The 69,301-nt window shown below is 50.6% G+C and overlaps 4 protein-coding genes across 11 annotated transcripts in view; 1 reads left to right on the forward strand and 3 right to left on the reverse strand.

Moving 5' to 3' along the window:
• CBLN3 (cerebellin 3 precursor) overlaps positions 1-243 on the forward strand; it is a 3,940-nt gene extending 3,697 nt beyond the window's left edge. Inside the window, exon 3 of the mRNA XM_082734486.1 lies at positions 1-243. This exon is cut by the window's left edge and continues 2,395 nt beyond it. The gene's annotated coding sequence lies outside the window, so the exon portion shown is untranslated.
• Positions 1-3,986, reverse strand: part of KHNYN (KH and NYN domain containing) — a 16,937-nt gene extending 12,951 nt beyond the window's left edge. Inside the window, exon 1 of one of the 2 annotated variants that reach the window (XR_014312758.1) lies at positions 2,700-3,986. Coding sequence is in view for 1 of the 2 variants with exons in the window: in XM_082734471.1 (XP_082590597.1) it covers positions 2,700-2,808 (109 nt within the window). In the remaining variant the exon portion in view is untranslated. The remainder of the gene's footprint in view (positions 1-2,699) is intronic. The other variant, XM_082734471.1, reaches the window with a different exon arrangement.
• Positions 3,987-9,048: 5,062 nt separating this feature from the next.
• On the reverse strand, positions 9,049-30,969 carry NYNRIN (NYN domain and retroviral integrase containing). 5 transcript variants are annotated; one of them, XM_082734467.1, is made up of 9 exons: positions 30,379-30,969; positions 30,023-30,237; positions 19,757-20,424; positions 18,106-19,635; positions 17,098-17,228; positions 16,910-17,006; positions 15,078-15,179; positions 14,746-14,847; positions 9,049-13,631 (listed from the first exon to the last, which is right to left on the reverse strand). In XM_082734467.1, exons 2-9 carry the CDS (start codon positions 30,218-30,220, stop codon positions 10,784-10,786), a joined length of 5,676 nt encoding a protein of 1,891 aa, XP_082590593.1. In that variant the 5' UTR covers positions 30,221-30,237; positions 30,379-30,969; the 3' UTR covers positions 9,049-10,783. The 5 variants fall into 5 exon arrangements, with proteins under 5 accessions (XP_082590593.1, XP_082590596.1, XP_082590595.1 ...); XM_082734470.1 differs by having other exon boundaries at positions 19,757-19,938; positions 30,379-30,890; XM_082734469.1 differs by having other exon boundaries at positions 19,757-19,941; positions 30,379-30,890.
• Positions 30,970-51,085: 20,116 nt separating this feature from the next.
• Positions 51,086-61,154, reverse strand: NFATC4 (nuclear factor of activated T cells 4). 3 transcript variants are annotated; one of them, XM_082737726.1, is made up of 11 exons: positions 60,997-61,154; positions 60,264-60,392; positions 58,046-59,141; positions 56,309-56,471; positions 55,524-55,723; positions 55,038-55,210; positions 54,456-54,596; positions 53,373-53,428; positions 52,971-53,097; positions 52,195-52,776; positions 51,086-51,460 (listed from the first exon to the last, which is right to left on the reverse strand). In XM_082737726.1, exons 2-11 carry the CDS (start codon positions 60,361-60,363, stop codon positions 51,393-51,395), a joined length of 2,706 nt encoding a protein of 901 aa, XP_082593852.1. In that variant the 5' UTR covers positions 60,364-60,392; positions 60,997-61,154; the 3' UTR covers positions 51,086-51,392. The 3 variants fall into 3 exon arrangements, with proteins under 3 accessions (XP_082593852.1, XP_082593853.1, XP_082593851.1); XM_082737727.1 differs by lacking the exon at positions 60,264-60,392 and having other exon boundaries at positions 60,997-61,153; XM_082737725.1 differs by lacking the exon at positions 60,997-61,154 and having other exon boundaries at positions 60,264-60,603.
• Positions 61,155-69,301: the final 8,147 nt, after the last annotated feature.

The raw sequence follows: 69,301 nt of genomic DNA on the forward strand, positions 1-69,301 counted from the left end.
CTCCCGCCTGACATGCTCTGACAATTTGATCATCAAAAGGAAAAAAATAGGGGCACCTGGGTGGCTCAATCAGTTAAGCACCTCCCTTGGGCTCAGGTAGTGACCTCGGGTTCCTGGGATCAGGCTCCTCACTTGGTTGGGAGTCTGCTTCTCCCTCTTCCTAGCCCTCTGCCCCTAGCCCCACTTGTGCTCTCTCTCACTCTCTCTCTCAAACAAATAAATAAAATCTTCTTTAAAAATTTTTTTTAAAAAAAGAATATAAGTAATCAGAACAAGGTGAATTTTTAAAATCCATGACTCTGGAGTGACATTCAAAGAGGAAAAAGTCACTATAAAATGGGCAAAAAGATGATTAATATACCAAGTGGAAAAGAACAAATATAATGGCATATTTGTAGTTAATTCTGATAAGTAGGAGAGTATGAAAATAGTAGGTAATTTATCTCCTCATAAGGTACACTCATTCCTCCTTATTTGTATAAATAGGGAGGGGTGGACACCTGGAGCGCTGAGTAATTCCAGAGAAGGTTGGAACTGTGTCAAGAATGAAGAAGGCTGATTGGCACCATCTGGTCATATATTACAACTAGGACGAAAGGGAGTCCAACAGTGTGTTGCTAGATGATGAATTAGTCAACGTCTAAAAAGATAACTGCCCACAGCTCAAACTTGATCCTTCATTTCTTGGGAAAGGGAGCCTCCATATTGCAATACTAATTACAATGAGACTGTAGTAACAGTAAACCCAAAATAATAACGGCTTACCCAAGAAAGATTATTTCTGTCTCCCATGGAAGAATGCACACATGAAGAGTGTAGGGCCGGACTGCAGTTTTATGATCATCACAGCTGAGTTTCCCTTCTTGCCATTCTACCATCTTTTGCATGCCATCTCATGGCCCAACCTGGCTCCCTGCACTCCAACCATTACATCAGCCTTACAGCCCGCCAGGAAGGAGGAAGGAAGAAAGGGCCACCAGCTCGCTTTACAGAAGCCTTATGAAAGATGCACCCCACATTCCGGTTGCATGCCATTAGCTACAGTTTAGTCACACCTGCCACACCAGACCAGAGAGAGAGGCTAGGAAGTAGAGTCTTTATCCCAGGCAGCTATGCTCAGCTAAACATCAGTAGTTTTACAATGAGGAAGAAGAGGAAACTGTATATGTTGTGGGGGGATGGACAACTAGATGTTTTTGAAAGTGCAATGGGCTACAGACATTTGTGAATAATGACAGTGAAGTTGTTGTAGTGCTTTTCCATTGCTCTATTTAACAAGTTACATTCAGCAGCTTAACACAACACCTACCCATTATCTCACAGTTTTTTGTAGGTCAGAAGTCCAGCAAAGCATGACTGGATTCTCTATTTGGCATTTCATAAGGTTGAAAGCAAGGGCTGCCTTCCTTGCTGAAGGAGAAGAATCCACTTTCAAGCTAATTCAGAGTTCAGTTCCTTATGGCTATAGGACTGAGGTCCACCATCTTTGAGCCAACAACCCTGGGCCAAGTCCTTCATACATTATGAACCTCCATGACCCACCCATGTCTCTGATTTCAGTGGAGAAAGTTCTCTGATTTTAAGTGACCATGTGATTAGATTGGGCCCACCCAGGTAATACGGGATAATCTCCCTATTTTAACCTTAATTACATATGAAAAAGTTCATTTTACTATGAAACATAATTCAAGTTTCCAGGAATCAGGACATGGACATTTTTGGAACATCTGCATGGAACATGGACATTTTTGGAATATCCTCATCATTAAACTTAAAGATGTCATCATCTAAAGGAAAGGCATCCAGCTACAACACTAATCACGTGGAAAAAATGTGGGCTTGAGGAACTCTCGCCCTATTCAAGGTAAACACTGGCTCTGATTTTAGTCATTTTAGAAGGAGATCCACTGCCCAGATCCCAACCAAGAATTCATTGATTAGTAATACAAAACTTCATCTGCACTGAGATAGTGTTCTTTTGGGGGTTATGCAAACTGAGAGAATATCCATCTCTTGGGTCTGCAAGCCCATTTTTATAATAAGTGTAAGTATAGGTAATAAATTTCATGGTCCTTGTAAGATGTGTGTGCTTTACCAAAATCATGCTTTTAGAGAGGTTAATACATTATATTGGTTATTTTATCGAAATATGAGGATTTAAGTTTACAATCAATGTTTAAGTCATTTGATTTGTAAAATACATAGATTTTGAATTATTGGGTATATAAATCGTGTTTAAATGTTTAGATGATTTTGCTTAAGTAGGTTTACAAGGTAAATAAATTAAACAACAAATAAAGCACAGGTGGCGGTCAGTGCTCCTCTCCAGGTACAAAAACTCCTTGGACTTTAAGGATCCAAAGACTAGACTCCAGCTGTCCTACCCCCCTATACTCACATCCTGACAGCAGATTGCAGCAGAGCAAATCTCACCACTGAAAGATGAGCTGTAGATCTAAACTCGTGGTATCCAGCCACCTCTGGTCCTCAAGCCTCCTTGAGACCTGCAGATCTCCTCTGGTTTCCTCTGCCAGGTGTTCTCCTCATCCTCCCCCGCATCCAACTGAAGCCTCTGTTCTCTCCTGAAACCTTTCACAGCACCAACTCTGCCCCCACTGTTGGCAACAGACAGCCTCGCTCCCAGAAGCAGCAGAAACACCAGGCAAGAACCCTTCCAACCACCACATCTAGAAACTCACCATTCTCATCTCTGCTTCCTCCTATCTGGCTCAGTAGAAGACGGGTCCCTCTTCTTGTCAGGGCAGCCATCTCCATCCACCAGTCACGGAGCTCACTTCTTCCAGACATCCTCTTTTCTTTTCCTTGCTTCTCTCTGATAGGTGCAACCTCTCCCTCTCTACTCCTTCCCTTCAGCAATTGACTAGACTCAGGTATCTTAAATCTGAAAGAGGAAAAGATGGGTGTGGAAATAGTTGTAGGTAAAGAGTTGTCCTTGGCTCTGCATGCCCCCGAGGCCAGTTGGCGTCATCTCCCCTCCTCTTTAGAGTCAAATATTTATGTTCACCAGTTTCTTGCCACTTAAGTCAACTATGGCCTCACTACTCCACCTGAACTGCTCTCAGCTGGTCACTTACAACTTCCGTATCACTAAAGTCAGTGGACACTTCCTGGTCCTTCTGGTTTTCAGGTTCTCCCTAACATTTGACCCTGTTGGCCACACCCTCCTAGAAATTTCTACACCAGTTTCCCTGACTATATGCCTTCTGGGCTTGCCCTCCACTCTCTGCCTAGGCTCCAAATCCTCTTTCAGGCTCCTCTACCTCTACCATTACATCAGCCTTACAGCCCCCCAGGAAGGAGGAAGGACAAAAGGGCCACCAGCTCGCTTTACAGAAGCCTTCTGAAAGATGCACCCCACATTCCGGTTGCGTGCCATTAGCTACAGTTTAGTCACACCTGCCACACCAGACCAGAGAGAGAGGCTAGGAAGTAGAGTCTTTATCCCAGGCAGCTATGCTCAGCTAAACATCGGTAGTTTTACAATGAGGAAGAAGAGGAAACTGTATATGGGGTGGAGGAACAGCTAGATGTTTTTGAAAGTGTAAATGGGCTGCAGATATTTATGAATAATGACAGTGAAATTATTAACATTAAGCCCATAACTTAAATGTTGGTTTTCCTCAAAGTTCTGCCCTAGGATTTCTTCTGTCCTGACACATATTCTCAAAAGCTCAAATTCCCATCCATGTGCTGACAGCTTCCACATTTGTTCTCTCTATTCCCGATCCCCCTCCTAAATTGCAGACTTACACATTGGATTTCCCACCTTAAAGTCAACCTCCTAAAACGATAGTCTTTCCTCCCTAAATTCATTCTCTCTGTGTGTCTGTTCTCTGTAAATGGAATCTCCCAGTTCCCCTAACCCAGCAGTAGCCATCATCCTCAGTCTTCCCCTCTCTCTCATCCCCCATAGCCAATCACTTACACCCGTGGGTTCCATCCACTGTTCCCCATCCATGCTGGCTCAAACTACCAATCTCCCAGATAGGGTTTCCCAAAACTTTTGGGGGGGGGGGCGGTGAGGGAGGGGCAGAGGGAGAGGGAGAGAGAAAATCTTAAAAGCAGGCTCCACACTCAGGATGGATGCAGGACTCGATCCCACAACCCTGAGATCATAACCTGAGCCGAAATCAAGAGTTGGATGCTTAACCGACGGTGCCACACAGGCTTTCTAACCATCCTTTGGCCTCCAGTTTCACTTTCTCCGCCCATTCTCCACACTGGGGCTGCCATAGTGATCTTAGTAAATGAGCTTCACCATCTAAAGCCCTGTAGGGGATGGGGGGAGAGTCTCAGAATGAGACATTTCTTGGTGTGGTTTTTGAGATCCTTGGTAGTCCAGCTGCTGCAGACTCTCCTGCTTCATTTTCAGGGTCTGCAAGAACGTGGAGGTTTACAAAGTAGCACCAGGTACTCTAGCTGAGGGAAAGCGGTGCCATCCTCTGTTGGGGGCCTGGAGCTGGTGTATTAAATTAAAACTCTGCAGCTTGGGACGCCTGGGTGGCTCAGTGGGTTAAGCCTCTGCCTTCGGCTCAGGTCATGATCTCAGGTTCCTGGGATCGAGCCCCACATCGGGCTCTCTGCTCGGCAGGGAACCTGCTTCCCTTCCTCTCTCTCTGCCTGCCTCTCTGCCTGCTTGTGATCTCTGTCAAACAAATAAATAAAACCTAAAAAAAAAAAAAAACCTCTGCAGCTTGTGGGCCTGGAGGCACAAGCCACCCACACGGACATAGTAGGCAGGTCGCTCCCTCCCTGGGTGAGCTCTCACCTCAGGGGAGTGAAAACCCCAGGGCCATTTTCACTGATGGTACAGTTTCAGTACACGCACCAAAGGAAGACACAAGATTTATTACTTACAAATAACAGAACTGGGAGTGAGGGTGCCTGCAACAAACCAAGGAAAGGGCAGTTGTCTGTCCCTGGTCACAGGTGAATGAGCCGGAGGTAGAGAGCAGGGTGACAAGCACCTATTATTCATAAGGCGGTTGGCCCAGAGGTCACTGAAATGTTCATGGGCTCAACTCTCAGTGGTTATTTTAAAAGGCGCCCCTAGGAAAAGCAAAGTGGGAACTTGGGGCGGGGTGGGGGCAGGGGGAGTGTGGCCTCCTGAACTCTGATCCTTGAAAATGGCCCGGCCACGGGGCACCTGGGTGGCTCAGTGGGTTGAGTCTCTGCCTTCAGCTCAGGTCATGGTCTTAGGGTCCTGGGATTGAGCCTGGCATCGGGCTCTCTGCTCAGCAGCGAGCCTGCTTCCCTTCCTCTCTCTCTCTCCCTGCTTCTCTGCCTACTTGTGATCTGTCTGTCAAATAAGTAAATAAAATCTTTAAAAAAGAAAGAAAATGGCCTGGCCTCTGGTCACCAGCAGGGCTGACGAACTGTGAAATGGCCAAGCAGCAATTCAAAATCTCACCTCAGAAAAGGAAGGACAGCTTGCAAGTCAACATTTATCAGGGCCAAGAGAATTGTTCTTGGACCCACCTGTTTCGGTTTGTAAAGCATCTTTTTTTTTTTTAAGATTTTATTTATTTATCAGAGAGAGAGAGGGGGAGAGAGCGAGCACAGGCAGACAGAATGGCAGGCAGAGGCAGAGGGAGAAGCAGGCTCCCTGCCGAGCAAGGAACCTGATGTGGGACTCAATCCCAGGATGCTGGGATCATGAACTGAGCCGAAGGCAGCTGCTTAACCAACTGAGCCACCCAGGCGTCCCGATTTGTAAAGCATCCTAACCTGAACCAGCCTGAAATGGAGAAATCTTAACTGGCACTGGACAACACCATAATGAAAGATGGAGAGCCACAGACTGAAGGCAGGTGGTGGGGAGGAGCCCTAGCAACGAAGCGAGTATGCTTATGTAAGAAGCAGGGAGTAGCAGTTAAGATGGTGGCCCAGGAGCTTCTCACTTAGTAGCTGCATGTGACCTTCTGTGATTTAACCTCTCTGTGCCTCATTCTTCCTCTATACAATGGGGGAAAAAAACTGGATCTGCTCCATGGGGTTGGAAAACACTTCGAAGATGCCTGGACAAAGCAAGGGCTCTCTGTGTGCAAGCGACTGTTATCATTTGGATCAGTCAGTAAGTTAAAACTGGTGCATGTCCCAAGGATTCTTGGGCAACCTTAAAAAGGCAGGTAGGATATTTTGTTTTATAGGGGCCATTTACCTGTTACAAAGCTTCTTTCATTCAGATGTGTTCACTTTTACCCTGAACACAAGGGCTTAGTGACTGGTTGCTCGGAAAGTGTGGTAGAGCAAAGCTGAGGGGTCCTCATCTCACCAGCTGGTTTGTGTAAGTTGTTTTGGGTTTTTTTTTTTTTTTTAGATTTTATTTATTCATTTGACAGACAGAGATCACAAGTAGGCAGAGAAGCAGGCAGAGAGAGAAGGGGAGGCAGGCTCCCTGCTGGGCAAAGAGCCCGATGCGGGGCTCGATCCCAGGACCCTGGGATCATGACCTGAGCCAAAGGCAGAGGCTTTAACCCACTGAGTCACCTAGATGCCCCTGGTTTTTGTAAGTTTTAACATGGGAACAGGATATAGTGTGGAACGTTTTTTGTCTTTACAGCTTGTGTTACATCATGGTACTAGCTGCATATGGGCTGTTTTGTAATTTCTCTGCTAGAGACTTGGGGAAGCCCACCTGCCAGTCCTCCATAGATGAAGGGAAAATGGTAGTGGGTATAAATGAAAGAAACAGTGACTGGTAGTCTACCATGCCCCCATGACACTCAACTATAGACAAACATTTTTTATTCACTCCCCCAAAGAGAGGAGGAATCTCAAATCCTAAGTCATTCAACAGTGAAGAAGCAAAATCTCACCATCAGAGGGCTCAGAAGCCAATGTGGGTAAAATCTGATTATTACTTAAAGTTATCCAGAGTAGAAAATGGATTCTGAAGAACCACCTTTCTTTTTTTTTTTTTTTTCAAGATTTTATTTATTTATTTGACAGAGATCACAAGTAGGCAGAGAGGCAGGCAGAGAGAGGGAGAAGCAGGCTCCCTGCTGAGCAGAGAGCCCAATGAGATGCGGGACTCAATCCCAGGACCCTGAGATCATGACCTGAAGGTAGAGGCTTAACCCACTGAGCCACCCAGGCGCCCCGCTGAGCCACTTTTCTGATCAGCCCTCCGCTTAGGAGCTCGAGCCTTTCACTTGCTGACCTGTACTGAGAGTGTGTGCCCTGCTCTTGGCAAAGAGGGTCAGGGAAGACCAGGACCTCTCTGAACGGCCTGTGAGCTGAGACCACAGGCACATGAGCCACAGACCCCTCTGCCATACTCTCTCTTACTGCCCTGCCCTGTGTTTGCTCGTTGAATCATCCTGAATCATCTCCCTCAACTGAGTGTGGATACCAAAGGGGCAGAGACCATATCACTCCCATTACCTGATACCCACACCTAGATGGGGCCTGGCACATAGTAGGTGCACCATAAATAGAGAACGACAAGGTACACACCAACTGGGGAGTTCTCAGGAAGGACATTTCCTTCCTACCACTCCATACCCCTGCCAGTGCTGAACAGAAGCTTGGGCAGGTGCTGGGTGTCCAGGTGGCTCGGTCAGTTAAGCATCCAACTCTTGCTCTTGGCTCAGGTCTTGATCTCAGGGTGCTGGGACCGAGCTCTGCATTAAGCTCTGCGCTCAACATGGAACCTACTTGAGATCCTCTTCTTCTGCTTCTCTCCCCTCTGTCTCTATCTCTGTTTCTGTTTCTGTCTCTCTCTTTCTCTCTCTAAAAATAAATAAAATCTGAAAGAAAGAAAGAAGGAAAGATGTTAGTTTGGGTAGGTGAAAAGGGCAGCAAGGAGCAGAGGCCCAACTTTGGGAAGCTTGGCCACCATTGGGAAGGTCTCTGAGCCTGAAGAGTCCAGGAGCAGGGAGAAAAGAAATGTTAGCTGGCATGCAGCTGGCATAGTCAGCTCTGGCTACTAGAACAAAATGCCATAGTCAGGGGGCTCACACCATAGGCATTAATCTTTCCTGGTTCTGGAGGCTGGACATTGATGATCAAGGTATTGACAGATCCGCTTCCTGGCTCGCAGATGGCCGTCTCCTCACTTTACCCCACATGTGGAGACAGAGCAACCTCTAGCCTCTTTCTCCGCTTAGAAGGACACGAATCCCACCATGGAGGCTCTACCCTGACGACCTCATCTAAATCTGAATACCTCCGGAGGGCCCTTTTGATACCTTCTAATACCTCCAATATTGAATACCTACTAATAGCATCCTACTAGGGGTTAGGGTTTCAACATACGAATCTGGGGAGACTCAAACAGGCAGTCTATAACAGGTGAATGTTTACGCCATACTCGGCACCCCAGTAGCCTCTTTGCACAGATAATTTCATGTAACCCTCGCACCATCCCATAACTTGGGAATCGCTACCTTGCATCAGACAGATGGGGAACCCAAGGCCTCAGGAAACAGATCATACAGGTAGCGGAAACAGAGTCAAGCTCCAAGCCGAAGTCTATCCTGTCTCCAATCCCACAAAGCGGGGCCAGCTCTGTGGCCATTCTCTCACACCAGCCTTAATCCAGCTCTTCCAAGAGCTGGAAAAGAGGGGCGCCTGGGTGGCTCAGTGGGTTAAGCTGCTGCCTTCGGCTCAGGTCATGATCTCAGGGTCCTGGGATCGAGCCCCGCATCGGGCTCTCTGCTCCGCGGGAGGCCTGCTTCCCTCTCTCTCTCTCTCTCTCTCTCTCTCTGCCTGCCTCTCTGCCTGCTTGTGATCTCTGTCTGTCAAATAAATAAATAAAATCTTAAAAAAAAAAAAAAAGAGCTGGAAAAGAGCGTCCCCAAGGAAGCGCCCGGCCCCGGCCCCCTCCCAGCCCTGCCGCAGAAACGGCTGTGGGGCCTGCCACCTGTCGCTGCTGGGTACTGGTCTCACCTGTGAAATAAGAGTGTGGGTCAGAGGAGCTCCGGTGGATGATGCCCAGGCCTTCAGCTCCGCATGTCAGCCTGGGACTGCCTCCCACCCTCCCCACTCCCAGAACTGAGTCCGCAGCTAAGAATAGACACCAGCTCCATTTGGATCCATTTATTGACAAATCAAATGAAAAATCATATAAAAGGATATAAGATCATAAATGTGGTTAACAGCAGGGATGGGGGGAGATGTATGTGGGTCCACAATGGATGAACAGGAGGTTGGCATACCATCAGAGGGAGGAGGCAGAGAAGCGGAAGGGGAGGGAAAAGAGATAAGAAGGTATCTGCTAGCAATCCCACAGCTCACCTTTCATTTCTCAGCTGTCACCCATCCTCTCCTGGACAGAATGGACAGCTGGAAATGATTTAAGAGTAACATCAAAGCAGTTTGTCTATAAGAGCTGGGAGATGGGGACTTGGAGAGGACTCAGGGATTTCCTCCCTTGAACCTGTCGCCACCACTGTTTAAAGCGAACTGAGAGTTGGGAAGCAACTCAGCCACCAACTAGCTGTGTGACTTTGGGAACACGGCTTCCCCCTCTGGGCCTCTTGGTAAAACCAGCAGATTGGACACGACAGTAGGCAATGCCTAGCTCTAGCAGTGCCAAGTGCTTTGGGAATCTGGGCCGGGCCAGGAGACTGGCTCCACTTTGGAGAAATAGAACCACTCAGAGGCCCTGCCAGAGTGACACGGTGCTGGCCTTCACCCAGAACTACTCTGTTGGTGGAACTGGCAGCCACTCAGAGGGGTCAGTGTTAAGCATACACACCTAGGAGAAATTCACTCTCCCTACAAGATATCTCTGCAGAGTGGCTCGGAGGGAGCCGAGGTTTGCTGTACACATAAGGCAGGTGCCGGGGACAGGTGATCCAACCAAAGCAGCCGCACATGGTGCAGGGTCTGGGGGACACACGGCACAGTAGACATGGAAGGAGAGGGCTGTGGGCTTTGGGGTGCGGTTGGGAGGGAGAGCCATGCCAGCACGTCACCATGTGCCAGACTGCTCATTTCAGATGCCCTGCTCACCTTGAAACAGAGGCCTGGGCCCCTAGGTCTAGCTGAAGTAGCTTGTCAGATAGAGATGCCACACTTGGCATCGAGATCCTTGATTTCTGTATGTTGACGCCATTGAAGCAGGGAATAGGGACTTGTCTCCATTGTCTGGAGCCAACTGAGGTAGGCTGACTGTCTCCCCTTAACATTCCCGTGACAAGTGGGATGCTCTCTGTGGCTGGCCATACTCCTACCCTGGCTCCGAGCCCCGGGCTCAGGACGGCCAGCCCCTCCTTGACAGCTGGGCAGACCTAGCCTAGCCTGAGGAAGGTGGCCATGAGACTGGGAATGGGCTGTGACAACCTCATGGATTTGTGTCAGCTGTGATAACTCGAAGGGCAAAGGGTCCCCAAATGAACAGTTCAGGGGAAGTCCACATTACAGAAGAGAATGTAGTTCCGATTCTGAGACCCAGAATCACACCAGAAGCAAAACTCTGGGGGACATGTGTATATACCTGCCTGCGTATGACAGGATGATGGGAATACTCGGGGAAAGACATTGAGCCTGGCCTACCCTTCCCCCAGGGTGAAATCACCAGAGGCCCATATCTCACAGCCTTTGACACATTCTCCCAATACCCCAAACTGGGGATGTTTCCATAGGGACACTTGTCCCCAGTTCAAGGCAATTCAGCAAAGCTTTGTGAATTAACTTCTCCACAAAAGGCACAACCGAGGCCCCCAGGGGGCTGTGAGACCACTCCCCGAGGCTGGGGGAGGCCTAGCAGCAAAAGCCCAGGACCTTGGAGTGGGGGGCTCTCCCACCGCCCCGGTCATTGCTCCAAAACCTTGAAGGACAGGGGTGTGCCACTCTTGGCAAAGGCCTTCATCAGACTGCTAGGATAGATGCAGCCAAGCTTCTCTGGAGTTGGGAAGCCCCAAACCCTGTAGAGGGACAGGCTCAGGCGATCCCCAATATAGAAGGGGCCCACCCATTTGGCACTGCTGCCATTCCTGGGGAGGGACAGCAAAAGGACTTGGTCGCCCACATTCCACTCCTTCTCCTGACTCTCCCGCTTGAAACGCCTGTTCTCTGCCTTTTCACTAGCCTTGTCGGCCACCCGCCAGTGCAGCTCCAGCAGCTCCCCAATGAGCTGCAGCAGAAAGACATCCATCTTGAGGCCTTCGATATTGGCACTGCTCATCTCCCACCACAGGGGCTTGCCGAGCCTCACTTCATCTCCTGTCAGGATCTGGACAGGCGTGGCCTGGGTGGAGGAGGCCCTGAAGGCCAGGTGCAGCAAGGGCAGGGAGGCTGCCCACTTCTTGCCATGCAGGAAGATGAACTCCTTGAGGGCCCTCTTGAATTCCCAGTAGGCGTCAGAGCTGGTCAGGCAGGGGAACTGGAGGTCCCGGCTCAGGGAGGCTGCCTGGGCTCCCAGCGCCAGCCCACAGCTCACCAGGACGTGCCGAGCAAACTGGGGGCCCTGGGCAGCCTCCAGCCTCACGGGGACGCCCCACCTGGCAAACACATGCTGCAGCAGTACCTGGGCCACCGCCGTGTGTGTGTAGGGCTTCAGCGGGAAGGCCTCCACCCACCTGGTGTTGGGGTCAGCCACGATCAGCACATGCTTGTGGCCCTCCTCGCTGATGGTGATGGGGCCCACCACCTCGATCTGCAAGGTGGACCAGGGGGCAGTGGACCGGAGAGGCCACGGGGACTCAATGACCTTCAAGTCACTGCCAGTGAGGTTTCGTGGGATACAGAACAGGCAGCTCCGGCAGTAGTCCCTCACATGCTCCTGCATCCCAGGCCACCACCCCAGCAACCGCAACTTCTTGTAGGTCTCCTCGGGCCGCTGGTGGCCACCCAAGGGTGGGTCATGCACACAGAAAATCAGGTCCCTCCGGAGTTGCCTCGGGACCACCCAGACCCTGGGCCTCTTATCCGCCTTAAACATGAGCAGGCCGCTCTCCTGGTCGAGGCTGAGGGAGTTAAAGACAGAACTGAAGGGGGAGGAGCCGGGCAGTTTCTGCCCGACCCGCAGTTTGGCAATGACCTCAGCCAAGGTGCTGTCACTCTGCTGCAATGCCAGCAAGTCAGGCCTCTTGCCCATGGTGTGGGGGGACACGACGGGAACCGGCACGTCCTTGGGCAGGTCCCACCACTGCCCGCCCCCCTGTGCGCCCTGTTTGGCCAGGGTGTCCACTGTCACGGCAAACAGGGAGCCCCTGTAGGAGGTTCGGTAGATAAATGGGAGGGAGGAGAGGCCAGAGGTGAGTGAGATGATGTATGAGAGCAGGCTTGGGTGAGGTAGCGGGGCCCCGTCTGAGGAGAGGAAGCCTCGAGCCCTCCACAGGGGCAGGAGCTCCCAGAGGAGGCTGAAAATCCAGTTGCAGTGCGTGAGGAAAACCACTGGGAGGCGGGACTGGCCGAAGCGCTCCAGGCCACAGGCCACGGCTGCCAGGTGGGCATAGGTTGGTGTGTAAGGGGAACAAGAGAAGGAAAGGGAGACCGGGGCGCTGGTGGGAGACAGGACATAGAGACCAAAGCCGGCACACCACTCGTCCTCACGGTAAAAGCAATAGCCCGACATGTGGATGCAGACGAAAGTGGACAGGTCGGAAAAAGGAGGCAGGACCTGGAAAAAGCGAGGCATCGAGGATGCGGGCATCAGCAGCCGGTTTTCTCCCAGCAGGCCTTGGAGAAGGGTCAATTCCAGGGCCCTCTTGCCTTTGTCCTGTACCAGGAGGGACCATCGGATCAACCATGCTTTGGAAACCCTGCGGCCCTCCTGGGTCTCGGGGCCCACAGTGGTCCGGGAGGCGTAAGAAAGGTCCAGGACCACTGGGGTGTCTCCAATGCAGCGGGAAAAATGTTTGAGGGCCCAGGCCACAGCATAGGGGCTGTCTCCCCCTGACTGGGGGCCCTCACTCTCCTCGTCGGGGAGGAGAGGTTTTGAGGTATAGGCTATGGGGTGCTTCCTCCCTGAGTGCTCCTGATAGACGATGGCCGTCAGGGCCACCTGGCTCACTGTCACCTCCAGACGGAAGGGCAGCTGGGCATTGGGGGCCGTCAGACAAAGGGCAGACACCAGGGCTCGCTTCAGAGCCAGGAAGGCCTTCTCGTGCTCCCAGTCCCACTGCCAGTCCGGCTTCTGCTTGAGGAGGCTGTGCAGGGGGCCCACGAGAGCTTCGTAGTCGGGGATGACATCACGGTGGGAGTCCATGAACCCCACGAAGAAGGACAGGGCAGTGAAGTTGCTAGGGATGGTCAGCTGAGCCAGCTGGGCCAGGACCTGCTGGCAGGGTGCCTTCCCGTCCCAGGGGATGCCCAGGTAAGGAGAAGCTGGCGCAGGCAGGAGATCAATGTCTAGGGCCCCGTCTGGGGGGTCGTGGAGGCTGAGGCACCGGAGGATTTCCTCAGAAAGGGAAGAGCACTCAGCCATGAACACTGAGGCCAGGGAGGAGTCTGGGGCGTCTTCTTCAGGCAGCTCCTGCGCCCCCTGCCCCTCCCTCTGCTCCTCATCCTGCCCCTCCTTCTCCTCCTGGACGTGCTCTATATTCGGCAGACTCTCGGGAGGCACAAGGTCGACACCGTCACTAGGCTCAGAGGTGCTGGCTGAGCTGGGAGGAAGGGTCTTCCACACCTTCAGGAAGTTGCCCACATCAGTGTCCAGCCTACACCAGAAGAGCAGAGTGGAGGCGCTAAAGGGCCTCGTGGAGGACAGAGGGGCCCCGCAGCAGAAAACCACATCTGCAGAGCCTTGCCTCATGGCCAAGTGTCCCTGTGGCCGGGCCAAGTGCCAGCCAGGGACACAGCAGAGCCTCTGTCAGGACCCCGCCCACCGGCACCCCCTCCACCTCCAGGCTGGGCTGGGCCTCCATTTCAGAGATGCAGCTGCGCCCTGAAGCCTCATCCAACCAAATCCTCATTAACCAAGCAACATTTTCAACCAGATCTAAGCTGATGACTTGGTAAGAATGAGGCGACTGGCACTTCCAACTGGCCCCAAGAACGAGCAAGCCAGGGGAAGATCAAGAGAGGGAACAGGGCCCGATGAGGGATCGGGAGGGAACAGCAGACAAACGCAGGGAGATGAAACTGAGCGAGCTGGCCCTGGGAACAATCACTGTCCATAAGGTCCTGACCAGAGTTCCCCACGGGGCCCCAGCAACTGGGAGGTGGGCAGTAAGGTAGCTCAAAGGGAGCGGATACCAGGGCATCTGAGTTACTGCAAACCTGGCCCAGGATGACGGTCATATGTGTCTAACCCCAGCTGTGAGAATCAAAGACAATACACAGAGGGAAAAATCCATCAGAATGGACTCTAGCACAGCTGGCCTCGTTCACCAGGAAACAAGAAGGAGGCTGTCCACAGCAGCACCGGTGCGATAGCATAACATGGAAAATGTCAAATGAGCCTCAAAGAAAGATTCACTACATCTGCTAGGTACTTGTGGAATGGAATGCCACATAGCCATTAAAATGAACCACGTGAATTCACGTGGCATGGATCTGGGGAAAAAAAACAGTAAGACTTTGAGTACAAATGCCAGCTGTGGCAGGGTGCGTGCAGTATGAAAGCATGTAGGCAAAACTGGAAAACTGAAAACCACACTATGGTTGGTTTATGGAGGCATCAATGCGGGAGAAGTGTGAAGACCTGAAAAATCTAACTACTCTGCTCATCGGTAAGCACTAGACAAACGTTGGCTAGCACTGAGGCGTTTCTGGTCGGTCCCGGGGTAGGGGAGGCAGGGGCTGGGAAGCAGCAGAGGCCCAGCCCATTACCTGTTTGGCTTCTTCAGAAACTCGTCCAGGGTGGGACCATCACGGCCCAGGGGGTCATCTGGCACCATGAAGAGATTCCCCGCAAAGGTGAAGGGTAGCAGGCTGGACCCGGGAAAGAAGAGACGTGGTCATCGGGGAGGCCTTGACCCACCCATGGCCCCATTGCCCTCCCAGGTGTCCGTACAGGGGTTGAAACCCCCATCTCCTCTTGCAGGCAGGCAGGTGCTGGTGGGCAGAGCTCCAAGGCCCCTCTCCCGGGCCCAACACCCACTGCCAGGGGCTGCCTGACATCCCCAAGCAAGGAGTAGCTCCAGCCCCGGGGATCACCTCACCGATCTTTGACCATCAGTTTCTTGGAATTATTCATCAGGATGTGGAGCTGCTCGTTGGTAACGATGATGCCGTCTGTCTCCTCTGCGAGCTTCACCATGAACCTGCAGGGAGAGGGGCTGCTGCTCACCACCAAGAAACCCTCCCTTGCCAGGCCTTTGGGGAAAATGAACTCGCAGTGCACGCGGAGGTGTGCTGACCAAAGAGGCTTCCCCAGTGGTCGGGGAGCCAGGGCTCGGGAGCCCATGCCCTTGTCTATGCAGCCATCCGGGGTCACCACTAGCCCCTGAGAGGGGGAGGTTGGATGCACACCCCCAACCATACAGGGGTCTGTACATACAAGCACAGACCCCTACTGAAGAGACACACATTCACAGACACATGCACAGACACGCACACGGGAACCCGCACACTCGCCCGCATTCACACATGCGTTTTTTACCGCTACTGTTTCCACATAGACAAAATGGACAAAAAATACCTACCCTGTATGACTGTGAGGATTAAACTAAGTGAGATGGGACACTGAAGTGCCTGCCTCAGTGCCTCCCACACAGCATGCACACAAATATTCCATTATTCCTCTTCACCAGTGCACAACATTCCCATACGTGCCAAGACAGATATACATACGTCTCTTTGTACGTATACACGCTACATATATACACCTGTATGTATGTATGTATATACATATAACCATATATAAAAACACATACCTGAATAAACAAATCCACTTTTCCAAGGATCACCTCTCCTTGAAAGAGGGCTGTGACCAGGAAAGAAAGCAAAGGCCACCTACTTCTCGGCATTCCCCGGAAGCGGCCATTCTGGTGGCCGCAAGCATGCTATTCCACAATTGCCCAGCAGAGGGGCCTCTGCAGAAAAGCCACCTTCCCTCAAAGCCAGCCCCGAAATTGGAGGCACTTCAAGACCTTATCAAAGGGCCTAGCCCTTGAAGGAGGGATGCCTGGGCTATCATGCCCAGCCCTTCCCAGCCTGGGTAGAGGCCAGGTCTTGGGAAAAGTGGGCAGAAGCTGAACTTCTCAGTGCCCAGCACAGGAGGTGCCTAAGGGCAGCCAAGACCTGCGTGTGCCCGGCATCGGCTCCAGCCTAGGACCAGTGACCAGGGCAGGACAGTCCCTACCCCCACAGAGGCAGCATCACAACCCTCACCCGCACCACCCCCCACCCCTACCCCCGCCCGGGGCATACTGTCCTTCAGCCACGCTGGGGACTAGGTGTTTAGGACTGACAAGTAGGGAGGTCCTAGGGCTTTATCAAGGAGACAGGGCCAGTCAAACTCCATTTTCAGAGCCCAGCCAGGGCTCCAAGCACATACAGTCACACACATGCCTCCTCCAGGTGCCAGGGCTGGAGGAAGGAAAAAACTGAGGCAGTTCCTTGAGACATGAACTTTAGCCCAAACTGGAGCCCTGAATTAGTCACTTGGGGAAGCAGCTCACTAGAAACACCGGAAGTCCCCTGGGCTAATCTACCCAAAGTGGTGGGTCTCAGCTGGTAGGTCACAGGAGAAGAACGCCTGTTGACTAAGGGAATGCAGCTGCAGAGTCCCAAAATCGGACTCACCCTTGGCCTTGGGTAGGGCCAATCTTGGAGCCCTCTCCTCATGGCATCCCTCCCTCTGCCTCCAGAAGGCCCCATGCCCCAGGCCATCCTCTCCAAGGTGCCCCTCATGCCCCTCAGAAATGCCGGCCTCCATCTCCCCAGAGCAGAGGAGGCAGGACCCCGCCTGACACAACTGCCCAGCCCCCCTCCGCCACCACCCAAGCCCGCCCCCTGAGCCCTACAGAAGGTAGGCCTGGGACTGGCACACCTGTAGTCGTAGGTGGTGATCTTCTTGCCATTCTCAAGCTGGGAGGGGGTGATTGAAAGCATCTTGAGGGAGTGCAGCTTCGTCAGGAAGTGGCTCTCTGGAGGCGAAAGGCAGAAGACAGATATGCTCAGAGGACAGGCCACCAGGCAGAGGCCACAGTCGGGACAGAGAGGCAGCGGGCAGCTCACCTCTCACCCTCCGGTTCTTCTTCAGCTGCCAGGTGGGTACGAACACAGTGACCTCTCGGTGGCCCCGGTTCCAGAAATACTGCACCGCCATGGCAATGCCACGGCAGGAGAAGAAGTGCTGGAGGCCATGCCTGGAGGGGCGGGGGAGCGGGCAGGAGATGAACAAGTTCCTCCTGAGGAACATGGCCCTGCCCCTCAGCCCTCCGTCAGAGCCAGGCAATGCCACGCACCCACATCTGCGCCGACAATGCCCTTGTCCCTTTCCTCCATCATCGAACATTCTGGAAAGACCCACTCTGTAAGTGTGTGTTCGCATGCTTGGGTGGGGGGTATGTTGCACACCTGCGTATGTGTGAGTACGTGCACGCGCGTGTGCATGCACATGAATAGGGCCCTCCAGGGCAAAAGGAAAAAGAAGGCAACCTCTACACCCAAAGAACTCAATTCAGGGCTAGAAGCAAAAGAGCAGCCATTGCCACTACGTGTCTGCTGGAAGCACGTTCAGCACAGTAACTCCCATCTTCTGTGGGGAAAGACCACAGGTCTCCCACACACCTGGGCGAACACATGTACAGCAGTAAACTCTGGGCAAGCAGGATGGTCTCTAAGGGTTGGTTAGCGGAGGCAGGAAAGGCCACATAGAGGACACCTGGGCTGGGCCGCCAGGCTCCGGCTCAACACTGACCGCTGGCCTGGGGTTGACAAACACCGTACCACGTGGGACAGGCCACAGTGGGAGCACAGGCCTTGACAGGGGACAGATGGGAAGCCAAGGCCAGCCTGGCCCCTTACTAGGCTCTGGAATCTGGGGCAAGATTCATCACCTCTTTGGGCCTGGTTCTGCTTCCATCAAAGAGGAAGAAGAGAAATCTCCCTTCTCGGGGCTGTCTTAACCTTTCCGTGCACATTGCCGTTTCCCCATTTGAACCCTGTGGCCCCACCCGCAGAGGTCAAGAGGGGATGCCACACTCTGTCCCCCTGGGCCACCCCACACCCATGGGTACTCACACCATGGCCACACTGCTCCCATCGATGACCACTCGCCGCAGACCCTGGTTCCCGGGTTCCCCTGACAGGTTCAGCTCAAAAGGTGTGTTCAGGGCCTCGTGGTACCTCTGGAAGCTGGTCACCGTGCTGTTTGCCTGTGGATGGCGAGGCGGCTGCCTCGGGGCTCCCTCCCGCGCCCCCAGGAACCCCTCTGTCTGAGCTTGGTGCTTACGACTGGGAGCCGAGGTGCTGCCGGACTGGGGGCCCTGCCTTTCGGCCTCCCCCTTGCCCTTTGGGAAGGAGGCGTCACCCCTTGACGAAGACTGGCCCTCGCTCAGGAGTTTGGCCGCACCCAAGACCGGTCCCGAATCTGCGAGTATCTTCTGAGCCGCAGTTTTGGGAGCTCTGGGGGCTTTGGGGCCAGCAGACCCTGTTTTGGCTAGAGGCCCAGTTTGGGCTTTGGGAGCTTTGGGCCCTGCAGGTGACGATTTTGCCGAAGGCGTTTTCTGAGCTGCGGGAGCTTTTGGATTTGCAGGTGCCCCTGGAGTTGCTGATGCCGGCGGAGCCACGGCTGTCTTCTGAGCCGAGGGCACCCCTGGAGCTGCTGGCTTCGTGGGGGCCGAAGGCACTTCGAGAGCTGCAGGTTCCGCAGGGACTGCCAGCGTCGTCTGGGCTGTAGGCACTTTGGGGACAGCAGGCAGCCCTTGATCCGCAGGTGGGGTTTGAGCTGTGGCCACTGCTGCAGCCATGGGCACTTCAAGAGTTTCAGGCACTGTTTGAGCATCAGGTACTGATGGCGCGGTCAGCCCCCCTTGAGCCACGGGCCCCCCCTGAGCTGTAGACACTCCTTGCCCTGGCAGCAGCGCCGGAAAGGGCCCCTCTTCTGGCCCCTTACTGTCCCACTGCCCGCTTCCTTGATCCCCTGGCTCGCTTCCAGTTTGCAGTGGCGGTACAGAGGTCAAGGGTGGTCCTATCTGGGGAAGTCCGGGGCTAGTCTTGTCCTTTACACCTGAGCCCCCTGAGACTACCAATAAACTCATGACTTTCGGGGGGGTCTCCGGCCTCGGGCAGTTCTGAAGGGCTGCCTCTCCTCCTGGTCCCGCCTCTGGTCTGCACTCGGGGCTTTCCATGCTGGACAAAGGAACCAGCTCCTTCTGCTTCCACTCGAGATTCAAGGGCAAAGGATTCTGCCCTGGTAGCTTGAACTGAATGGGGCCTAGGGGCCTCTGCCAGAAGGGGAAACTGAAGCACGCCTGGGACAGGAGCCAGGCCAGGTGGAGGGAGTGCAGCTCATTGATCCTCCAGAAGGTGGCGGCGATAGCCCCGGGCCACAAGGGCCCAAAGGCAGGCCCAGGGGTCCAGGCCTTCCAGGGCGGGCACAAGCCCAGGGCTGACACTGGGGGCTGGAAGGGGACTTTGTCTTCCGCTCTCTGGCCTGGCTTCTGCTGAGACAGGGCCTGTGTATGGGGTGCAGAGTCCTGGCTGCTGGTGGCTCGCGCTGGCCCTTCCTCTCGACCGCTGTCTGCGCCACCATGGCTGTTGGAATTGACCCTAGAAAAAGCCCACGTTTATTGGAAGGGTGGTTAAACCACAAAAGTCCCCCACAACTTCCTTGGGGTGGGGGAGCAGGGAGAGGATCAGAGAAGCAGAGAGCTTCTTCAGCAGAACTTACCGTACCAGCTGGTTTGCTGTTTCCTGTTGTGTGTTCTGGCCCGGCGCACCCAAGACCAGGGCCCTGGTGGCTCCCAGGCTGGTTAACCTCTTGGAATGTTCTTGATTCCTGTTCTGGAGGGTCCCCACCTCCAGGAAGGGCCCAGGACCGTCTCCCACAGACACCATGGCCGGGCCTTCCTTCTGCTGGTGAGGAGGGCAGATCAGGACCTCGGGGTCAGAGCGTGACTCAGAAGTGCCGATGCGGCCGAGCCACTCGATGATGTCCTCCTTGCCCGCAGCGTCCCGCACCAGGCTCAGCAGCAGCTCTTGGACCGCTGGGGGCAGCTGCAGCAGATCCCCTGCATACTGGTCACCGCGGATCCAGACCAGGGCCCCGAAGGCCCTGGTCACCTCGGCCTCCCAGATCCCCCGAGGGGTAAGCAGAGCGGCAGGGCCCCAGCGCAGCCGCCCCACCAGCTCCTCCAGCCAGTTCTGGGTCATGATGAAAGACTCAGTCAGCCCCCCCACCATCAGGGAGCCAGGGGGGCCAGGCACCAGGTAGGCCAGAGTGCTCCAGCAGAGACAGTCGAGAAAGAGGCCCTGGGCCCCAAGGAAGGCGCAGTGCAGGGCCTGTGGGTAGCGAACCTCCTTCCACAGCTCCGGGCTGCACAGGCCCTTCAGATACTCCTGAAGCCACAGTGGGGAGAGGAAGCACAAAGGAAGTCATCCTTTTATGGGCTTGCACTCACTGGCTTGCACTCCCCACCCCAAGGCCTGCCCCTCCCCAGGGACTTGTCCTACCATAATCCAATGCTGCCCCCATGGCCAGCCCCTCTCTCCTGGTCCTGCCCCCTCACACACTCATTTCTTCCCAGGGAACTCTCCCAAGAGATGAGGGAGGCACCCAGGGGAAGGGGAAAACACCTAGACTTGGAGTCAGGGCCCTTGCTCTAGTTCCAACTCGGCTGCACCAGGTGAGGCAGGTTAACTGTGGAACTTTACCTGTTTCCTGAGACCTCTGTCCCTTTGCCTGTAAGATGGCAGGTTAAGTGAGATACCCCAGTCCTAACCTGCAATTCTAGAAACAGGAGCCAGCTAGAAGGGGAATTGTACACTACTGAGTATCCTCCCCGTGCCAGGAACCTATGCGACCTGGGGCAAGTGACCTACCCTCCCTGTGCCTGCGATTCCTCATCTGTAAAATGGGGATAACAGTCCTCCCTCATGAGGCTAATATGAAGCTTCAATGCATTAATACAAAGAAGTGCTTAGCCTAAAGTCTGGCTCAGCCTATTCCCATTCTGCATGCTCAGAAGGGACACCTCGCTTGCCCGATGACACACAGCTACAGGCTGACGGGCCAGGAACACAATCCACCTCTGTCTGACTCTGAAACCAGGGCTCTTTCTACCTCCTCAGACTACACAGTGACTGCAGAGTAATCCTGTGGGATTCTGGCTTAATCCCCCTACAGAAGGTCTCTAGCCCAACCCATACCTATAACCATGGTAACTCTGTTGCCCAGAGGGAAGAGAGGAGGAGGTAAGTCACTGGGCCAGCATCCAGGGGAGCCCCACAGATATGCATGATGGCTGAACCAGAACGAAGGCCTCTGGCTCTCTGGGCAGACCATCTCCTCACGTTTACAGGCCTCACACACTCAGGCTTCAGCAGCCGCTGGGAGGGGACAGGATGGAGCTCTCCCCTGCGCGGCTAAGCTATACCAGCATGGCCCCATGAATTCCATGGGAGCATGGACACTCCCACTTCATCAGCCAACCCATGTCGATAACACTCGCCCTCATGTCCCTCCTGTTCCTCCACATCCCCACATCCCTGATTGTCATCCCTCTTCCTATTTTCCCCTAACAGTTCCATTAGGGTGCAAAGGCTGCATTTTAGATCTCCAGCAGCTGTTCTAAAGACCACTCCAGCCCCCCACTCAGAACTGTGCTTACCTCTTCTACCTGCGCTGGGCCACAGGCCTCCAACCCCTTCCCCAAAGGGCCTAAAATACACCTAGGCACTTAGGCCCAGGTCTAACCTCTTCGAGATCAGTCCAAAACCAGCTCAAAACCTGATAGACATCCCAAGCCAACCCCTCCCACCCAGAACCTTAGCAGGTCCCACTGCCCAGCAGGGTGAATCTGACCAGGAGCGGGATAACTGTCACAGACCTTAACCAATCCCCACCCCAGCACCCTACATTCCAATTACTTGAAAAACAATATGTAAAAATGAAGAAACATGCTAGAGAAGAAGACTGTGGGTGGTTTCTTCTCTTTGTGCAAAGAGCTTAAAATAGTTATTGTTCCATTAACTGTTCAATATTTTTTAAAAGACAGATTAAAAACTAAGACCATTTTCCAAATAATAAATGTGAACTAATATTCATTGAATACTTACTGTGTATCAGGCTTATATACACATGATCTCATGAGATTTCCTCTCTCAGCCCTAGAAGGAAATGGCTACCATCCCCATTTTAGATGAGCAAGGAAGGGCACAAGTCCAAGGTTACACAGATAGTGGGCTGGGATACTCAGGCACCCTGACTCCAAAGTCTGGGGCCTTAGCCATGGGGCTGTCTATACCATTCAGCAAAAAAAGGTAAAGAAACAACAGAGTTGTAAGCTTGAGCCCCACGTTGGGTATACAGATTACTTAAAAATAAAATAAAATAAATAATAAGTAAAATGTAAAAGTAAAAACAAATAAATAAAAAGGTAGACTGAGGCAAAGCTGTTTGAGGAGTAGTTAGAGCTGGGGAGATCAACCAGCCCCTCACATGAAGGCTGGGCAAGTACCTTCACATACCGTGAGGTTTGCTCTCTAGACAAACAAGCAGGCGGGAAACAAGGTCCTGGGATTAGAGGTTCATCACCATACTTGAAGGTGTGGAAACCATACAAAAAAACATGAAGGAAGAGAAGAGGGCCAAATGATGAAGTCTGCAATGAAAGCTGAATGCAGAGCAACTCATTCTTCCCATTCAGCAACTCAGCAGCCAGACCGTGACCCTCCAGGACAGAAGAGAGAAATACATTCTGGAAATCTGGCCAGCCAGAGAGCAAAGACCTAAAGATCACCAAACAGGCTCCCTGATAAACAGCACCCTCAGGTCTCTGCACAAACAAGTTCAAAACCAACCAGAGTCAGCCTCGTGCAAGGATTACCATGACACATGGGAAAAGCTTCTAATGTGAAATAAACACACAGGGGCGCCTGGGTGGCCCAGTCCCTTAAGCATCCGACTCTTGATCTTAGCTCAGGTCTTGATCTCAGGGTCAAAAAAAAAAAAAAAAAAAAAAGTAAAGATGGAAGGAAAAAAAAAAAAAGAAAACATACAGAAAGGGGCAGGGAACAATTTGAAGGAAGAGAAACAAGGCAGAGAGAAGAAAACTCCAAAACATTTACCATCATTGCTCTCTCAGGGGGATAATATACAACACTGGCACATTAAACAAGAATAGGATACTATTTTTTTCCCAAGATTTATTTTTTTGAGGAAGAGTGTGTGTGCAAGCAGGGAGGGCTGGCAGAGGGAGAGGGAGAATCTTCGGGCAGACCCTGGTTAGTGCGGAGCCCGAGGCAGGGCTTGATCCCAAGACCCTGAAACCACAACCTGAGCCATAACCAAGAGTCAGCCGCTTAACTTATTGAACCACCCAGACACCCCTTTGAAAAGAGAATTCAGAGAAACATAAGTGACTTTTTTTTTAAGATTTTATTTTTAAGTAATCTCTATACCCAAGATGGGGCTCAAACCTACAACCTGAGATCAAGAGTCACATGTTCCACCAACTGAGCCACTCAGGCACCCCCATAAATGACTTTAAGATATTAAAAAATATGATGGCAGTGGAGCACCTGACTCTTGATTTCAGCTCAGATCATGATCTCGGGGTCATGGGACTGAGCCCCAGGTCAGGCTCCATACCCAGTGAGGAGTCTGCTTGAGATTCTCTCCCTCTCACTCTGCTCCTACCCTCTCCCAAATAAATATATAAGATCTTTTAGAAAATTAAAAATAAAAAGGTTGGAAGATAAACTTCATGAAAACTCCAGAAAACAGAGCAAAAAGTCAGAATTGGAGAACAGGAGAAAAAATAAGAATAAGTACACCAGGCCAGAAAGCTCAATGTCTGAAGAGGAGTTCCAGAGAGGTTAAGAAACACAGGGGAGAATCATCAACGAAATAGTTTCTGAAAATTTTCTAGATCTGAAGAACATGAGTGTTCAGACAGACAAGCCCACAGAGCACCTGTGCCACAGAGCACATCTGAAGATGGATGAGACAGACCCAAATAAAGGGTTCCTACTGAGAAACCTCAAAACAGTGGGAAAACTACAAACTTCCAGAGGGAAGACATTTCACACACAAAGGACCTAGGTCCTGGAAGAGCTTCAGATGTCCCAAGAGCAAGAAGTCAATGGTGTAAGGTCTCTGCCTGGCTGGCTCAGTGGGTTCAAGCCCCTGCCTTCAGCTCAGGTCATGATCTCAGGCTCTCTCCTCAGCAGGGAGCCTGCTTCCTCCTCTCTCTCTGCCTACTTGTGATCTCTGTCTGTTAAATAAATTAAAAAACAAAACAAAACAAAAAAACACCTTTGGGTTGCGGGAGGGGATTTCTGGGGAAGGTACTAAGGAATATCTTCCAGCTAATCAACAAAGGAAACCAAGAAAGGACATGGGAAGAAAGCAAAGAATCTCCAGGATGATGACAAAGACAGATCTCTGAATGGATCCACCCATTCAACAAATCATCACTGAGCACCTACTAGGTGCCAGCCACTGTTCTAAGAGCACAGGCATCCGCAGGCAAGGGGGACAGCTAGTTTGGTCTAGAGGGTCAGACTCCAGAGACAAGCTCGTTGAGAGCAGTCACCAGCATACCCTTCAGCACTGTACCATCTTTCTCACTTGATGACACCACTGATGGATGTGCTCCACCAACCCAAGAAAGAAAAAGACATTCAGTCCAGGAAACGAGACATTTAACAAAGAAAACAGGCAAATGATGCCAAGGACAGCAAACTGAAGTCTCAGATGCCAGCTGTGCAGTCCTGGCTAGACAGAAAGATGTCCTCAGGGTGAACAACACCCTGAGCACATAGATTGACCTTCTAGAAAACTGTAGTGAGAGGCTACTGAAATTGTAGAATTGGCTACAGGTACAAAGGAAAACCAGCAAATTGAAAAATAAGGGGTTCTTAGCCTTAGTGAAGCACAAAAGTCAGAAAGAAAACATAAGCAGAATACAGGGCAATGCCCAGATGTGAGTGACACAGGTTTGACAGAAAACTGAAATATATAACTCTATTGGGAAAAAAGGATGACGATGTAAGGGACTAAAAAAACTAATAGTACACTATCTGTTATTTAATTGAATTTAAATTTTAGGGGCACCTGGGTGGCTCAGTTGATTAAGCAACTGCCTTTGGCTCAGGTCATGATCCTGGAGTCATAGGATCGAGTCCCACATCAGGCTCCCTGCTCGGCAAGGAGTCTGCTTCTCCCACTGACCTCTCTCCTCTCATGCTCTCTCTCTCTCTCTCTCTCTCTCTCTCAAATAAATAAAATCTTAAAAAAAAAATTGAATTTAAATTTTAAAAAGAGAAAAATACATGAAAAAAAATAAAACCAATTAATCAAAAGATAATATACATATATACATATATATACACACACACATATATATGTGTATATATATACATATACTTTTTTTTTTTTAGGAATGTGGAGATGAGGAAATGCCACAGGGAGTACTGTCTAGGAGGAAGAGCACAGAAGAGGCAGTTGGGAGGAACACAGCAGGGAACCATGGTGTCCTACTGTCTGCTTTTTGAAAAGTATTGGACTTTTTAATTGTGCATTACCTTTATAGAAGAAAAATTAAGTTTAAAAAAAGAGAGAGAGATTAGTTGCCCAAAAGACAATTAGGTAAGAGACTAACAATCAGCCCCTGGGGGCGGTGGGGTGGGGGGGTAGCGCGATGATAGCCCTGATTTGTAGCATTTGACAATTTCTATGGCATAACTACTCCCACAATGGCTGATTTCAAACTACCAGTGGGGCGCCAATGGTTTGCAAACTTCCTGAAACAGTAGGGATTAGTAGCACCCAGCTCCAGCAAATCCCTGACCACCAACTTCCATGTGACTTGCTTACGGAGTGGATCAAGGGACCTATCAGCTTCCATCTGACAAGCCAAGCCCAAAGTCAGCAAACCACGCCCTGCCCCACAGCTCTCTGAACCCAGTCTCTGGTTCCCCCTCCCCTCCCTCCATCATCTCCAGAAAGGAGGTATCTCCAGAAAGGAGTAAAGTGAAATGTCCCCTCTCCTCTCTGTGCTCAATGCTTCCTTGCCATTGTCAAGGACAGTGCGCTGAGCAGGGCTTGTCCCTGGGAAACTCTGATCACTATTAAAACTCTCCTTTCAGGGACACCTGGGTGCCTCAGACAGTGAAGTGTCTGCCTTTGGCTCAGGTCATGATCCCAGGGTCCTGGGACCCAGTCCGGCATTGGACTCCTTGCTTGGTGGGAAGCCTGCTTCGCCCCCTGCCTGCCGCTTCCCCTGCTTGTGCGTGCTCTCTCGCTCTCTCTAACAAATAAATAAAATCTAATTAAATAAATAAATAAAACCCTCCTTTCCACTTGCTGATCTCACCTCAGAGAGGCCAGCCCCCCCCCGCCCCCAGTGTTTGTTTCTTGCCACCTGGGAAGGTGATTTCTGGCAAATGACTTCATTATTTCTTAAATCCCACCACAAGAGAACAATTTAAAGGCACTGGAGTTCTACGGACATTTTCCTGGAAAGCCAGTGAGTAGAATTCAGAAGCATACCCAGGCCCTCCTCCAGATGAGCCGGTCTCCTTCACCCCTCCTCCCCTCCCCATCCAGCCACCCCCATGCTCACCCCTCTCCCATCCGTCAGCCTCTGGTCTCACTATCCTCTCTGCCCGTTGGCCTGAGTATCACAGCACGTTATCAAAGTGCAGGCTTCGGTGTCCCCACAGCTGGGATTAGAGTCAGCCCCAGCACCTCCACATGGAAGCCACAAGACATCATCAGACTTGAGAAATTGTCACGGATCAGATTGCTCGACCCTGGGGAGCATTTCATCTTACTTTAATTTCAGCTTTTCATTTTACAAACAAGGAGACTGAGAATCAGAGACAAAAGCAGTCGTTCAAAGCTGTACAGTAATAACTGACATCTGTGGTGGCTGGGTCCGTAGGTTCAGCGCCCGGCTCTTGGTTTTAGCTCAGGCCACCAGCTCAGGGTCCTAGGATGGAGGCACCTCCCCCACCCCCATGGAGTCTGCTTGAGGATTCTCTTCCTCTTCCTCTGCCCCTCCCCTCAAAATAAATAAATCTTTAGGGGCGCCTGGGTGGCTCAGTGGGTTAAGCCGCTGCCTTCGGCTCGGGTCGTGATCTCAGGGTCCTGGGATGGAGTTCCGCATCCGGGTCTCTGCTCAGCAGGGAGCCTGCTTCCTCCTCTCTCTCTCTGCCTGCCTCTCTGCCTACTTGTAATCTCTCTCTGTCAAATAAATAAAATCTTTAAAAAAAATAAAATAATAAATAAATAAATAAATCTTTAAAAAAGAGTAACAATAACTGACATCTATATCACATAGCTCTCCACATTCGCGAACATTCTTTTTTTTTCTTTTAAAGATTTTATTTATTTCTTTGACAGAGATCACAAGTAGGCAGAGAGGCAGGCAGAGAGAGAGAGAGAGAGAGAGAAGCAGGCTCCCTGCTAAGCAGAGAGCCCAATTCGGGACTCAATCCCAAGATGCTGGGATCATGACCTGAGCTGAAGGCAGAGGCTTAACCCACTGAGCCACCCAGGTGTCCCCACATTTGCGAACATTCTTAAGCCTGCATTATTTCAGCAGACTCACAACCCCTCCATGATATGGGTGTTACATTATTATTTTATAGATGAAGAAATAAGCTCCAGAGAGAGTCAATTATTTGACCCAGGTCACCCAGTTAGAGGCTAGAAAACCCTGATCTTGAATTCTCTCTGCCACATCCCTCAGTCCCAGACACAGCTTGGTGACAACAGGGTGAGCCCAGATCTCCTGAGTCCTGGGACAAAGCCTTATCCTCCCACCCTCCCTGCTCTCCTGCTCCAAACCTCCAACCGTCTCTTCTTTCTGCTCGTTTTGTGCAATAAGAGAGGGACTAACCTAGAAGACCCTCATGTTATATTTCCATCTTAAACAGGGCCTTTCCCCGGGGGAAGACAGAGGGGAAGGAGGGGACAGGTAGGGGAATCAAGAAAGCCACTGGTTTCTTGGGCCTGGGGTGTGAGGGAGGGAGTGGCCCACGGAACCCTGAGACAGTAGTAGGAGCAGGCAGGTCTGGAGAAGCTGATCCAGGATTTAAAGCAAGGGGCAGGAGTGCTAGGCATCTCTGAAAATACAAATCAAAAGGGTGAGTTGTTCTATTTCAAATTAATAAAAAGATTAAGAATTGGGGCACCTAAGTAGCACAGTTGGTTAAGCATCTGCTTTTGGCTCAGGTCATTTTCCCCCGAGTCCTGGGATCAAGCCCTGAGAGCCTCTAGCCCCGAGTGGGGCTTCCTGCTCTGTGGGAGCCTGCTTCTCCCTCTCCCTGCCATTCCGCCTGCTTGTACTCTCTCTCTCTGTCAAACAAATAAATACAATCTTTAAAACAAAAAATAAAATAAAATAATAAAGATTAAGAACCCAAAACAACCCCAAAGGCTCCTCTTATTAGCCCACCCTATTCTAGCTATGGAAAAGTCTGAATCTCAGGGGCTCCAGCCCATCCATTCTCTGGGCAGGCACCCCTCCCCTCCCCCTACACCTCTGTCAGAACTGGAAAAACCGCTGACCAAGCAGCTCAGTGGAGGGGCTGAGGGAGGAACTTTCCAGCCAGCCTGCCTGCCACTGGCCAGTGTATTCTGGGCTCCACCACCCATGGCCTTGACCAATTAGGATATTGGCATGGACCCAGCTGGAGAAGGGGTGTGTGTTGGGGGGATGGGGGGTGAGAAGTGCAAAGGAAGTGGGTGACCTGGGACCCAGGGAAGCTGCAGCATTCCTACCAGGAAAAGATAAGGGAATCTAGAGGAAGAGGGAGACCTTGGCCATGACTGGGAGTCAGAGGGAACCCCAGAGGCCCAAGTGGAGAAGCTTGTGAGAGAAGCCAGAGAGAATGCAAGAGAGGTGCACTGTGACCTAGCCTGTCCAGCACCCAGCCCCACACAGCAACCCCTTTCATCTGAAAGCCCATAGCCCTCCTCCAAGATTCCCACCCATCCCCAAGGACCGCTGTCTTCCAGAGCATCTGCGCGCGCACGCACGCGCACGCACACACACACACACACACACACACACACCCCCAGCCCCTGCAAGACGCTGCCTAGGGCATCAAGAGTGTGGGGCAGGGAACCCAAAGCCCTGGGTTCTAATTCCAGCACTTGCCACCCTCCCCCATCCCCACCTGACACTGTGATGTCAAGCAAGACCCTTACCCTCTCCAATCCCCAATACCACATCTGTAAAATGCCAGCATTGCTCTAGAAGGGTCTCTAAGGGCACCTCCTGTCCAGCACTCTGAGAGGCTCCAAGGGGGCAGCTCAGGATTTACGGAGACTTAAAAGGAGACAGAAGGACCTGCGCTTTCCAGCTTCTTGGTAGAGAACAAAGAGATACTGCCGAGGCCATAGAAATGCTAAACCTGGGCGCCTGGGTGGCTCAGTGGGTTAAAGCCTATGCCTTCGGGTCAGGTCAGGATGCCACGGTCCTGAGATCGAGCCCCACATCAGGATCTCTGGTCGGTGGGGTGTCTGTTCCCCACCCCACCCACCCCACCCACCCCACCCCACCCCCCGCCTGCCTCTCTGCCTACCTGTGATCTCTCTGTCAAATAAATAAATAAAATCTTTTAAAAAAGAAGACAAGAAAGAAATGCTGGACCTTAAGTTGTTCCCCAGATGAGGGAGCAGGCTATGGATGCTGGGGTCCTGGCCATGTAAGGCTCATGGGGGAACACACACCATGGAGGTTCTCTCAGCGCACTTGAGAGACAGAAGTAACATGCAGGAGAGAGCCGAAAAGAAAAAGGAAACCAGAGGGAAGGAACCAAGGCTGCAGATCTGGAAAGACAGGAGACTGGCCCACTACCTGACCGCCATAGTGCCTAATCCAGGTCGAGGGACCTCTGGGGACCCCCGCCTCTCCTGGGCAGGGGAGCGCGAGAGGAGTCTGGCTGGAAGGGGCGGGTGGGGTAGGGACGAGCTGTTTACCTTGGCTTTGCTCATGTTCTCCTTGGGCCCCTCGAGCTGCAGCCAGAAGTAGGGGGTGTCTGGGCGGCTCTGGAAGGCGTTCAGCTTGACCCTGAAGATGCGCTGCACTTGCAGCCGCTGCCGCTGCACCCGGGGCTTTGATTTGGTCTGCACCATGAACCATTCCTGCGCCGGAGGGTCGCCCCCGGACAGGAGCATGGCTGCCCCGCCCGTCCCTGGAAAGAGGGCGCCGACAGTGTCACCGGGCTCCCAGCGCGGGAGGCACCCCAGCCGAGTGCCCGAGGAGCCCAGGCCACGCCCCCTCCTGCGAGGGGCGCGCCCCCCCGCCGGGGCAGCGGTCCACCCGGCTCTCGTACCCTCCCGCCACCGCCCGGGCGCCGGTCCGCCCGAGCTGCGTCTCTTTTGGCGGCGGCTCCCGCGACAACCTCTTCCTGCCAGGGGCTGCAGCTGGGGGTGGGACCGCTGGGGCTCCCGCCGCCCTTCCCTCCGCCCCCAGCCTTTCCCCTTCACCACTGCGCCAGCCCCCGCAAGATGAACCCTCTCTGCGCCCCCCGGGTGGTTAGAAGGGGCGCGGAAGGCCGGGGGAGGGGGCGACGAGGTGGGGGGAAGGGACGGGAGGGTCCTCGAAACCTCCGCCTTCCACCCAAGTTTTAGGCCGCGAGCCAGAATCAGGGGTCAAAGTTAATTTCCTTCCACGTTCCCCTTTCCAGGGTGGAAGGAAGAGGAAGGGGAAGGAGGGGCGTTCGGTGCGGGAGAGGGGGCTTGGTTTCTGGGACTTTCTCCCAGCTCCTCCCACCGCGCCCCTCCCAGCCCTCCCTGGAGTAGCTAACCGGTGCCACTCCTCCCCCTGCACCACTACCCCGCCCACCCCCACCCCCTCAAGGAAAGGGTTAAGGGAGAGCAGGGTGGGGAGCGGGGGAGGCCGGGGCCTGAGGAAACTCCGGGCTGGAAACCTAGCAGGAAGCTGAGAGACAAGGCCCCGCCTCCCCACCCCACCCCCAAGTCTGGGGACAGCCAGCCGGGGCTGGCAGACAGCCCAGACCCTCCTGAAGCCCCCAGGGCTGGAGGGGCGGGAGAGCCGCCCGAGTTTTCAGACTCGCGTTGTTTATGAAAGCCCCTTTTAGCGAGTTTCAGTAATGCCGAGAGGGGAGGCTCCAGGATGGGAGTGAGGGTCTGGCCTGGAACGCTGCCTTTGAGGGTTCCCTCAACCCTTGACCCACAGCCAACCGTTTGGCATCCGCGGTCAGGGAGCAGCTCTGGGCTGGGGGAGGCCAGCCTCCAACACCCCGGGCCAGAGGCATCACCGGCACAAAGAACACCTTATGCAGCCCTGCAGCCTGAACAACCTAGCTCTGTGGAAGGGCACAGTCTGGGTCCTGGGCTTCGGTGACCTTTATTTTACAAACCCCAAATGAGACCAGTATTCCAACAGGCACAAGTGTACCTATGGGGAAGGGCAGTGGACTTTAATTTTAGGCCGGCCCTGGAACATCTGGCCAGCCTGGGCCATGACATGACTGTGTGCATGAAGATGAGGGGCGGAGAGCACCCCACTGCAAGGAAAGGGCCCAGCTGGGGAGAGGAGGGGGCTCATACCACTCCTAGTCTGGACTGGACACAGCCCATCCTGTCCCAGCCCATCCCCACTCCTGCTGCTTCTCCCTAGACTGGAATCCAGAAAAGGAGGAGGTGATGTGCTGCCTCTGGCTCCACGGCCTTCTGTTCAGGCCCCATCTGATGTCCCTGTCCTGCCCTTTTTGAGCACCTGGAAGCAGACCCCCAGGGGGGATGTCAGGTCCTCTCCGCTCTCTTCCTACCTCTGTCTGCTCTCCCTTGATCAGAAGAGACTCCTGCCTCTTCTCCTCGGAAGCAAGGTGAGAGCCACCTACCCCTGGTTCTCACTCATCCCTGAATAAATACAAAACTCTTGTTGACCTTTTCCAGCTGACTGTGGACCCCACGCACAGTGGCATCTTCAAGGAAAACTCGCAGGTTTAATCCTAGGTTCAAGGGGCCATGTGGAGGATGGAAAGAGGTCAGGTTTCAGAGTCAGGTACTTGATAAATGGATCAAAGAGGGTAATTTACGTAAACTCTTGTGACTGAATTTCTTCAACTCATAAAAATGGGGATAATAATCCCTACAGCACAGGCTATAGATCTGACCATACAGGGACCACACCTGGCACATTTTCTGGCACAGAGTAGATACCCAATACATTTTAATTTTCCCTCCCTAGATCTTGTCTCTTGTCCCCACCTCACCTCTGGCCCATATGTCACCATAGCTTCCCAGAGATCCCCTCTTTCCCACTGTCAGCAGCCTAGCTCCTGGATGGGGCTTTCCTCACCCTTCCTGCTAACCCATCCCTCTTTCTGCTTCTCCTCCTGGATATAGTCAATTTAATTAAATAGCCTGGATCCAGCCCTGAATTCGCCAGTGATGAGTTGTGCACGATTAAGCAGGTAGCTGAGTCCTTGACCTCTCTGGGCTTCTTCATCTAAATTCATTCACTGGGCCAAATCCATTCACTCATTCAACAAATTCAGTACATCTTTATTGTTTACTCTAAGCCAGGTCCTTGGAGTATAGCATTGACTAAATTAACTCCTGGCACTCATGGACCAGGAGAAGAAAGAAGAAGAAAACAGTTGTGATTTCAGGGGATGGTAAGTATTCTAGAGGAAAGAAAGTAAGTTGTGCTGATGAAGGGCCAGATGGGGCCTCTCTGGTGAAGAGGAAAGTTCAGCTAGAGGGAGAGCAGAAATGGGCACTGAGATGATAATGTACAAAGCTCTTAACAATTTTTGATCCAAGCCTCCCCCAGCATGAATCTTTTTAGTGATTCCAACATAGGTTAAGACTTGCTCAATTGTGTTAAGAGGCTTTCCTTGCCCTGGCCAAATCTACCTTCCCAACCTTGCATGGAAGGCTCCCAGCTCAAGCTAAGGAGAATTTGATCTGTCTGGGCATGTCTGGCAACAGGAAAGCATACCCTGCCAGGAGCCTGTTTGAAAAGGAATGAGAAGCCTCCAGAAAAAGATAGAGATTAAAGGAGGGGCCTCCCCAGGAGCCTGACAGATAGGCTTTTTCCAGTTGCTGGAGGTGGGGGTGGGGTGCCCTGGGATCCAGGCAGCCTGCCTGGGACCTTGGTGTGGGAGTAACCCAGAGCAGAGACAGGCTTCTCCCTGACTTTGCCAGAATCCTGAGCAGCTTGCCCTCTCCCAGTGGAACAGAAGTGGCTTCCCAGAAGCACAAAGAATGGTCAGGACGTAAGGTTGCTCCAAATAACCAAGCAGAGGCAAGAGCCAAAGAAACGGGATTTACTCAAGGGGAGAGTGATGGCTCCCCATATTGGTCATGAAACACATGGTCCCCTCAAAAGGAATGGCTGAAGGAAGTTTACAGAATGGATCTTTATGGGGATATGGGCAGGGTGAGGGAAAACCAGTAAAAGGTTCTAGGGCTAGTGTGGGGGAAGCTGTTACCACCATAGGCCTGAAAGGGAAAGGGGAAGAAGTGGTTACTGGCACCAACTAATGGACCAGAGCCGGAGTTGTAGAGGGCCACAAGACAGAGCTGTGGCCTTAGGTAAAGACCAACAGCCACTGACAAGCTGTGACCCAACATGGAGGGAGCAGACTTCCAACTTGCTGCCAGTGACGCATTGGCCAAACTCGGACGGAAGCCAAAGGGCAAAGAAGTAGGGTGGCGGCAAGGCCATTGAGGTCAACCTGCTGGACACTGGGCAGGGCGTTGGAGAGCAAAGAGGAGAAATAGAAGGGACACAGAATGGCCAGCATACCCCTTTGTCTGTAACACCCGTAAGATGATGAGGCCCAAGGAAACTGGGCATGTGCTAATTTCTCGTGCTCTTCCCCTCACACACCCTCTCAGCAATAGGGATGAATGTCCCCACGCTCCCCCTCAGAACAGGGGCTCAGGCTCACACTCAGACTCGCCTTCAAATCCCAGCTCTGTCTCTCTATGAGCATTGCAAGCTGCCACAAACCAGGGGGGTGGCTTAAAACAATGAAAATGTATTCTCTCGCAGTTCAGGAAGCTAAAAGTCTGAAATCAAAACACAACACGTAAAACCACCATTAGCAACTGAGTGCATGAATAGACAAACTGAGTGGAACAGACCAACAATCTAGAAAAGAAGAGGAACTGCACACTGAAATTTAGTGTGTGACAAGGATAGCCTTTCGGTCGGTGAAGATAAGATGAATTTTCCATAAAGATCTTGGGACAATGGGGTAGCCTTCTGAGGTAAAATAAAATATCCACACCTCACCTCGTCCACCAAAACAAGTTCCTGAAAAATCACCTATTTAAATATTGAAAAAGAAATCATAACAATACTATAACCATGGGAGAATTTTTTTATTATTATATTTGGGAGAAGCATGCTTTTCTAAGAATGACGCCAGATCAGAAGTCATCAAAAACATGCTTAATACATTCGGTTATGTAGGGGCGCCTGGCTGGCTCAGTCCACAGGGCAAGTGACTCTTAAACTCTAGTTTGTGAGTTTGAGTCCCAAGCTGGATGTAGAGATTACCTGAAAATAAAATCTTAGGGAAAAAAAAAAAAAAGAAAGAAAGAAAGAAAGAAAATACAGGGGCTCTTGGGTGGCTGAGTCGGTTAAGCGTCCGCCTTCTGCTCAAGTCATGATCTCAGGGTGCTGGGACTGAGCCCTGCATAGGGCTCCCTGCTCAGCCGGGAATCTGCTTCTCCCTCTCCCTCTTCTGCTACCCCTGCTTGTACTTTCTCTGTCAAAGAAATAATCTTTTAAAAAAATACATTCAGTTACATAAATGCATTTTCCCCCCACAGGAAAATAAACCCCACAAGCAGAGTCAATAGACAAATGAAAGCCAAGAAAACTGATTTGCCAATTATATCCAGACCAAGAGCTGATTTCCTTGATATTTCAACAGCTCCTACAAATCAATAAGAAACAGACTAACTCAATAGAAAAATGGACAAAGGATATAAACAGTTCACAAAGGAGGAGATATAAATGGTTCTTAAACATATGAAAAGATGCTCCCTTTCATTCTTGATAAGAGAAATCCAGATCAAAACTATGGCAAGACTTTTCACCTACAGAGTGGCAAAAATCCGCAATGTTTGCTAGCAAAGCGTTGGCCACGCTCAGACCCTGCTGGCAGGTCCTCACACCCTCCAAGGACAGCAGTTAGCAGAGCCCAGTGATCACACTCTAAGAATGTATTTTACAAATATATTCTCACACACGCTTAAAAAAAATAGAAGCAAGGATATTCTTTGCAGCATTGTTTGCCGTGGCAAAATGTGGATGTCCATTCATGCAATGGGATACTATCATTCAAAAAAAGTCGGGGGTAGGGCCCCCTGGGTGGCCCAGTTGGTTGGGCGGCTGCCTTCCGCTCTGGTCGCGGTCCTGGGGTCCTAAGATCAAGCCCTACATCGGGCTCCCTGATAAGAGGGTAACCTGCTTCTCCCTCTCCTTCTGCCTGTTGCTCTGCCTACTTGTGCTCTCTTTCTCTGTGTAAAATAAGTAAATAAAATCTTTAAAAAAATTTTTTTTTAAGTTGGCACCTGGGGCGCCTGGGTGGCTCAGCAGGTTAAGCCTCTGCCTTTGGCTCAGGTCATGATCTCAGGGTCCTGGGATCGAGCCCCGCATCAGGCTCTCTGCTCAGTAGGGAGCCTGCTTACCCCCCCCCCCGCCCCCGCTGCCTGCCTCTCTGCCTACTTGTAGTCTCTGTCAAATAAATACATAAAATCTTAAAAAAAAAAAAAAAAAAGCAGGCACCTAATATGTCCTAGTATGGAACTAGGTCCAAGACCTATACAAGTGAATTTTATAAAGCCCAGTGCAAGAGAAGGAGGGCTGGGGAGAAACCACCCAATTGCTGATTGCCCCAGCACACCCACCAGTACTGTGTGCTAAGGAAGCTGAGGCTGAAGGCACCCCCCCCCAGCACAGGCCCCCGTCCTGTGCTCACACAGTCTTATATTTTTGTGAAATGTGCAAAAGATATTTTAACCCCATTGTATAAGACTACTGTGTCTTTCCCTTCAGACTTCCCTCTGCCACACTTACCCAAGGGCAGTTTTGGGATCTGGCAAAAGGGCAGGTGAGATGAGATACATTAATTGTAAGTTTAGTGAGATAGATTTATGGGACTTGTGGTAACTTCCACACAGAGTTAGGTTATTGCTCGCCAGCCCTGTGCTGAAATGGCTTTGAGAAATATGCCTTTTGGGACGCCTGGGTGGCTCAGTTGGTTGGACAACTGCCTTCGGCTCAGGTCATGATCCCGGAGTCCCACATCAGGCTCCCAGCTCCATGGGGAGTCTGCTTCACTCTCTGACCTTCTCCTCGCTCATGCTCTCTCTCACTGTCTCTCTCTCAAACAAATAAATAAAATCTTTAAAAAAAAAAAAAAGAGATATGCCTTTTGCCTGACCTCGGATGGCCACACAAAGATTGAAGTCACGCAACTCACATCAGGCAGTTTTGTTGCTTTTTTTTAACATTTTACCCAAATATTTGAGAAAGAGAGAGAACATGAGCAGGGTGGAGAGGCAGAGGGAGAGGGAAAAGCAGACTCCTGGTTGAACAGGGAACCCAATGTATTGCTTGATCCCAAGACCCCAAGATCATGACCTGAGTCAAAGGCAGACACTCAACTGACTGAGCCACCCAGGAGCCCAGTTAAATAATTTTTTACTACCATGCTATTTTTCCGGATCTGGAGGTGTTTGTGGTATTTATCAGCTTTTTAAAATGTGTGATTTAGGGGCACGAGGTGTCTCAGTGGGTTAAAGCCTCTGCCTTTGGCTCGGGTCATGATCTCAGGGTCCTGGGATCGAACCCCACATCGGGCTCTCTGTTCGGCGGGGAGGCTACTCCCCCATCCCCCACCTGCCTCTATGCCTATTTGTGATCTCTCTCTCTGTCAAATAAATAAATAAAAATCTTAAAAATAAAATAAAATGTGTGATTAATAAAATAAAATGTGTGATTTAGGGGTGCCTGGGTAACTCAGTTGGTTAAGCAACTGCCTTCAGCTCAGGTCAGGATCCTAGAGTCATGGTATCAACTCATGGGGCTCCATGCTCAGCGGGGAATCTGCTTCTCCCTCTGACCCTCTCCCGTCTCATGTGCTCTCCCTCACTCTTTCTCTCCCTCTCAAGCAAATATTTAAAATCTTTAAAAAATAAAATCAAATTTGTGATTTAGTTTGAGTTTTCTAAGTTTTGTACCAAAAAATTAAAAATAAATGCAAAATATCTTGCTAACTTCTGTCTTTAATTAAAAAAAAAAAGCCATTGTCAAGAATACCCCTCCTGTTGGCCTGGACCTCATGAGTCCCAGTAGCCTATATGTCTCTCCTGTTTGTCTCCCCAAAAGGGAAGCTTGTTGGTGGAAGACCTGCTGGGTGAGTTGAGCCTCGGATAAGCAATAGGGAGTGGTGGGGACTGCAAATATTGGAGATGGACTGTGCAGTGTAAAATGGACAAGTCGTCGCTCAGTTCCAGCAGCTTGTTGCCAAATCTCCTCATTCTTCTAGAAAAAATAGTAAATCCAATCTCATTTTGTTTTTACATCACCAACTGTGGTAGACTGCCAACCATGGCCACAAATTCCTCCCATCCCTATATGCGCACCCTTGGCAATGGGACCTTGCTGTTCTGCCCAACAGCAGTAGAGTCTGCTTCTCTGCTCCCCACTAATTCTGGACTGGCCTGTGTCTGTTGTTGACTGAAAGGATGCAGTGGGAGTGACACAGGCAACAATGAGCCAAAACCTCAAGAGGCCTTGTGACTTTGTCTTTTGTCCTTTTATTTATTTATTTATTTTAAAGATTTTATTTATTTATTTGACAGACAGAGATCACAAGTAGGCAGAGAGGCAGGCAGAGAGAGAGGAGGAAGCAGGCTCCCTGCAGAGCAGAGATCCCGATGCGGGGCTCGATCCCAGGACCCTGGGATCATGACCTGAGCTGAAGGCAGAGGCTTTAACCCACTGAGCCACCCAGGCACCCCTCTTTTGCCCTTTTAAATTGCTGAGTGGCCCAGGATCACCTAAAGGAGGATGAGACACCACAGGGAGAGAGGCCATAGGGCCAGAGAGAAGCAAATAAATCCCAGCCATTCTAGCTGTCCCATCTGGGGAAACGTGGGGGTGAGGCCATCTAGGACCCACTAGCTAAACTGTCCTCTGAATGCAGCCACCTGTGTGTGCCCAAGTGAGACCAGCAGAAGAACCACCAGAGTAAACAACAGAATGGTGAGGGAAAGTAAATCATTATAGTTATAAGCTACTAAATTGGGCTGGTTTGTTACAGAGCAAAAGAAAAGAGGCAGAAATTATTAAAACACCACATTAACCAAATTCCAAGTCACCATTAGCAATCTCTTCAATGTGAATCCCTGGAGGACTGGAACCAAATCTTACTGATTATAGCATCCCTAGTGCATACCGTTGCCTGATACTTCCTACTTAATAAATCCTTTGTGAAGAGGGTGCCTGGGTGGCTCAGTCGTTAAGTGTCCACCTTCAGCTCAGGTCATGATCCCACGGTACTGGAATCAAGCCCCACATTGGGTTCCCTGCTCATCGAGGAGTTGGCTTCTCTCTCTCTCTGCCACTCCCCCTGCTTGTGCTCTCTCTCTCTCTCTCTCAAATAAATAAATAGAAAGAAATGATGGATTAGTAGTGTAAACTGAACACTAGAATGGAATTCTGATGGTTAATGAACAGTTAAGTCAACAAGAATTTTGGTGACAATGTGTTACATCTTGGGAGAGCTAGAGAAGATCACTCTGACCAACTACAACCTCGAAGAAACCACGGGGAGTCTTGATGGAGGCAGGAAACAGAGTGGAGCCAGGCCACCTGAACCTGGGAAGCTCCAAAACCAGGCACAGTGACAGTCGGTGGCCAATGGGGTGGTAAACTAGGAAGCGTTGGGATTTTCAGGATGGAGAAAATAATCCAAAAACAATCCAAAATGGAACTGAAATGTAATCTTCTCTACCTTGGAGAAAGCTTTAATGCTCTGCAGCATCATTCCTGTTAGGGGTCATAAAGCATTCCAACATTTGGTTGAATTTAAGGACTATGGCTTTATCTGCACAGCCAGGGTGTGGCAGCTGGCCAGGTACCAAGGCAGGCCAAGGTATTGGCCCACTTTCTTTCTTTTTTTTTTTTTTTTTTAAAGATTCTATTCACTTACTTGATAGAGAAAGAGATCACAAGTAAGCAAAGAGGCAGGAAGAGAGAGGGGGAAGCAGGCTCCTTGCCGAGCAGAGAGCCCAATGAGGGGCTCTATCCCAGGACCCCAATCCCAGGACCCCAAGACCACAACCTGACCGAAGGTAGAGGCCCAACCCACCAAGCCACACAGGTGCCCCGACCCACTTTCTTCTTCTGCCCTTTGCCACCAGGGGGACAAAAATGAAAAAGACCTCTCTCTGAGGCTGAGCAACGTCCTTAAAGGACTTAAAAGAATGGAGGGAAAAGAGCTTGGGGGGGGGGGCTCAAAACAGGATCTTCCCCTCATCTCTACATACACCCAGCCTGTGTACCCCTTCCCCACCCCACACCCTCAGAGGAGATGAGGACATCCTATTGTTTATTTATTTAGGGACCCTGAAGGTTTCTGCAGGTTCCTCTGTCTACTGCCATTTGCGACATAAACTCCTGGAGTGTTAGAGTTGGAAGAGATTTCAGACACTGTTTGAACCAGCCCAACTTCTGTATTTTTTTCCTTAAGAAGTGAATGATAGCCAGACAAGTACATGAATCCTAAAAACTTTGATTAAAAGTTTAAAGTTCAGGGGCGACTGGGTGGCTCAGTCAGTTAGGCGTCTACCACCAGCTCAGGTCCTCAGGTCAAAACTCAGGGTTCTGGGATCCAGCCCTATGTTGGTCTCCCTACTCAGTGGAGTCTGCTTCTCCCTTTCCCTCCGCTGCTCCCCTGCTTGTGCGCTTTGCCACACTCTGTCAAATTAATAAAATCTTAAAAAAAAGTCTGAAGTTCAATCTCTAGGCTGTCTGGATACCTCATTCAAAGGGAACCCTTGATATTTGTGGGGTTTTTCTTAAGATTTTATTTGAGAGAGGGGGAGAGAGAGAGTACGAGGCTGGGCAGGGGGTCGGCAGAGAGGGACAAGCAAACTCCCCCTTGAATGGGGAGCCCAACGCAGGGCTAGATCCCAGGACCCTGACAGCCACCCAGGCACCCCTTTGGATGTTTACTTTGAATCTAATTTCACCCATGTATAAGGAATCAGTTACAGGATGGTGGGAAAGATCAGTGGACCTACAGTTGGGAGCTAGCCTTCCAATCCCAGCACTGTCTCTGGGGAGCTGTGACTCTGGACATTTCTTAAGTCTTCTGTGCCTCCGTTTCCTCATCCACAAAACAGGGATAATTATAGGAACCGTGCCAGGATTGTTGGGAGAGGATTAAATGGGATGAGCTATGTAAAGGGCTTGAAGAGGTCCTGGGAGCAGAGTGAGCACCCTGTTACCTATTTTTGTCGTGGCTATCCTCAGTGAGTGTCTCCGAGCATTAATTTGGGATTACAGCAAATCTGGAGTTAAAACACAGAAAGCACTCCCTAATATGCACACAAAATGGCAGCTTTTATTATTCACTGTAGAAGGAGGCACAAAGAATTATAAATGTAAACACTGGCTCTGCTCTTTAGGACCTCACGGACTGGCAGGGGAAACAGGGGAACCCTAGAAGTACAGTTAATGGGGCAAATTTATGATTGCCAAGCGCCAAACGACCTGTGATTCTGAGAAGTGGGAGCCGGTCTGTGAAGGGCGGTCGGAGAAAACGCGCCAGAGAATGCGATGTGAAGTTCACGTGGGCACAGGGGCGTTGTTTTTCTGACCTTTCTCCTCCTCTCGCCAGCCCACCCTTCCTTCCCCTTGGTTACTGCTGCCCCCTGGTGTCAGTCACCTTCCCAGCACTCCTGGGTGATAATCCGGACAGTGTTCACCCCGGGGCAGTCTGGAAGGGGAGGTGGCCACTTACCCACCGCACATCTGGGCAGGACTTGAAGCTGAGCTGGGTCCCCCGCCCTGGGAAGAAAGGAGGTCTCTCTGCTTCAGTTCTCCAGCCTGGACAAGGACACAAACAGCAACTGCCTAGGTGAAGGGAAGGGGGATGGAGGCAGGGTCCAAGTGTTTCACATACCGGGGCTGCATCTTCCAAGGTTACAGAATCACAAAGCTTTGGACGGCGCGGCCCCTCCCTCTACAAGAACTTCAGCTTCCCTCCCTTCCAGCATCAGTATATAAATCTGCGTGTGATTTTCCTCGAAATGAGAAAATTGAAATCCTCTTTCAGGATTTGTGGGTAGATCTTTTGTAGGACGTTGCCCAATTTAGGTTAGACTGAGGTTATGGGATTTGGGAAAGAATTTCACAGAGGTGATGTGTGCTTCTCAATGCATCACATCAGGGGCATCTGAGATCAACCTGAATTATTGCTGATGATGTTAACCTTGATTGCTCGGTTAAGGTGGTGTTTGCTTGGTTTCTGTGCTGTAAAGTTGCTCTTTTTTCCTTTCCATACTCTATGTGTTAGAACAAGTTGCTAAGTCCATACCATGTTCAAACGAAGAGGAATTAAGTAAGCCCTGCCTCTTAAAGCAAGGCATATTAAAGAATCTGGGATTGTATTTTTTTTTAAAGATTTTTATTTATTGACAGACAAAGATCACAAGTAGGCAGAGAGGCAGGCAGAGAGAGAGAGGGAAGCAGGCTCCCCGCTGAACAGAATGCCCAATGAGAACCCTGGGATCATGACCCTAGCAGAAGGCAGAGGCCCAACCCACTGAGCCACCCAGGCGCCCCTCTGGGATTGTATTTTAAAACCATCACAGTAATTAGTGTATTTTGGAACAGATATTTTGCAGCCTGCAAATATCTTGTTCTTCCTTAAAGTTATACCTTCTGATTTTAGTTAGCATCCATCGATGGATCTTGCCTGTAGAATTATTAATGTGATGATCTAATGATGATTTTTTAAAAAGATTTATTTATTTGACAAAGAGAGAGAGCACAGAAGAGGGGAGGAGCAGAGGGAGAGGGCCTCCTGGATGAGCTGGGGAGCCCAATGTGGGCCTCAAACCCAGGACCCTGGGATCATGAACTGAGTGGAAGGCAGACCCCTAACCAACTGAGCCACCCAGCCGCCCCTAATTGTGATTTTCTATTTCACCTATTCCTTCTACATTTATTTTTTTTAAAGATTTTATTTATTTCTTTGACAGAGAGAGATCACAAGTAGGCAGAGAGGCAGGCAGAGAGAGAGGGAAGCAGGCTCCCCGCTGAGCAGAGAGCCCAATGTGGGACTCGATCCCAGGACCCTGAGATCATGACCCAAGCCCGGCTCAACCACTGAGCCACCCAGGCGCCCTCCTTCTACATTCATTAACTGGAATTCTTTAAAGGAAACTTGTCCCTTCTCCACCAGTGAGTTATTTATTCAGTCGTTTATTTGTGTCTGTACGGACTTATATAGATTTTTTTTATAATTTGTGTTATAATCTAATATCATTGTTATTTATTACATTGCTCAAATTGTTTCAGCCTTGGCTATTAGGACATCTTTGAGTTGGTTCCTGCATCCTTTTGCTATCCATCCCACAGCTTGATTTTTTAGCCCTAATTTTCTAGAAATTCAAGTTGCTCCAGGTTTATCTTGCATTAGATAGTCCAGCCCTAGAATTAGTCATTTTCCCAAGGAACCCTTGTTCTTTTTATTGAAGAATGGTATTCAGAAACCAACATCTGGATGTTAGCTGTGCTCATTGTTAACATGGTGCCCCTTCTTTTGCGACTTCTTAGCAGATAGAACTAGCAAATATATGTATGTATATTTACTCACATATATACACCATTTATCTCTATATTGTTTGTATGTCTATATATATAATACAGATATATAATATATAATTATTTATAATATAATTATAAATATATTATTTTTATATATTAACAAGGTTTTATATGTTATATAAACTATTATACAGATATATAATACATATAGTAAGTATGTATATATTATACAGATATCTGTGGTTTATGGATCTATATAGAGTGACATCTATCTATATAAATCTGTCACATATAGTCTCTAATACTATGTGTATATGTATATAAAACAATCAGGAGGGGCGCCTGGGTGGCTCAGTGGGTTAAGCCTCTGCCTTCGGGCTCGGGTGATGATCTCAGGGTCCTGGGATTGAGCCCCACATCGGGCTCTCTGCTCAGCAGGGAGACTGCCTCCCCCCCTCTCTCTGCCTGCCTCTCTGCCTACTTGTGATCTCTTTGTCAAATAAATAAAATAAACAAAATATTTAAAAAAAAAAAAGAAAGAAAACAAGCATGAGCTCTTACTGGTATATCCAACTCAAATCCAGTCCCACAAGGCTTATTCTAGCCTTTCTCCCCAACTACCACCTCTTTCTCTGACTGTAAGAAACTTATGTCCCATTAGCTATTGTTTATCTCCTTATTTATTCAAAACTAATACATATGTTAAATCATTTCAGAATTGTTTACCTGTAACAAATTTACCAACTCTAATGTCTATATATGATTCCCTTTTTTTTTTTTTTTTAATGTATGGTTCCTTTTGTCTATAGCCTTACTGAATCCAGTCAAAAGATTGTTTTCCAAATTTACTAATTTTAGCTTTTCCCCCACTCCCACTACCTTTTTCATATATATTTGTAATACAGTTACATTCATATGTGACATCCTGGGACTGATGATTTTTTTTGTTGTTTGGACACAATGAAGTTTAGCCTCCGTAGAGGTCTATGGATTTTGATAATGGCATAGTCATGTACTCACCAACCTATCATACAGAACAGTTCCATGGCACTAAAAATCCCTGTGTGCTGTCCTTTTACAGTCAACCATTCCTTGTTTTCTAATCATTCCCCCAGACAATGACTGGTGTTTCCTTTCCCTATCATTTTGCCTCTTCCAAAATGTCAAGCCTAGGTCAGGAGCCCCAGTTTCCACAGTATTATGAGTTTCCCCTGTCTTGGCATTAAACTTTCTGTATTCACACTTCTCACCCTTCTATGTCCTTGTGAAGAAGTATATCCCAAATTGTCTCAAGCAGATGTTGAGTGAGTAATGTCACTAGAATGTGAGCCCCAGAAGGATAGGGATGTCTCTGTTGTGTTTGAAGTTGTGTCATTGGTGTCTAGAACAGAGCTTGGCATATAGCTGACACCAGTAAATATTTGCTGATGAATGAATAAGTGAAGATTCATATTTGTGGTACCAGCCTCCCAGATAGTTCATATGACCCTCACTTCCTGCTGTTCCCCGAGTAAATCAGGGCTACGCTCTGTAACTAACAAAGTATAATGGAGATGACCAAAGCTAGCTTGTAAAGTTTCCACCTTGGCTTCTTGGATGGCTAGTGCTAGGAAAAGCCATCTGCCGTGTCATGAGAACTCTCCAGCAGCCCAGTGGAGAGGCCCACGAAATGAACAAAGACCTTCTACCAATAGCCACCATCAACTTTCCAGCCTAACTGAACAATCTCAAAAATGCATTCTCTGATTCCTGCAAAGCTTTGAGATGACTGCAGCCTCAGGAAAGACTCCAAGCCAAATTGCTCAGTCAAATCTCTGATCCTTGGAAACAGTGAAAGATAACTTTTTATTGTTGTTTTAGACCACTAAGTTTTGGAATAATATGGTATCTCAGAACAGATAACTAATTGTGTATTGTCCTAAATAAAAGAACTTCATGACAAACTGCATTTAGGAAACATTGGATTATATAGGTAAAAGGATTTATTTACTGGAGGAATCTTCAGAGCTTTTAATATGCTAACTGCTCATTGAGAATGCCCATTCTCATTTAACTGTTAACTCCTTGTTCATCTTGCTACCTTTCCAGTTTGGAGATGTCTGTTGTAAATAAATCTACAATCTCCCAGCATCCCAAATAAAATGGAGATTGTCCAAAAACAGCAGGAAAAGGAGAATCTCCTGAGGATTGAGAGAATTGGCCTTAAAATTCCTATTCGTCACTACTTCAAGTAGCTACTTCAAAATCACCTTTCATTTGGGAATTTCATGCCTCATGGCTGCATCCACCCAGCCAGCATCAAAAGCCACTGCTCTCCCATGCACTGTTTGGGTCCAAACATGGGCACCCTTGCTTAACTTGCCATAACACAGCTGAAATCATAAAGATGGACAAAACTTTATGTGAAATTCAGTGTGGTAGATTGAATTGGGTCACCAAAAGAGATATGTTCCAGTCCCAACCTCTGGTACTTTTGAATATGATCTTATTTGGAAATAGGGTCTTTGCAGATGTATTCAAGTTAAGATATAGTCATACTGGATGAGGGTAGGCTCTAAATTCAGTGACTGGTGTCTTTCTAAGAGAAATTTGGACATAGAGACACAGAGGAGACACAAGGAAGAATTACATGTAATAATAGAGGCAGAGATTGGAATGATGTTTCTGCAAGCCAGGAACACCAGAGATTGCCAACAACCAGGAGAAGTTGGAGAAGAGACTAGAACAGATCCTCCCTCAGAGCCTCCAGAAGGAACCAACTCTGCCAATAACTTGATTTCAGACTTCTGGCCTCCTGAATTATGAGAGAAAAATGTCTATTGTTTTAAGCCACCTAGTTCATGGTGCTTTGTTATGGCAGCCCAAGGAAACTAAGACATTTGAAAAGGGCTAAAAAGGAAGGGCACCTGGCAAGCTCAGTAGGAAGAGGATGTGACCCTTGATCTCGGGGTTAAAAGTTCGAGCCCCATGTTTGGTATAGAGATTTACTTACATATATACATACATAAATATTGAAAGAAAGAAAGAGAGAGAGAGAGAAAGAAAGAAAGAGAGAGAGAAAGAGAGAAAGAAAGAAAGTTTAAAAAAAGATAGTTAAAAAAAGAGAGCTGGTGCACCTGGGTGGCTCAGTCATTAAGTGTCTGCTTTTGGCTCAGGTCATGATCCCAGAGTCCTGGGATAGAGCCCTACATTGGGCTCCCTCCTCATCGGGAAGCCTGCTTCTCCATCTCCCAATCCCCCTGCTTGTGTTTCCTCTCTCACTGTGTCTCTCTCTGTCAAATAAATGAATAAAATCTTAAAAAAAAAAAAAAAAGAGCTAAAAAGAATTACTCAGATGAACATAAAATGTCATGTTACCTACACATGGAACTATCATCTTATCCAACCTTGGCCCCCTGACTTACTGCCCTGCCAGGATCCTGACCCACTGTGGTAGAGGACACTTGGACGCACTCAGGTCTAACTAGACCCCTCAGATCTAAGAGAGAAAAATAGAACAATGATCCTTACAATGCTACACAAGGTCTGATGATAAATCCACATATCCTGACCCTGGACTCTCTTCATCCAGGATAACTGACATTGTGAATATCCATTTCTTTCAGGGAATGTCTTGTCCACACCCCTCCCCCATCCCTCAAAGGGATGGGTTCAATAGATTCTTTCAAAACATAGTTATCTACCGTTACTAAAAGAGATACACAAATAGTGGGAAGAGAAGTTTCAGTGAGCTTTCTGAAAGATCCAGAAGCCCCCATATTTCCCCCCCATTACACATTGTTCTGTAACTGCCTATTATAAACTCTTGAGTTCTATGAGAGAAGGAACCATGTTTGTCTCACTTAGAGTTCTATCCCCCCAATAGCTCTCCCACAGGCTGCTGCATAGTAGGACAGTGAAAAACATTTACAGATGAGGCAGCTAGCACCCAGTTAGGTCTGGGACATTCTAGAGATCACACAAAGAGTTGATGGTTGAGTTGGTGTCCAAGCCCAGGAACTTTTTTATTCCCTGACCTCCCACGTTATTTGAACCTATTTAGCTAAACTGATCAGTATTTAAAGCCCAAACTTCTCTTGCCTAAACTACTGCAAAACTGTTTCTGAAATCCCTACCACTATTTCTCCCTATAGTTTCTAAATCTTAAATCACGCATGTGCACGTCCACACCTGTAGACCCTCTAACCAAATCTTTGGTCTTTTGCATGACTGGTTAAAGCAGCTCAAGTCTGATTCCTTCCCAGGGTGTGGGACCTCCTGTTTTATCTTGACCTCATGTTTTAACCCTCAGTCATGACCCCCTCTCATATCTCTTTTGTTTGTCCAGAAAATACCCCTTTCTCCTTCAAGACTGAGCTCAAAATCACCTGCCTTTGTAAAATGTTCTTTTACCCTCCTTCTCAAGCTTAGCTCCCAGTGTTTCCATAGCAACAAACCATTTCTGCCTCTTGGGCAGCTCACATAAAATCACCTCAGCCTTGTCTCCGGGGAGGAAGGTCTCCCCTACGAGTGACTGGTTTATCTGGTTTATCTACAGCAAGGGCCCAGTGTGATGCCCATGGCCCTTGTGCCTAGCACGGGGCTTGGCACACAGTAGGGGCCCCGGGAGGCTTTGTGGGGAGTGGCCAAGTGAGCAATGAGACACTGTGGCCACTAAAACTAGCTTCCAAAAAAGCAGCCATACCTCTTCGCCCTTCCCACATCTGGAATTTCCAGGAAGTGCCATTTTTTCTGCAACCTTCTTCAAGACAACCGAGATTATCCAAGCAGCAAGACAGAGCCAGGTGAGGGGAGAGATGGGTTGCAATGTCAAGAATGTGTGTGCTCTTCCCCTCTCTTAAGAACACCTTTCCGGGTGAGCCTCACCCAGGACAGCCCAGGCAAGAGCTATGAGAAGGGGGGCAGGGAGCCATTTTATTAGAGTCTGGAGTGGGAAGGAGCACACAAATGACTCTAGCCCTCAAGAATTCTTGTGTTAAATGATTACCTAGGGCACTCTTTTTTTTTTTTTTTAAGATTTTATTTATTTATTTGACAGAGAGAGAGAGAGAGATCACAATTAGGCAGAGAGGCAGGCAGAGAGAGAGGAAGAAGCAGGCTCTCTGCAGAGCAGAGAGATTGATGCAGGGCTGATCCCAGGACCCTGAGATCATGACCTGAGCCAACAGCAGAGGCTTAACCCACTGAGACACCCAAGTGCCCCTAGGGCACTCTTTAAAACGCAGGTACCAGTGCACCAGAGTGGCTCAATCCCTTAAGCATCTGACTTGATTTCAGCTCAGGCCATGATCTCCGCATCATGGAGTCAGCCCAGAGTCAGGCTCTATGCTCAGTGTAGAATCTGTGTGTACCTATCCCTCTGCTTCTCTATCTCTCTCTCTCAAATAAATAAATATATAAATAAAATGTTTTTTAAAAATGCAGATACCTGTGTCCTGCCCCCAGAGACTATAATTGAGTAGGTCAAGTGTTGCCTAACAATTTACATTAAAAACTAAAACGAGGCACCTGGTTGGCTCAGTCATAGCTTGCAACTCTTGATCTCGGGGTTGTGGGTTTGAGCCCCACCTTAGGTGTAGAAATTACTTAAAAATAAAATCTTTAGGGGCTCCTGGGTGGCACAGTAGTTAAGTGTCGGCCTTGGGCTTGGGTCGTAATCTGAGGGTCCTAGGATCAGAGCCCTGCATTGGATTCCCTGCGCAGTGAGGAATCTGCTTCTTCCTCTCCCTCTGCTGCTCCCCCTGTTGTGCTCTCTCACGAATGCTCTCTCTCTCTCTCTCAAATAAATAAAAATAAAATTTTTAAAAATAAATAAAATAAAATCTTTAAAAAACAAAACAAAACCAAAAAACTGTCCCCAGTGATTCAAATGCAAGAAATCTCAGACCACACTTTGAGAAATCATGGCCAAGAAAGTCTTTTCCGGCACCAGCTGAAGATCTGGCCTCCTCCTCTCTCTCTCTCTCTCTCTCTCAAATCCAACCTCAGGGACCTAGATGCCTGTAGGGATCCTGGGAAGAACAATGACCTTGAGAGACTGACCCACAACAGGATTCCAATAGGAAAAGACATTAAGCCTATAAAGTGTGGGCCCAGAGGGCAGAACAGGCCTGGCACAGCAAGTCACAAGGAGGTGGATGTCAGCCACCCCTCTCAGGAAGACTCATGGCCTATCTATTGGATCCCTCCCAGCTTAAGGCCTGCTCTCTAGAGGGAATTCTCCCAGCATCCCTGGATAACTCTAAATTCCCTGGCATGGCTACAAGGCCCCTCAGAATCCAGCCCCTGCTCACTTCCCCAGTCCTTCAGAGTCCCCCATTTCCAGAACTTAGCCTGCACCGCACCCCCACCAGACAGAACCTCTCCGCTCCTCCAGGAATGCCAAGCCTTCAACCTATTAGTCCTCCTTCCTCCAGGATTGGGCCCATTCTGCTATCTTGGCCTAACCTGCCCATCCCTTAATTTCATCATCCTGAAATTAACCCCTTAAACCCACAGCTGGATGACGTGTTCCTGATCTCTGCTCCTTTTATACCCTGTATTAAAATTATTCGCTGCCTACCTCCGCCCTCAAGACCTGACATACTATCTGTACAAAAAATATTTACCGCTGGGGCACCTGGGTGGCTCAGTGGGTTAAAGCCTCTGCTTTCGGCTCGGGTCATGATCCCAGGGTCCTGGGATGGAGCCCCGCATCGGGCTCTCTGCTCGGCGGGGAGCCTGCTTCCTCTTCTCTCTGCCTGCTTCTCTGCCTACTTGTGATCTCTGTCTGCCCAATGAATAAATAAAATAATTTAATAAAAAATATATATATATTTACCGGAGGGGCGCCTGGGTGGCTCAGTGGGTTAAAGCCTCTACCTTCGGCTTGGGTCATGATCCTGGGATCCTGGGATTGAGCCCCACATCGGGCTCTCTGCTCTACAGGGAGCCTGCTTCCCTCCCCCACCCCCCCCCCGCTCCACCCCGCACCTGCCTCTCTGCCTACTTGTGATCTCTGTCTGTCAAATAAATGAATAAAACCTTTAAAAAAATAAAAATAATAAAATAAAATAAAAATCACCCAAAGCCCAGTGAGCTGATCATTTGATGTCAGTTTGGTTCACAGAAATTTGTATTCATGAAGACAAAGGAAATTGATTTCAGGGCAGCAACCCAGATGGAAGGGGGTGGGGAGAAGTTATCACCCTGGTTTTCCAATCCTCCAATCCAGCTTCTGTCACACCTGCCCCTGAAAAAATAGGTATTTGACCCTCTGGGCATAGAGAGGCCCCAGCAGCCTTAGCAGCATATTCCTCAAGTACTAATTCCCTGAATATCTTTTGAGTATGGCCCTCTGCAGCCAGTCCTCACCAACTCAGCCTGGTGGTACTCAGTGCCTACTGTTTACCAGGCTCCAAGTGAGCAGGGAAGACAAGATTTGAGTCTCCCCAGCCCACTGGTTGGTCCCAGAGCCTGTGAACTGGGGTAAACCAGATTTCCAAGCCTGGCCTGTCAGTGGTGACAAGTGGGTATACCCTCAAGGTAGGCCAGAAGGTCATACAATGCCCTGAGCCATGGCGAGTAGTGGTCAGAGACATTAGGGAGCTATTTGGCTTCCTAGTTCACCTCTGAATCACAGATCTTTCCAGAACGTCTTCACGGTCCCCAGCGGTGGGAGAATCCAGTGTAGATGGATCCATGCCAGCCCTCCCTCATCCCCAACCCTACTCTAGGGAGATAAGCCTTCGGTGGGGCTTGAGCCCCATGGGTGAGGGTATCTGAATAGGGGCTGGGAGCAGGAGCCCAGGAGTGTTTTCAACCTGCTAGTTGATTAGCTGTCTAACCTTAGACAAGCCCCTTTCTCCTCTCTGAGTCAAGATTCCTCCTTTATAAATGGGGGAAAGGGACTAGACTACTGTTTTGTAACCTTGACTATGAATCAGAATGATCTGAGCAGCGGCAAGAGAAAGGAACTTGAAAACACACGTGCCTGGGCCCCATCCCAAAGCTCCCAAAGAATCTGAATTCCCATGAAGGAGAGGCCTCCTCCAGCCCTGGCCCCCAACCTCACCCTAGCTGGAGAGCCTCTGGAGTCCCTCCAAACCTTCCCCAGCACCCCTCCACTGAGAAACTCTTTGGGATACAACCTATAAGCCTCGTTGGACCAGGGCTAGAGTAAGCTGCCCCATCTCTCTTTCTCTAAAGACTTCTGGAGCCTGAAGCACTAGTCAGTGAGCAGTTTATTATCCATCAATTTGTCCCCAGCCTCCCAGCACCGTGGCTTGTACACAACGAGACACAGCCTTCACTCCGGTCTGTCCTCACTCCTGGCCTCGGGCCCCACTCCCATCTTAGCCCTCCAAGGCAGCACCAGGCCCAAGGGCCACACCTCAGCGAGGGGCAGGGGAGAGGAAGCATATCAAGCTGGAGAAAGAGGAGCCAGGTCGGCCCAAGCTTCTGAAACCACCAACCCGGGATGAAGGGAAAGTGGGCGAGGCTGGGCAGGGCTGGGGTTTGCCAGGCGATGCTTCAGGCAGGAGGCTCTTCTCCGGGAGGTGCAGGGAAGCCACTCAGGTCTCGGCCAATGATTTCACTCACTGTAAAGGAGGGGCAGTTGAAAGACTGGACTAGGAACTAGTCCCCTCCTTCTCCAGAGACCCCCAGTCCATTCCAGGCAGGCCTCAGTCTACGATGCCTCTAGGCTCCTCCTCCACTGGCTTCTCTTCCACTGGGCCTCAGTTTCCCCAGTGTGTTTGGATACCTGGTCCCAATCCAATCTCGCTCAGTTCCATCCATGTGGGCTCCCAGGCCCCTATCCCAGCCCTGTCCTGCTGGCTTGGCCTGCAATGTCAGGGCAAGTGCAGTCAGCAGTGCTGCGGGTGGGGGTAGCCAGTGGGAAGAAGGAGATGCAAAATACCAAGGCTTGTCACCACCAACCCTGACCACAGTCACCATGTGGAGGGGAAAGCTGAGGCAATATGCTCCGGCGGGACCTCTGAGAGCCCCTATCCCTCCCTGAAATACAGTGCCTGAGTCCGCAGATGGAGGAAGCTAGGCTGCATGACTTTTAAAGTGCTTCTAGCCCTGAGACTGATCTGGGGCAGAGAACCAAGGCAGAAGGGCTGGGGCCAGTACTCCATGCACCTTTTGGAACTAAGTGGAACTGGATTCAGGTGGTCACATGCACCAAGCATGTGCCTCCTGAGATCCTCTGACTGGCCCTAAGGGACCAAGGATGCCCAATCACGGAAGCCAAACTCCAGCCCTCAGCAAACATGCAGAGCAACCTCTTACACACACTCACACTCACAGCCCCCAGGCGCACACCCACCTTCCTCCAGCGTGATACCCTGGATAGGGACACTGTCTCGGAAGCCGCTGCCGTAGCCACCCCTGGATTTCTCCTGCTCCGGAGCCCCCTCCCCAGGGCCATAGCTCGGCCCTACCTCATTGTATCCCTCAGTTGGTGTGGGGGGAATGCCACTCTGGGGAGGGAAGGGGCCTTCAAGCGGTGGGGATGAAGGCAGTGGAGGCCGAAAGGGGGCTGGAGGAGGGAATGGCAGCCCCAAGGGAAATGGGGAGCCCCGTCCTCCATAGGGGTCACTGGGGAAGGGCCGGGGAAGGAAGGAGACTGGAGGGGGGCGGGCACAACCTGTGGCACCCCCGGTCTCAGGGAACATCCGCAGGCCAGGTCTGTAGGATGGTGGGGGCCCCGTCTGGGGATACAGAGGGGGTGTGCCATAGCTGAAGCCTTCTGACAGGTAAGGAGTTTCATAAGCAGGGTCTTCGTGGGGATAAGAGGGGTAAGGGGGCCTGGGTGGTGAGAAGTCCATGTCAGTGCCAAAGGGGGGGCCAGGTGCTGAAGGGAAGCCGCGGAGAGATGAGTCCAGTAAGGGCTCCTCCTTGAAGATCACTGGGTAGAAGGGACAGCACGAGAACACGCTGGTGAGAGGGCGGGCTGTCTCCCCACCACACAGCCTCCAACCACCTCTCCATCTCCAGGCTTCAGCCACCCTTGGCCCCCAACCATGGGGGCACTACAGCCCTCTGCCCCACCCCCGCTCCCTGTATTCCCACACCCCCACCATGGGCTGTCCTCTAGCGTACCAGGCAGAAACTTGAAAGTCTGGGTAGGACTGCGCTTTCTCCGCCCATTGGAGACATAAAAGTAGACCTGGACTGGCCGGGACACCCGCTTGTTGCTGTACTCAGGGACAGTCAGGGTCAGCGTCACCTGGAGAAGAGCACTGGATGAGGCAGTCAGCCCTCAGGGATTTAGACTCAGCCCATCCCTCCCAGGGACCCAAGCTCCACCTCCTGGTTTGTTCATTTGCTTCACAGCAAAGTTCATTCCCTAGAGATGAACCTGCTTTTATGGTAGACAGACCGCCTCCTCCAGAAAAGAAAAGGTAGCTTCTGGACTCCATTCCATGGGCAAGAGACAGAGCTGTGAATTTCCTGACTTCTCCCACCACCCGCCCAGGGCACTTGCCCGAGTGACACTGGTACCTCGTTGCTCTGCAGCCGGTTCACTGTGGCCTCCTCCTCCCACTGCAGCTTTCCATCTGTGCAGGAGGAACAGAGAGCTCCAGCCCAACTCCAGGGGCCCTGCCCCCTGCCCCCTGCCATTTCCCCTCCTGCTAGAGCTGAGGTCAGACTCAGAAGTCCCCTAAGGGGCCTGGCTCACAGAAGAGCCCACTGAGCGTTTATTCAATTGGATGGAAGAGGCAGCAAACTGAAACCAAGAGAAATGGCAGGGCCAGCCCAGGAATCAGACAGAGTTCATGACAGAGGCGTGAACCCTCCCATCCAGCTCCAAACATCCCCTCCCGTCATAGTGCTGGGCGGAAGTTCAAGGGTAGGAAAGGGTCCTCGCTTGCAGGAAGTCAATGAGACCCCAATCTCAAGACTCAGAACCTCTGCACCTGCTTTGACATGGTCTCAGGGTGCTAAATTTGAGTGTAGGAGCTGGGGCTCTCGATAAGCAGGGTTGGGGGAGGTGGTGGTTTTACCTGGACCCCTTGGTCTCCCCTTCTCCAGCCCTGCAGCTGACCTGAGGCCCCCTCACAAGCTTTGCAATCACAGTTGTGCTACCAAGCCCATAACTCAGGGGGTTTCAGGAGCTGTGATGGTCTAAATCCCCTCTCCCCTTCTTCTCTATAGCCTATCCACGTGGGAGTAAATTATGTCAAAGCTGACTCCTCTTTAATAAAATGAATGTGGATTTCCTACATTTGTTCATCACCTTGAGCATTTTTTTTTTATTTTTTTAGATTTTATTTTTAAGTAATCTCCACTCCCAATATGGGGCTAGAATTCACAACGCTGACACCAAGAGTCTCATGCTCTACTAACTGAGCCAGCCAGGGACCACCCCCACCTCCTTTGAGCATTTGAGATTGCTGTCACACATTTGAGATTGCTGCTCCCCTCGGGAAGCAGACAGGACAATAGGAAGGGTAATGTAACTGTTCCCTTTTACAGAGAGGGAAACGGAGGCTCAATTTGCTAGTTTAGTGATAGCACCCGAGATCATTCATCTGCCGGTTCCAAACTCTTCCTGCCTGCCCCCCCGCTCCCGTGGATGCTCACCAGGGCCCCTCTCGATGAACACCACCTTGGAGTCTGGCAGGAAGTTGGAGCCAGTGAGCACTAATTCCTCTCCTCCTCTCACGGAGCAGGCACTGGGGCTGTAGGCCTCTACCTGGGGCAGCTCCTGGGCTGAGCGCTGGGCTGCAGAGCAGGGCAGGAGAGAAGCTGGTGGGGCTGCACACAAGAGGATGGCCTCCTTGCCCCCACCCTCCTTGGAATCACTGCCACAGGACCCCAGAGGAGTCCTCCTCAGCAGCAGACACACAGTAAACCAACAGTATCCCTGGGGTCATACAGACCAGGTAAGGAGCCTGGGCAGAGAGAGAGATGAACAAGGTCACCAAAGGCCAGAAAGTTACCCAGACAAGAACAGAGCAACACAGGGATACTCTAGACCAGCCCAGACAGTCTGAGAACACTGCCCCCATCCCCTCCATAAAAGAAATAAGTGCTGAGTCCTTTTCAGGGCTACCTGGGTCAGACAGGACACAGGATACGATGCAGAAGAGATGGGAAGCCAGACAGACATACAGAGAGGGAGCGGCAGGAGACACAGAGCTGGCACAGGGCCTCTTTGCTCACAGCACTCAATGGGCACTGATGCTGTCTGCACTGAGATGACCTTCCCACTGCCCTGGGGCACGTGCACCCGGAATACGAGCCGCACTCGCGTATTCTTGCGCCCGATGTCTGTCTCCCCCTTCCGTAGTTCGATGTCTGAATTCCGGAGCTTCAGGATTCCAGCACAGTCAATGCTGAAGGCAGAGAATGGAAGGCAAGCCCCCCCCCACCAGCCCAGGTGAACAGTGATGACCCCACAAGAAGGAAACCCCCACCCTTCATCCAAAGCCCTGAATGATTTCCTCTGGAAGCCTGGGAGGGGGTGATTTTCTAATCAAAGGTGGTCTCTCCAAGGTGCCCCCTAACCCCCCAAGTCCTCTTCTAGATCGTGAGAAGCCTGAAACCTCTCCTAGGAGTGATGTCTAGCTCTTCTGGGAAGAGGAAGACCTCATGGAAAAGGTCAGTCCTAAAGTCTGAAGACTGAGGGGAAGTGAAACGGGGACCTACTTGGCTGCCATGTTGTTCTCAGGAAGCAGGGTCATCTCCAACACTTTGGTACCACTGACGACAGCTTCATAGCTAGCTGTGGCCACCATCTTGCCCGTGATACGGTGCACCTGATAGAAGGCATGAGGCCGTAGGTTCCGTTCATCTGCAGTGCCAATGAACATCTGTAGGGTCAGTGGCTTCTCACTGTAGCCCAGGAGCTGGCAGAAGGAGAGAGCAGCCACCCAGTTGAAATCCCCACTGTCTCATCCTTCATCCATCCCTGGGTTTTCAGTCGACCCTAGGGATGAGGATGGTGAAAGATAAAGGATATCCTGGAAGGGATTCCCAGGGGGAATTGGGCATCAGCTGTGGAGAAAACGTGGCCTGGAGTTCACAGTGCTATTCTTGGAATAAGGCCCAAACTGGGTTGGGCAAAGGGGAAAATCTTCCAAGAGAGACTGGTCCAACTCAAGAGACAACCTAACTCCCAGTGAACTTTGGCCTCAGCCTCACCCCATCCCCCACATCTGGCACGCCACCATTTTCCAGAGTAGACATGAGACTGGTGTCCCATGGGAAGAGTGGAGCGGGGGTGGAGGGACAGAGAAGTAGAAAGTATATCCGGGTCCTTGAAGTGCACCCTTCCTCCTCTAACTCCTGCCCCTCCCCCAGGCTGCCTCCAGGGTCATTGCTGAGGGAGTGTGGGAAAGGGCAGTGCCATGGGTCGGCACAGCTGGAGCCCATCTGCAGGGATCTGGGACTGGAGGAGAGGAAGTCTATCAGGCCTGACCTCTGCCCCTTACCTTGACTACAGGGTGACCACCAGGGGCAGCTTTGACAGCTCCTCGACTGCCCTCAGTCTCATAGTGGGCCCGGTGGTGGGCTCTGGGCTGCACCTCGATCCTCAGCTCCAGCTGCTCATACTGGCTGGGCAGCGGCCAGTCCAGCGGGGGTAGGGCGGAGGTCCTGGAGAGGAGAGAAGAGCACTGACCATCTGTAGCCTCAGACCCGTCAGGGAAGCACTAGGCCCAGCTCCCTGCGATGTGAGGCAGGAGGGCGTGTTGGGTGTGGGAGAAAGGAAACCACAGTAGAAATAAAACAGTTGGAAAGCCCAGAAGCAGGGGGAGATAGGAGACAACCCTCTCAGAACCCCTTGAGATGAGGGGTGTGGAAGATGGCACCAGGCCTGAGACTCCTTTCTTTCCAGCTCTGAGCACAGGGTTTGGGGTGGCGAGGGTTCATTCACCAGGATACAGTGGTCAACCTAGACCTAATCCTAATCCCCAGACCTGGACAGGAAGAGTTAAGTAAAGAAATATCACTTCAAGGGGCGCCTGGGTGGCTTGGTGGGTTAAAGCCTCTGCCTTCCCCTCAGGTTATGATCCCAGGGTCCTGGGATCTAGCCCTGCATGGGGCTCTCTGCTCAGCAGGAAGCCTGTTTCTCCCTCTCTCTGTCTCCCTGCCTCTCTGCCTACTTGTGATCTCTGTCATATAAATAAATGAATGAATGAATGAATGAATGAATGAATGAATGAATGAATCTATCTTTAAAAAAAAGAAAGAAAGACCACTTCGGACAGAAAAGTCCTCAGAGGTTCACCCTTTGTTTTTCAAATAAAGAAATTGAGGCCCTAGGGAGTAGAATCCAGCAGGGCAAGCAAGACGGTGACTGACAGAAGCCAGGACTGTTTCAAGCACCGTTTCCACTAGCTGGGGCTGGACAGGTCAGTTCCAGAAAGCCAGGGGTTACAGATGGGCAATTTTCCTGTATTGAGCAGGAAGATATCCTCCAGGTCGCTGGCAATGTCTGGAGACACTGAGTAAAACCAACTAGGGGACAGTACCTAGCAGATAGAGGCCACGGATGCCGTTAAGTCACCCTACAGTGCCCGCCACAGCCCCATAGGACCCTGCTCTACAGAAGCCCAAGGCAACAGACGTTAAGATTTCTTTCCCCAGGAAACTTTTCTGGATGGAGCCAGCTCAATGAGACATCCCAAGATTCAGGATGATTGAAGCGGGCAGGGTTCTTTGAGAGTGAAAGGGGTGGAAGAACTCTAAGCACCGCTTGTTTTCATAGGAATTCTTTGACTTGCAAGCTGTTTTATTCAAATTAGCAGCTACGCTTTTAATCAGTAAGTCATGGCCCTAGAAATTAAGTGAGAGAAGAGAGACTTCCTGCTACCCAGCCCAGGGCTTAAATCTAGCCAGGCTCACGCCCAGTGCAGAGCTGGGGGCGGGGGAAATGCTAGAGGCCAGGCACTACTTCTTTACCTAAGTGGTCCTCCTGGGAGGTAGGGAGGTTTTTCCTTATTGGTCCACAGGGAGGGATTGTCCTTTTGCAAATTATGTTTGGAGGAGGTGGGGTTTGGGTTTGGTTTGGTTTAGTTTAATTCTCCCCAAAATTGAGTAATGTCGAAGATTCTCTTTTGAAATGCCAAGGGCACAGAACCAGGACCATCCTTCTAACCCATTCCTTGACCTTCTGCTCCCTCTGGGGGATGGCTGGAGACACAGGTGGGGCTAGCCACAATCCTCACCTGAAGATGGGGCTGTGTCCCCCAATCCGGGCCTTGGACCAAGCCAGGGGGGAAGGCACTGCCAGATAGTCCATGCCGGCCACCTCCTTTCGAGGCCCTCCGGGGGGCGCCGCAGTCTCCTCAGCCCCTGACTGCAGCTTCCCATTGCATGGGGCAGGCTCCTCAGACCGAGGCAGGGCCACCGCCTGCTCGCTTGAAGTCCGCCGGGTCTTCTGAGGGATGCTCTCCGCCGGCGGGGCTCCCACGTAGTCAAAAGGGCCAGGGGAGCCAGGGTCCCGGGCCAGAGGCAATGGTGGTGGTGGAGGTGGCTCGGGGCCCTCCTCCCCCAGGCTCCCGCGGCGGGACAGAGCTGGGGAGGCCGAAGATGGGGTTCCCGAGCTGGAATAGCGCCGCTTGCCACATGGAGAGGCCGGCCGTGGGGAGGCTGGGGTGGGCCCAGGAGCGCTGAGGAGTAGCCAGCTATCCTCTGGCCCCCGGCCTCCAGGGCTCGGACCATACAGGTTCCAGGGATCGTCGGGGGTCCACGGCCTGGGGGAGGCCCGGGGCGAGGGCAAGGGGGAGCCCAGGCCAAAGCGCGAGGCTGCCTCATTCAGCTCGGACTCCACCTCATCGCAGGCTGCGTACAGGGCTGCCTCATCTGAAGCGTCGGAGAAGAAGCTCCACGAGGACAGGCTGCTGCTGCCAGGGCTGGGGCTGAAGAAGGGACCCCCGCCCTGGCCCCCCGTCTCTCGGTAGCCCCCAAAGCCTTCTGGTGGTGGGTAATCCCTGGGGGAGCCGTCCCCCCAGGCATCGGGGTTGTCCTCCAGCGTGGCCGGCGGATCAGGGGTGGGAGAGATGGAAGTGATGCGGATGCTGGGGCATTCAAGAACACGACCTCCCCCAGTCCCCCCGGAAGCCCCTCCCGGGCCCCCCAGCCTCACTGACCGGGCGGGCTGGCTCTCCCAAGTGCCAGGTGAGGGGGCTGGGCGGGGTGGTGGCGAATGCATGCCAGGCCGAGGGGGTGGAGGCCGGGGAATGCCAATAGGGGCAGCGCCATAGGGAGGGGGCTCCCCCAGGGCCAGACGGCAGCATGGCGGGGCGTCCTCTGAGTCCAGTTCTGTCAAAATGGGAAGGGAGGGGGACAGAGAGAGGGATGCCACAGGAGATGGGGACAAAGAGAAGCAGGTGAGATGTCTGGGTTCCTTGAGCCTCCAGCCCTCCAAATCCTGTATGCCACCCCCTCCTCAGCATAAGCGGGGGGATCCCTGAGATGCCCTTAAGAGCCACAAAGACAAAAGCAAAGTTGGACCTCAGAAGGTGAAGTACATAGATCCAGACGTCCCAGGCCTTTTCTCACTCAGAGAACCTGACACTCTTGAGCCCCTGGCCCTGGGACCTGGGGTACCAGACGGGGCGGGTCTTAAGGTGAGGGAGGTGACTGGAGAGGGGCTGGAGCTCGGCCTGGAGGCGTGTTTAGGGAGGCGCTGGGCTGGGCTGGGGGCGACTCACACATGAACCCAATTAGCAGCGGTTCCCAAACCCCGAAACGGTGCTGGCAGGAGCCCCAGTTGCCATCGCAACGGTGGCCAAGGGGTGGAGGAGCGCCGGGGCTGTGGCGACAAGGGGAGGTGGCTCCTCCTTCACTCCCCCCATCGTGGGCGGGGGGTGCAGCGAAGGGGATGCTGCATGCGGGCCCCGGGCCTGGCTCCGGGGAGGGGGGCGCGGGCAGCGCCGATTCCGTGAGAGCGGCGGCCGCCGCCCCCGGCTCAGTCCCCGCCATCTGCCTCTCATTGCAGCCGGCGGGGGAGGGGGAGGGGCGCCCTGGCGGGGCCCGAGAACTCCCCCAGCCCCCGGCGTCGGGTCCGCGGGCCCAGGGCCGGGTCAGCCAGCCACACGCTCCATAGACTCTCCCCTACCCCATTCCCCTTCCCCTGGCGGCGCCCGGGACTCTCGGGGCCGCTCTTCCCGCCCGCCCCCCATCCCAGTGACAGACGGCCCAGCCGAGAGGCGGCGCGCAGCCAACGGCACCCCCACCCCCACCCCAGTCACGACCTAAAAAGGAGAAAGTGGTGCCGGGCCCCCAGCCTCACCTCCGCAGACCCCGGTGCCCCGCGACTCCCCGCCACCTCTAAGCCCCTCATCCTCCACCCCAGGTTCCCCGCCCTAAAATTCCCATACTCGGGATCTCCGGGCCCTTTCCCTCACTGACCCCGAGACCCCTTCCCAGCCCCGCACTAACCTTCCCCCGACCCCCCCGCGCCCAGCGGGGGGGTCTCCTTTTCCTCCCCGAACACCAGCTTAAATTCCAGCTCCTCATCCTCGCAGCTTGCGGCCCCCATGGAGCCGGCCAGAGCCCCCAGGTCCCGGTCTGGGTGGGAGGGGGGAGCTCAGGAGGCTGCCGTATCCTCACCCGTGGCTCCCTCCCTCCCCTTCTTTGAGACGCCCCCTCCTCCGCCGCTGCCTCCTCCCTCCGGACGCCCCCTCGTTATTATAGAAACTTTTCCAAACTTTTTTCCCCCAAACTTCTTCAAAGCAACCCCCCCAGCCTGTCCCTGATTGGCTGCCCGGGATGCTCCAGCCCCTCCTCCAGGGATGAGATGAGAAAACCACGCGCCCCTCGTCCTCCCCCACCCTCCCTCCCTCTGTCCTCTCTCCAGTCCCTCCCCCTCAAAAAAAAAAAAAAAAAAAGGAACAAAACTGAATTGGAAAACTGTCCTTCAAGCGTGGTGCGACCTTACTAAAGCTTATTGGCCCTCACTCATGACAATCATACCCAGCAGGGAGCACTACCACCACACACACACACCCCCAACTTAGTCTAAGTTGAGGGCTCCGGGTCCGAGCGCCTTAGGGCGGCTGCATTCTGGGCCTATAGTGTGGAGAGCCCAGGGAGGTCCTTTCCTAAGTTCTGAAGAGTTGTGCGGTCAGCTACTCTCAAGGAAGGACACCTCTCCTCCCCTTTCCCTCCAAACCTTGAGGCCCAGGAGGCTCTGGGGTTCAGAGTAGCTACAGGCTGCTCTGAAAAGGAAAAGGTCATCGTTCCCTTGAAGCCGCCCTGCCTGGGCCTTCTGGAAGCCCTGCCGAGTCTGCCCTCTCAGGCACCGTCTCTCCCAAACCCTCAAAGGTGAAGAACGTTTAGGTGTTTGAGGGAACTGTTCAAAGGTCCATAGCCCCTGACTGGGCGGTGATCCAGGCCGGGCTTTACCGCTGCCCGAGTCCCAGCCACCCAGAGGGGCCATTAATTAGCCTCCACGGGAAGTCGGCTCCCCCCCCTCCCAGAACCGTAATCTGGAATGACTGTCTGATCCGATAGCATCCCGCTCCGACTAGCCTGACAAATCCTAGCCAGGTTTTCTAGGAGCCCGAAGCCCGACGTCCTTGTGGGCCCCAGGGTTGGACACCTGTCACCTGGGCGGGGGGAGGAAGGAAGATTCGGGCTGGAGTTCCCGGAAGGGCTGGCAGGTGGGGCCTGTTGGGGTAAACGGGAATTAGAATGGAGATTCTTGACTCGAAAGGCGGACCGGGGTGTGGGAGGTACCATCCCCCACCCCCGACCAACACTGAAGGTGTACTTCAAACCTCTTTAACAGGCCGCAGCGACCTTTAACCTGTATCCTTCCAGCTCAGGGCTGCGCCCCCTGGGGCGCCCCAACCCCGCACCTAAAGGGTTAAGTTAGGGCCCTCGGGTCAGACGTTTACAAACACTCAGGAGCCGGGCGGGGACCGCGCCCGTTACTCTAATGAGAAACAGGCTCTGCGGGGCAGAAGGGAAGAGGGGAGGGCTGGCTCGGAGGGCCGGAGCTCCGCATCGGCAGAGGCTGCTCCCCTCCCTTCCCTCCCGTCCTCGCGTCCTCCCGCTGGCCCGCCCTGGGGACCCCCCCAGCCCCCGGGGACCCCAGTGACGTGCGGAGCGGCTCCGGCTCCGAGCCCAGGACCGCGACGCTGGAGGGGCGGGGATAAGAGGCCAGGCCGGCGGGGAGAGAAGAATGTTCCGAGGCAGAGCGGGGAGGCGGCTTGGTTTGATTTTTCTTTCTCCCCCCCCCCCCTTTGGTTGGTCTCCTCAGGTTACATTTCCCTTCCAGCTTCATCTCGGAAATAAAGGAAGGAGAGACCCACGGGGAGGGAGAGCGAGGAACACCCTGAGACCCGCGACAATTCTCCCCCTAAGGCGGGGGGGGGGGGGTGGTGCTGAGGGAGGAGGGAAGCGGAGGCTGGACGGGCACGGGTAGAGACCCCAATCCAGCCCCTGCTTCCCCACACGCCACCCACACGCCCCCCTCCGCTGCACAAGCAGACGCGCACATTCTTTTGAAATGTCATATTTCCTTTGATCCTGGGCAGCGTTTCTCCATGTGTCTGGCTCAGCTCCTGCCCAGCCAGCCACCTCCTCCTCTCACCCCGCTTTGTATATTTTCCTGGAGAACTCTCCCCTCCTCCAAGCATCTGGAAGGCCCTGAGGGCTGGCGTCGGCGCACATTCCCCCGGCGACTCGGGCCTCGCCGCCCAGTGACTCAATTTCCCCTCTGCGGGTTTCAGGGGGAGGGTGGGGAACAGAGGGGAGAGTTGTTGAGTGCCCAAGTGGTACGAACGAGCCTGAAGACTGCTCAGAGAGCCAAGCTTCTCTCCGGGGAAGTGGAGGGGGGTGTCCCCTGGAGTCTGAAAATCCTCGATCCGTCTGGGGTGCGGCAGAGGGACGGAATTTATGACTTCTGCAATGTCTGCCTGTAGAAGAGCGGGTATTTGTAGGTTTAGGTTCCCCTACACTTCTGCTCCCCGGCGACCACAAAGACCCAGCCGCCCTCCCGTCGGGTCCCAGGTTTCTCGCCTGCCTAACCTTTGTTCTCGCTCCGCTGCCCCCTAGCGGGCAAACCTGATCACAGCTCGGCTGTGTCATCTTGTGCTGGTGGAGCGCTTTACTTTTGGCTCTGCACTTCCACTGGCTTGATTCAATGGCCTTGGAGATGGACAATATTGGGTTTTTCTTTTTTTATATAATTACACAGATACATTCCCCTTGTAAACTATTCAAGCCATATAAAACTATATAGCAAACCGTGGTAGTCCAATATTTTGTATACATTTATTAGCATATATGTACACACACTTGCTCTTTTCAGGAACATGAGACCCTTGGTACAAGCATTTTTTCTTGACCTATTTTTTATTTTTTTTTTCCGTTAACAAATGGCTTGGATATCTTTTCTTGTCAGTACATGTGCATCTCAAAATGGTAATAAAAGTGTCCATCTCTTCAAGGGAGGTTAGTGAACAGCTAGGTCTGTGGGTCTTTTACCAGTGCTAACTCCTCCATGCCACATTTTACATAGGAATCAGTCTTGGCCTGGGCACCCCCAGAAAGGTAAGCCTGAGACAAGAGTGACATGTGGGCAGTTTATTGTGGAAAACAATCCCCAGAGACAAGCCTGGTGGGGCATAGGAAGAGGGAAGCTAGGAAGGCAGGCCCAAGGATGTGATACTGAGTTGGTTGCTGTCTGGAAAACTGGAACATTGTCCAGCTGGAACCTTCTGTAGAACCATATAGACTGTGATTCAAGATACATAGGAGGGGCGCCTGGGTGGCTCAGTCAGTTAAGTATCTGGCTTCGCCTCAGGTCATGATCCTGGGGTCCCCTGATTGAGCCCCACATTGTCATTGTCATCATCTTGTCTTCTCATTGCTGTCACAGGCATCAGGCTCCCTGCTCCTCGGGGCGTCTGCTTTCCCCTCTCCCTCTGCCCCTCCCCCTGCTCCTCCTTTCTCTCTCACTCTCTCAAATAAATGATTTTTAAAAATTTTTTTAAATATTTATATAAAGAGACAGGTATATTTATCCACTCACTCTTAACCCCCAGTGGCCAAAAGGTGCCCCTTGAGTGTTAATTCTCTCACTCTTCAAGATTTACACAAGTGTCAGGAATGGTAGATGCCGCACAAGGCTGCAGCAAAGGAGTCCCTGGGGAAAGGCAAAGATAGGAGCTGTAGTTGGGAGCAGATACTGTCAGGTGACACCTGCAAGCAGTTGGTTGCCAAGGTAACAGCTAGAGTAAAAAGATGGATGGAGAGTGCATGAGGCGAATAGGATGTGTCCTGTACAAGATCATTCATTCATTCAGACAAAAAATATGTACTGAAGCACCTCTATGTTCTGAGGCAGTTCTAGGCATGGGGTACCTATACTTACAAACCAAGCCCCCAAGAATTGCCAGTTATTACCAAGCTGGAAATCTATTTCTTGCTTGACATCTGCCTCTTTGCCCCTGTAACTGTAGAAAAGTATCAGTTTTATTCATGCAGTATCTATCTACTTCCTTTCTATTCCCTTCATTGCCATCCCAATTTAGACCCTGATTCTTTTTCTGACTTAGACTCACAATAACAGCATCTAATGTCAACCTCACACATTTGACAACTGAAGTTTATATATCATTTTTAAAGCCCATCTCTTCTGTAACAAAAAATTATTTTCAGGGGTGCCTGGGTGTCTCAGTGGGTTGAGCCTCTGCTTTGGCTTGGGTCCTGGTCCCGGGGTCCTGGGACTGAGTCCTGCATCAGGCTCCCTGCTCAGCGGGGAGCCTGCTTCCCCCCCCCACCCCGCCTGCCTCTCTGCCTACTTGTGATCTGTCAAATAAATAAATAAAATCGTTTAAAAAATTATTTTCAGATTAGTCATAATCTGAAACATAATCATGACCAGAAAAGAATATAGAGAGTACAAATTTTCTTTCATTTACCTAATTTGTTCATAGTAATGTCAGTACTATATGTCAGTAATGCATATATATGTATATATCTAACACACATGCATATATATCACACACGTATGTATGTACATATACATATATGTGTGTTACAGTACAAGAAAGGAAAAAAAGAATGGGTTAATTGTAATTATATATGTATATTTTATAAATAAAAAGGAGAAACATATTTTCATATTGGTTTGTCATAGGAATATATTATAACATTACAATTTATTTTCCAGATCTTAATTTTTGTAAATTTGTCAATGATTTTGTAAAAACTGACCTTCCCATATAGACAATAGAGCCAGATTTATTCATCTATATCACTCAATGGTTGATCAAAGGAAACTTTTAAAAAATATATTTATTTATTTGACAGAGAGAGAGATGCCAAGAGGGAGAACACAAGCAGGGGGAGTGGGAGAGAGAGAAGCCGGCTTCCTGCTGAGCAGGAAGTCCAATGCAATGGGATACAGGGCTCCAACCCAGGAACCCGGGATCACGACCTGAGCTGAAGGCAGATGCTTAACGACTGAGCCACCCAGGCACCCCCAAAGTAAACTTTTTAATAATTTTAAGTGTTGGGGAGCCTGTGTGAATCAGCTGGTTAAGCCTCTGCCTCAAGCTTAGGTCATGATGGCTCCTTGCTCCGTAGGGAGCCTGTGGATGGGAGGCCTGGAAGGGAGCCTCCTTTTCCTCTACTTCTCCCCCCTACTGCGTGCGCTTTCTATCTCTCAAATAAATAAAAATAAAATCTTAAAAAAATTTTAGTAATAATTTTAAATGTTTTCAAGATATAACCCATATACTATAAAACTCATCCTTTGAAGGCATACAACTCAGTAGATTTTAGTATATTCACAATGTTGAACAACCCTCACTATATATATCTAATTCAGGATATTTTCATCACCCCAAAAAGGGTGATTAGTAATCATTCTCCATTCTCCTGTTCCTTAACTGCTGGAAACCACTAATCAACTTTCTGTATCCATAGATTTGCCTATTCTGGACATTTATTTTTTAAGATTTTATTTATTTATTTGTCAGAGAGAGAGAAAGAGTCCATAAGCAGAGGGAGAAGAAGATTCCCCCACTGAGCTAGGAGCCTGATGCAGGCCTTGACCCCAGGACCCTAGGATCATGACCTGAACTGAAGTCGGATGCTTAACTGAGCCACCCAGATGTCCCTGGACATTTCATATAGACATACAACTTTTGTGCCTGTCTTCTTACACTTATCATAATGTTTTCAAGGCTAGCCCATGCTGTAGGTATCAGTATTTCATCATTCCTTTTTAAGGCTATTAATTTTAATTTTGAAATTTTTCTTTACACAAAGCAACAGATATATAAATAGTTAGAAAAAAAATGTTGCATTGGTTATTATTAAATCCTTCTATTAGTATATAACTTTTCACATGTTTACATCTTATCTCCCAATTAGATAATATATACCTGGAAGGAGCTACTAAGTTTTGGGGTGATTTGTTACAATGTTTTCTCAAGCTTGAGGTCCAGGAGCTAGGTGATGAGATCTGGGCCTCTCCACCTGAGCTTGGTGCCATGATGGATTAGACTTTAAGATTTTAAGGGGAGGGATGACTATGAGAGGGATGTGAATTGCTATGGCCAACAGGCAGAATGTGACAGACTTTATTTTCCGGAGATGTATGTGTTTTTCCCATTCAACACGCCCTTCTTGCAGTGTAACTCCTAGTCCTTCCACCCAGAAATGAGAGGTCTATATTCTCCCCCTTGATTCTGACCAGGAGCTTGTAACTGCCTTGACCAATGGCAGACAATAACTTTCTTTTTTTTTTTTTTTTTTTTAAGACAATAACTTTCAAGACTAGGTCATAAAAAGGATATGTCTGGAACTTGAAGGCTTGCTTGTACTTTCTCTCTCTCTCTCTCAATGCTTGCCATGTTGCAAAGAAGCTCGATTCAGATGGAGAAGTCACATGTATGTGGTACAGCCAATTGTCCTCGCTATAGTCTCAGCCAAACATCAACATCAACTGCTATGCATGTGATGATTCTAGCTTCCAGCCTTCAAGTCCCCCACCAGGCATTGTGGAGCAGATAGATGGGAGCCTTTATCAACATCTGTTAATGTGCTAGGCTCTGGGATGCAGAGATTCATAAAAGATAGTTGACCAATTAAAGAGTCAGTAAGAGATGATATTTAAATAGCTAGTTGCATCCATTAGAATTAGGTTTCCTATGTATATATAAAAACCTGACCTATTAGCAGCTTAAGCAAGACAGAAGTTTTATTTTTCTCTCATATAAAAGCTCTACATGTAGGAACTCATATAAAAGCACTACATATATGACAGCTCCACAACTCTCTGGCTTCCAAGCTCCTTCTACTTTGCTGTTCCACCTTTCCTAGCATTCCACTTCATGGAAGACCCATAAAGGATCCAGCTCAAGGTCCAGCCATCATGACCATATCTAAACCAAGAAGAACAAAGAAGCGCAGAGGAATACACACCCTCTCCTTCCCCCGCACCATTTTTATTTGCCTCCATTTGGCCAGAATTTAGTCATATGACCACACATAGCTGTAAGGGAGGCTGGGAAACGTGTTTATTCCAAGTGGGCATACATCTAGCTAAAAATGTCATGTTCTATTATTAAGGAAAATGGGGAGAAAGACTCTGGGAGCCAATTAGCAGCCTCTGCAAACTAGAGAAATGGGATTTGGGGATTATCCATAAATTCCAATTACATATATAGTCTCTTTCCTCTAATACAGGGTATTTTCTTGACTTACTACATAATTATCCTCATTACATATTATACAGAACAAATCAAGTTTATTTTATAGCCAAGAAAAAACAGTTTTTTGTTGTTTTTTAATTTTAATTTATTTTATTTATTTATTTGACAGAGAAAGAAATCACAAGCAGGCAGAGAGGCAGGCAGAGAGAGAGGTGGGGGGAAGCAGGCTCCCTGCTGAGCAGAGAGCCCGATGTGGGACTCGATCCCGAGACTCTGAGATCATGACCTGAGCCTAAGGCAGTGGCTTAACCCACTGAGCCACCCAGGCGCCCAAGAAGAAACAGTTTTATGAGATTTATGGCTCTCCTATTTTAGGGATTCAGTCCATGATGTTGTCTAAAGCAAGAGTCCTCGCTCTGTAACCAGGGACACTATTCTCTCAGGTCTCAGCAAGACCTACACTTCTCCTGAATTATCATGCAAAAGGCAAAACCATAGAGACATTTCAAATGGTATATGCTGGGGTGCCTGGGTGGCTCAGTGGGTTAAACATGGCTGGAGTCATGATCTCAGGGTCCTGGGATCGAGCCACTCATTGGGCTCCCTGCTCAGCAGAGCATGCTTCTCCCTCTGCCTCTGTCTGCTGCTGTGCCTACTTGTGCTCTCTATCTCTCTGTTGAATAAATAAATAAAATCTTAAAAAAAAAAAACAAAACCACCTCACTCTCGAGAGCTTTTTCTATATCCTCACTTAATAAACTTCTTTCGCTTTACTCACAAAAATCAATCAATCAATCAAGTCTTGGAGACTAAATAAATAAGTAAATAAATGCAAAACTCTTGTTACCATAAAAGGATTTTTAATAAAATTATGTTCTGCCATTTTTAATAAATTCATGATAACACACATTAAATTTCATGATCACATAGAATTCCCCTTAGAAATTTCCTGCAGCTCCTTCTGAGTATTCTTTTCATTTACTTTGACATGTTATTGTTATTTTGTTATTGTTATTGTCATTTGTTATTGTTATTTCTCACCCTCTGGGTCATCCTGATCACAGGAAAGGAAGTGAGATATGGGGTACAAAATGGTAAAGCACACCCCCTTCTGCAAGAGGGACACAATGAAAAAACATTTCGAAGAAGACTATGGGACTGGGTTTTCCCAAAATAACTAGTTCTTTTCTTGTGTCCATATTTGTGGGGTTTTTAAATTTTTTTTTCTGAAGATCTTATTTATTTATTAGGAAGAGAGAGAGAGAGAATGCATGAGAGGAGAGAGTTCAGCGGAAGAAGCCGACTCCCTATTGAGCAGAGTCCCAACGTGGGACGCAACCCCCGGGACTCCAGGATCATGACCTGAGCCAGAGGCAGTTGCTCAACCAACTGAGCCATGCAGACGCCCCTAATTTTTTTATTTTTAAGTAATCTCTACACCCAACGTGGGGCTCCAACTCACAACCATGAGATCAAGATCTGAGCAGAGATCAAGATTTGGACCCTCGACTGACTGACACCCCAATCACTGCAGAGTCTTGATTGGGTTGCAAATTTATCTGCAATTCAACAACGTGCGAGATCAGTTTCAGCATTTAGTTTCTATCTGACATCTACAGAGAAAGATGCTCACAACTGTGCCATATTTTCTTCTGCACTTGCAGATTGATATTCTGTGTTCTAAGATTTTTATTCTTCTAGCTTTAGCTATCCAATACTATTGGAAGAAAAATCAAACCCTAAAATTCCACATCCCTCACCATTTTTAACTTATTCTATAGGAACTGCTACCTGGTCCCTTAG

Source organism: Mustela nivalis (genome assembly GCF_964662115.1).
Source record: "Mustela nivalis genome assembly, chromosome: 6".
NCBI classification, from domain to species: domain Eukaryota; kingdom Metazoa; phylum Chordata; class Mammalia; order Carnivora; family Mustelidae; genus Mustela; species Mustela nivalis.

What these genes read in the sequence shown, in the direction of transcription:
- NYNRIN (XM_082734467.1), bottom strand. Translation starts at nt 30,220, where the DNA reads ATGCTCCTGTCCGGGGGCGACCCTCCGGCGCAGGAATGGTTCATGGTG. An exon ending in GGGAGCAGTGTGGCCATGGT is followed by an intron (nt 17,229 to 18,105) that starts GTGAGTACCCAT and finishes CCGCCCCTCCAG; the next exon opens with GCATGGCCTCCAGCACTTCT. An exon ending in GAAGAACCGGAGGGTGAGAG is followed by an intron (nt 17,007 to 17,097) that starts GTGAGCTGCCCG and finishes TTTCGCCTCCAG; the next exon opens with AGAGCCACTTCCTGACGAAG.
- NFATC4 (XM_082737726.1), bottom strand. Translation starts at nt 60,363, where the DNA reads ATGGGGGCCGCAAGCTGCGAGGATGAGGAGCTGGAATTTAAGCTGGTG. An exon ending in ATCAGTGCCCATTGAGTGCT is followed by an intron (nt 54,597 to 55,037) that starts GTGAGCAAAGAG and finishes CCTGCTCTGCAG; the next exon opens with CCCAGCGCTCAGCCCAGGAG. An exon ending in GTTCATCGAGAGGGGCCCTG is followed by an intron (nt 53,429 to 54,455) that starts GTGAGCATCCAC and finishes CCTCCTGCACAG; the next exon opens with ATGGAAAGCTGCAGTGGGAG.